This window comes from Myotis yumanensis, unplaced genomic scaffold (genome assembly GCF_028538775.1).
Source record: "Myotis yumanensis isolate MYYU_CA2020_CCGP unplaced genomic scaffold, mMyoYum1.0.hap1 SCAF_22, whole genome shotgun sequence".
In the NCBI taxonomy this organism is placed as follows: domain Eukaryota; kingdom Metazoa; phylum Chordata; class Mammalia; order Chiroptera; family Vespertilionidae; genus Myotis; species Myotis yumanensis.
Window position 1 is genome coordinate 474509 of NW_027223773.1, and position 60948 is coordinate 535456.

General features: G+C 64.5%; 5 protein-coding genes across 6 annotated transcripts; 1 reads left to right on the forward strand and 4 right to left on the reverse strand.

Moving 5' to 3' along the window:
• Window positions 1-9022: 9022 nt before the first annotated feature.
• Window positions 9023-13537, reverse strand: ELF3 (E74 like ETS transcription factor 3). The gene is made up of 9 exons (XM_070401399.1): window positions 13455-13537; window positions 12935-13107; window positions 12262-12483; window positions 11854-11949; window positions 11559-11696; window positions 11309-11398; window positions 11089-11205; window positions 10428-10623; window positions 9023-9774 (listed from the first exon to the last, which is right to left on the reverse strand). The coding sequence occupies exons 2-9, from the start codon at window positions 13098-13100 to the stop codon at window positions 9660-9662; spliced, it is 1140 nt and encodes a 379-aa protein (XP_070257500.1). The 5' UTR covers window positions 13101-13107; window positions 13455-13537; the 3' UTR covers window positions 9023-9659.
• A 4032-nt stretch (window positions 13538-17569) lies between these two features.
• Window positions 17570-30178, reverse strand: RNPEP (arginyl aminopeptidase). 2 transcript variants are annotated; one of them, XM_070401394.1, is made up of 11 exons: window positions 29717-30178; window positions 25754-25894; window positions 24934-25082; window positions 23944-24060; window positions 23138-23373; window positions 21789-21902; window positions 20784-20896; window positions 20565-20673; window positions 19640-19864; window positions 19153-19295; window positions 17570-18274 (listed from the first exon to the last, which is right to left on the reverse strand). In XM_070401394.1, the coding sequence occupies exons 1-11, from the start codon at window positions 30143-30145 to the stop codon at window positions 18116-18118; spliced, it is 1935 nt and encodes a 644-aa protein (XP_070257495.1). In that variant the 5' UTR covers window positions 30146-30178; the 3' UTR covers window positions 17570-18115. The 2 variants fall into 2 exon arrangements, with proteins under 2 accessions (XP_070257495.1, XP_070257496.1); XM_070401395.1 differs by lacking the exon at window positions 29717-30178 and adding an exon at window positions 28536-28553.
• A 2021-nt stretch (window positions 30179-32199) lies between these two features.
• Window positions 32200-36882, reverse strand: TIMM17A (translocase of inner mitochondrial membrane 17A). Its single transcript, XM_070401406.1, has 6 exons — window positions 36787-36882; window positions 35216-35315; window positions 35052-35115; window positions 34755-34883; window positions 33780-33890; window positions 32200-32654 (listed from the first exon to the last, which is right to left on the reverse strand). The coding sequence occupies exons 1-6, from the start codon at window positions 36810-36812 to the stop codon at window positions 32563-32565; spliced, it is 522 nt and encodes a 173-aa protein (XP_070257507.1). The 5' UTR covers window positions 36813-36882; the 3' UTR covers window positions 32200-32562.
• A 3874-nt stretch (window positions 36883-40756) lies between these two features.
• LMOD1 (leiomodin 1) lies at window positions 40757-56662 on the forward strand. The gene is made up of 3 exons (XM_070401396.1): window positions 40757-41262; window positions 54114-55679; window positions 56133-56662. The coding sequence occupies exons 1-3, from the start codon at window positions 40996-40998 to the stop codon at window positions 56157-56159; spliced, it is 1860 nt and encodes a 619-aa protein (XP_070257497.1). The 5' UTR covers window positions 40757-40995; the 3' UTR covers window positions 56160-56662.
• A 1580-nt stretch (window positions 56663-58242) lies between these two features.
• Window positions 58243-60728, reverse strand: SHISA4 (shisa family member 4). The gene is made up of 5 exons (XM_070401403.1): window positions 60476-60728; window positions 60032-60203; window positions 59494-59624; window positions 58866-59039; window positions 58243-58662 (listed from the first exon to the last, which is right to left on the reverse strand). Exons 1-5 carry the CDS (start codon window positions 60519-60521, stop codon window positions 58616-58618), a joined length of 570 nt encoding a protein of 189 aa, XP_070257504.1. The 5' UTR covers window positions 60522-60728; the 3' UTR covers window positions 58243-58615.
• Window positions 60729-60948: the final 220 nt, after the last annotated feature.

A 60948-nucleotide genomic window follows, 5' to 3' on the forward strand; every position in this document is an offset into this window, starting at 1 on the left:
CCGGTGAGGCTGAGCATTGACCCAGGAACCAGGAGGTCAGGGTTCGATTCCCGGTCGGGGCACAGGCCCAGGTTGCGGGCTGGATCCCCAGTAAGGGGTGTGCAGGAGGCAGCCGATCCATGATTCTCTCTCATCACTGATGTTTCTCTCTCTCCCTTCCTCTCTGAAATCAATATTTTTATTTATTTATTTACTTATTATTATTATCTTTGTTAATCCTCACCCAAGGATCGTTTTCCATGGATTTTTAGGGAGAGTGGGAGAGAGAGAGGGAGAGACAGAGAGAAGCATCGATGTGAGAGAAACACGTCGATAGTTTGCCTCCTGCACAAGCCCTGACCAGGGCCCAGGCCGGGGAGGAGCCTGCCACCGAGGTACGTGCCCTGGACCGGAATCGAACCCGGGACCCTTCGGTCCGCAGGCCGACGCTCTATCCACTGAGCCACACTGGCCAGGGCTCAATAAAAAAAATTTTTTTTTAAATGACAGCGGACTCCTCACCCCAGGCCCCCAGGGCGTCTCCTCCCCTGGGGCCACACCCTCCCTGCCCCTGCCGCCTTGAGCTCATAGCTTTTCAGTGTCTCAGAAACGCCAGCCTCTCCCCGTCCGTCCGGCCCAGCTCCGACCGTCCCAGCCCCAGCCGCCTGCATCCAGAGGCCCCCATCACCGTCCCTCTGAAAACAGACCTTCCCTCCGGGACGCGGCCTCCGGCACGTCGCCCGCCTCTGCGAGCGCATACCTGCCCCCGCGGTCTCATTCCCTGTCCTTTCCCGCGGGCTTATCTGTCCCCTGCCAGCTGGGCACGAGGACCCCGAGGGCAAGGCCTCCTCCCTCACGGTCACATGCCTACCTCCGGCACGTCCGCCCGCCTGGGGACGCCACACGGGGACACGTTTACGGAATGAGCGACGGGAGCAGTTCCGACACCGTGTCCACCCTCGGGCCAGGCTCCAGCCTCCGGGCCTCTGGGGGGAGGACACCATTCCTTCCGGAAGGCCGTTCGAGAAGCCGTTTGTTCGAAAACCGAATCATTCTTTCCCCGTTAGGAACCATGTAAACGGCCCCGCCAGCCGGGCTCGGGGGTTGAGCGTTGACCTATGACGGGCTCCAGGCCTAGGGGGGGGGGCGTGCCGGAGGCAGCCGACCGGTGATTCTCTCTCATTGATGTTTCTTTTCTTTTTTAAAAAATTGATCTCAGAGAGGAAGGGAGAGGGAGAGGGAAGAGAAACATTAATGATGAGAGAGAATCACGGACCAGCTGCCTCCTGCACGCCCCCCACTGGGGATCGAGCCCACAACCCGGGCCTGTGCCCTTGACCGGGAATGGAACCGTGACCTCCTGGGTCCTAGGTCGAAGCTGGCTGCAGGGCCGTCTACCTCTTTGTCTGTAATCACTGGGTCTTTCACACCCTCAGCAGCATTAGCATTCGAGATGGCCTCTTTCTGTTTTAAAATTATGTGAATCCCCCAGCCACAAAAGCATCCTCTCCTCTGGTTTGCCGTTGAGCCGGGTTTTGTCATGCGGAGATAACCCCCTGATAGGGCGGTCCCTTCTCAGCCCGAGTGTGGTTCTGGGAGGGAGACATTTTTCCTGTGAACAGCTCGGTCAAGAACCGAATTGTTCGAGATGGGAGGCGAGATGGGAGGCGGTGGAGAAACAAATTCTGACTGTCCGGGTCTCACGCTGAAACGCAGGCGGCAGCGAGGCACCGAGTGCCTGCGGCCAGGGGGACGGACCACGAGAAGGTCAAGCTGATGACCGAAGGGAGTGGGCGGGCGGGGAAGACGGGAGTCCCGGCCCCAGGGAAGGGCTGGGCCTGTGGCGGGCGGCCAGCACACCCGTGGTGGCTGCGTGTCCGTCCTCCCGTGCCCAGGACGGAAGGGCCGGACGGACAACACGCCTGACGTGAACTTGGCCACTGATCCTGGGGAGGAAGCGATGACCGTTCTGACTGAGTCACATCCACCCCAGGCCCTGACCCCACCCAGACCTGCCCGGGGCTGGCGGGAGGCTCTGCCTCCTGGCCCTGCACCCCCTTCTCCCCGGGCTCCCTGCACGGCTGCCGGCCCGACGGCAAGGTCATTGTCACCCACCCAAGGCCCTGGCTGTGGAGCGAAGCTCAGAGCCTCCCCAGCTACAGGCAGGACGGAGCCCAGCCCAGTGCGGCCACCAGACCCACGGAGTCTCCCATCAAGGGGCCAGTGGACCCCACTCTTTTTTTTTTTTTTTAAATCCTCACCCGAGGGTATTAGAGGGAGAGACAGAGAAGCATCAATGTGAGAGAAACACATCGACGGGTTGCCTCCTGCACGCGCCCCGACCAGGGCCTGAGCCGGGGAGGAGCCTGCAACCGAGGTCTGTGCGTGCCCTTGACCGGAATCGAACCCGGGACCCTTAGGCCCACAGGCCGATGCTCTATCCACTGAGCCAAACCGGCCAGGGCTCCTTTCTCTTTTTTTTTTTTAATAAATATATTTTTATTGATCTCAGAGAGGAAGGGAGAAGGAGAGAGAGAGAGAATCTTGGATCGGCCGCCTCCTGCAGGCCCCCCCACTGGGGATCGAGTCTGAAACCCAGGCCTGTGCCCTTGACGGGGAATCGAACCCGGGACCTCCTGGTTCACAGGTGGACCTCAACCCCTGAGCCACGCCGGGCCGGGCAGCGGGTCCCGCTCTCACTCTGTGTTTCCCTAGACCTCAGTCTCCCGCCAGGAGGGGCCGGCTGAGGACCAGGGTCTGGGCCCTCCTGCCTCTGGTGACGTGGACACAGCTCCCCGGCCTCCCCGGCCCCCGAAGGCATTTCATCCTCCGCTGCCTGGCACCAGGCTGACAGGGAAGGAGCAGGAGGGGAGCCTGGTCCCCGGGGGCCCCACCCCCAGGGCTTCTGCCCAACCTGTCGGGCAGGTGTGTCTGGCTGGGAGCCAGTGGGGCCTGGCCGCCAACTCACTTACGGGAAGGAAGGATGTAAACAGAGGACAAGGGGCAGGCGGAGGACAAAGGTGGCCGGGCCTTTGTGGGCACCCCGCTCTGCCCGAGTCTGCTCCCATCTCAGCCCAGCGGCCAAGGACCGGGGACCGGGACCTGCCCCCGGAGCCCAGCACGCTGTGCCTCGAGCTGCCCCATGGCCCCCCAGGACTCCCCCTTCGGCCTCTCGGCCCCCCCTCCTTCCAGATCTCTGCCCCCCGGGAGGCCCGGTGGCTCAGCCGATGACCAGGACACAGCCACAGGGCACCAGGTGCTGAGGCCCTGGTCAGAGTGTGGCACGCGGCTGCCCGGAGGTGGGGGGCACTTTAGGGCTGGTTTTCCATGGCGAGGAGGAGTGGCGAGGAGGAGGGGAAGGAGGACAGAAGGCCCGGGATGTTGGGGGGCCTCAGCCACGATCCTCTGGGAGTCTCCCCGCCTCTCAGGGTCAATGCACTGAAGATGCCTCTGAGGACTGGGCCCCGGGTGACACAGGGAGCCCATGCATTTAGCAAGGAGGCATCGGCTACCCCCACGCCCCGTGCCAGCTCCTCAGGGAGCAGAGACCCTGCCTGCCCACGCCCCCCTCCTGATCGAGGGACAAGGGGCATTAAAAGAAATGCATGGAGCCCAGCCGGTGTGGCTCAGTGGTTGAGCATCAACTTGCAGACTGAAAGGTTCTGGGTTCGATTCCCGTCAAGGGCATGTACCTTGGTTGCGGGCACATCCCCAGTGGGGGGTGTGCAGGAGGCAGCTGGTCGATGTTTCTGAATCTCTATCCCTTTCTCTTCCTCTCTGTAAAAAATCAATAAAGTATATTAAAAAACAAAAGAAATGCATGGAGCCCGGCCGGTGTGGCTCAGTGGTTGAACGTCGACCTACGAACCAGGAGGTCACAGTTTGACTCCCGGTCAGGGCACATGCTCAGGGTGTGAGCTCGAATCTCCAGTGGGGGGCGTGCAGGAGGCAGCCCGTCCATGCATGGTTCTCTCTCATCACTGATGTCTCTCTCTCTCTCTCTCCCCCTTCCTCTCTGAAATCAATAAAAATATATTTAAAAGGAAAAGAATAAAGCGCAGTCTAGGGGTCCGCAGATGACGCAGAGGCACCAGGTGACTCACGATGGACGACCTGCGTCTGGGGGGGACAAGCCCAGAACCCGGGGGCCCCAGGAGAGGGGAGCCCTGTCCTGCAGCAGCAGGAGGAGGACAGCGCCTGGAGGGGTGGGCGGGGCCAAGCGTAAGCTCCTCCCCCCAGACCCAGCAGGTGTCCTTCCCGGGCTCCTGGGAGACTTTGGACTCTCCGGCTGGCTGTCCTGGCCATCCCCTCCGTGAACGCCTGGTGGGCAGGGGTGGCTCGGCCAGCTGGCAACACCTCCAGAGAGGAGGCCCTGGCCCCTCGCCAAGCCGCCCGGTGCCATTTTCTCCCGCTTGGCCGGCGGGGCAGGGCCCGGGCAAAGGCATCCAGAGCTGTCCACCCGCTGCTGACCCACATACGTCCGGGAAGCGATGACCGGCTGAGCCATATCTCTGGGAGCTGAGTCAGTGGGGGAGACCATACTCAGGGCAGGAGCCGAGCACGGAGGGGACCCCTTATTATTATTTTTAAAAATATTTGTATTGCTTTCAGAGCAGGAGAGAGAGAGAGACATCAATGATGAGAGAGAACCGTTGATCGGCTGCCTCCTGCCTACGCTCAACCACTGAGTCACACCCCCCCCCCTTTTTTTAATCCTCATCCGAGGATATGCCCGTTGACCTTAGAGAGAGGGGAAAGGAGAGGGAGGGCGGGAGGGAGAGGGAGAGCGAGAAAAACATGGATGTGAGAGAGAGAACATGATTGGCTGCCTTCTGCATGTGCCACGACCAGGGACGGTACGTTCCCACACCCCCCGGGTATGTGCCCTGCCGGGGAATCGAACCTGCACCTTTCCGTATAGAGGGCGCCACGCCGACCAACTGAGCCTCCTGGCTGGTGTTTCACTTTTTATTGTATTTTAGGTTTTTTAACTGATGTTTCCAAAATAGAAAAAGCGATTGTCTGCCTTTCTGTTCTAAGAGCAATGCAGGCGTTCGGCAAAAGACATTCCGGGCAACGCGGAAAGCCGTGAGGATGAACAGCCTGATCCCACCACCCCCACCACCCCCACAGGAATCAGGCCTCTCTCTCGGCCGCTTTCCACGCATACGCACACCTTTAGTCACCCCCACCCTTCACACCGACGTCGGGACGTACGTGCCGGCGGTTGTACAACCAGCCTCCTCGCTTAGCCGTGTATCGCACACAACATTCCACATCTCTACGTAGCCACACATCCTTCTTTTTTTAAAATTGCTTAAGTTGATTTTAGACAGAGGGAGAGGGAGCGGGACGGGGAGGGAAACATCGATCGGTCGCCTCCCGCACGCACCCCGACCGACCGGGGATCCAACCAGCACCCTGGGCATGTGCCGGGGCCAGGAATGGAGCCAGCGGCCTTTCGGTGAACAAGACGACGCCAAACCAACCAACTGAGCCAGGCCGGTCGGGCTCCAAGCGTTTTCTTTGGAAAATTGCTCAGGCGTGAACTTGCTGTGTGAAAAAGGTCCCCATGTTTTTGTTTTTGTTTAAATAAAGAAATTTTTTTTATTGGTTTCAGAGAGGAAGGGGGAGAGAAAGATAGAAACATCAGTGATGAGAGAGAATCATGGATCGGCTGCCTCCTGCACGCCCTGCGCCGGGCATGTGCCCTTGACTGGAATCGAACCCGGGACCCTTCTAATCCACAGGCCAGCGCTCTACCCACTGAGCCAAACCAGCTAGGACAGTCCCCCTGCTTTTTAAGGCTTTTCTTGGGAAAGGGTCCCCGGTGCACACCTGGGCCGAGGGCTTGGGCGGGCCTCACCTGCTCCAGACATGGGGGGGGCGGGCATCTCCCCACTTTGATGTTGGAAAGTCAGTACCTGCCAGAGTCATCATCGGCTCACATTTCAAACAATTCCCCTCCAAAGAGTCTAGTTCTTCGAACCCAGCCCTGGCCAGACCCCAGGGGAAGGGACCAGGCCGGTGAGGTCAGGGCGCTACATCCCAGCATGCCTTGCAAGCACCGGGGAGGATGAGGGTGGACAAAGGATGCGGGACTTTCCCTGGGTCCCGGAGGCGGGCAGGTGTGGGGCCAGGCAGGTGAGGCTGAGTCACGAGGGGCCCTGGGCGTGGCTTCTTGGATCGGCTCCAGGGTTGACAGGAAGGTTCCAGTAACGGGTGCTGAGCTGGCCCATCCCTGCACGTAGCAGGGGCCAGGGAGAGGGGGAGGGGAGGGGAGGGAAGAGAAGAGGAGAAGGGAGGAGGGGGGAGGGGGTGTATAATGAGGAGGTGATACTCCTAACAGATGATTTTTTAAAAATATATCTTTACTGATGTCAGAGAGGAAGCGAGAGGGAGAGAGAGAGAAACATCCATGATGAGAGAGAAACATCGATCAGCTGCCTCCTGCGAGCCCCGCACTGGGGATCGAGCCCACAGCCCGGGCCTGTGCCCCGACCGGAATGGAACCGAGACCTCCTGGTTCATAGGCCGCCTCTCAGAGCAGAGCCGGGGGTGGGCCGAGGGAGGGGGGTTTTCAGCTCTGAAAGCCTGAGCTGCTCCCCAACCCCCCTAACACCTCAGCCTCCTGTGGCCACAGGGGTCATCCTTTGTGTGTATGACTGTGTGACGGTGAGTGTGAGTGGCGTGTGCACATGTAACTGTAATGCGTGAGTGCATGCGTGTGACTATGCATGTGCATGCGTGAGTGTGACTAGACATGTGCATGCGTGAGTGTAAGCACAGGGGAGGTGGGGGGGGCACAGGGAGCCACCGGCTGTTTGACAAATATTTGTCGGGCACCTGCTCTGAGGAGCGGAGGAGTGAGCCCGTCCTCGCCCAGGGCAGGGGCGCTGTCCACAGGGAGGGAGAAGGGCGTACACACGCGCAGCTGGATTGAAATAAACCCTCAAAACACAGCCACGGGCCCACCTGGCCCAGGAGAGCAGGAAAGGCCAGTTTCCCCTGAATTGGGTGGAGGGCTGGGGAGGATCCGGGAATATTCCGGGGCCCCAGGGCGGGCACACCCATCGCGGGAGGGGTGACCTCCCTGTGACCTGCCTGGCAGCACCAGATCTCCCAGGAGCAGATAAGAGCTGACCAGCTGCTCCGGGCAGGACCGAAACACCCGGCCACACCCAGGGAGAGGCCGCCAGGGGAGAGGGGCCGGCTCCGGGTGCGAGTTCTGGGGAGCCTGCAGGGGCTCCTGAGCCGGGGACAGATGGGAGTGAGGGTGCTGCCTCCCAGCAGAGGGTGCCCAGGGCGCATGCCCGGCTCTGCAGGGTCCTGGGGACAAGAGGGGCAGAGCAACGCTGGGCAGAGGCATCTGAAGAAACATGTCCGGCCCTGGCTGGTGTGGCTCAGTGGATAGCGCACTGGCCTGCAGCCTGAAGGGTCCCAGGTTCTATTCAGGTCGAGGGCTCGTACCTGGGTTGCAGGCTCCTCCCCGGCCTGGGCCCTGACGCCTGGACCCTGGTCGGGGCGCGTGCAGGAGGCAACCCATCGATGTGTTTCTCTCACATCGATGTTTCTCTGTCTCTCTTTCTCCCATGCTCCATAAAAATCAGTGGAAAAATATCCTCGGGTGAGGATTGTAAAGAAGAAACATGTCCCTCTGGGGGAGCTGGGGACCCTCCCCAGGTGCCCCCAGGTGCCCTCCCGGGGCCACAGCGGGGGCGCTGCACCTGGCTCCCCGCTGCAGGCAGGATCCCGGGCCAGTGACCTTGGGCTACCCCATCTCCTCCGAGGGCTGTGGTGCAGCAACCGCGATAAAGGGCGAGGAAAGCGCCTCGTAAACCGAACCAGGACGAAGGTCGCGTGGAGCCAGGCGGGGCCCCCCCTCCGGCCGGGACATGGCGCTGGGCCCGCTTCCCGCGCACCGTCTGCCCCAGAGCAGAGGCTGGAGGAGGGCGGGCGGCTGTGCTGCGTCCCCAGGCACATCCTCCTGTCGGGGCAACAAGGGGGACCCCGAGGTACGTGGGTGCAGAAATGAGCTCGGTGCCAGCATGTGGGGCTTTGCACGAGACGAGGTGCCGTCAGGGTACCTTGCTGAGGAGTCTCCCCCGCCCCCGCCGCCCCCGCGTGTGGCCTGGCCAGCTCAGGAGCCAGGTGTGTCTGGGTGAAGCCTGGGCCCTGGCCCATCACCTCTGGAGTCAGTTGGACACGTCAGAGGCACCACATGCCTTCTGGTGGCTGCAGGAGGTTCTGGGGTGCTCCACACAACCCCCCTTCTGTCCAGCCCCCCTCCCCCCGCCCCTGCTTCCCCACTGTCCTGTCTGTTTCCATAGAGCAAGTCCCCCTCACACACACACACCTTCCCCTGAGAGTCCGGCCTGCCTCCCCCACATCCCTCCGGCGAATCCTCCGCTATTTCCCAGACGACGCAACAGCCTCGCAGACTTCCGAAAGGGCCTGAGGACAGGCTCCCTGGGATCTGCCTTCTCCAACTCCAGGGACTTTCCCGGAGGAAGAAGCTACGTGCAGGAGACCGACCCACCCGCAGCCCGGAGGCGCTGTCCTTGTGCAGACGCAACTGGCCAGGGACCTGCTGAGCACGAGGTCGGAGCGCAGAGCCCCGCGGCCGTCCCCTGGGGCGCAGTGTGGCCTCTGCAGGGCCCTGGCGTTCTGAGCCTCACCGTCCGCATCTGTGAAATGGGCCCGGCGCCTGGAACACCCAAAGATTCCACCTTCGGCTCCTACAGCGTCGGCTGAACCCCACCTCCCAGCCGCCCGACGGGGGCCGACGGGCCAGCTCACATAGCACCGTGTCCCGGCAGCACCCCAGCCCAGCTCCGCCTGCACAGCTCACGTCCCTACAGCCTCTTCCACCTGAACAGGGTCCCCTTCCCTTTCCTCCCGGCCCCCAGCTGGCTCGGGGACCCCCGACCCTACACGCCTGCCTCTGCCTCCTGCTCTGGCCTGCAGGCCGTCCCCTCCTCCCCCCGTGACCGTAACGTCTGCCCGTGTCCTGATCCACACATCCGTGCACAGGAGCTGAGACGGCGGTTACAAAAAGCCCAGAGGGCACTTTATTGGGGGGTCTCTGTACCCCGCTCAGGAGCCAGGAGACGACCATCCTGAGCGTCTGGCCCCCCTCCCCCCGCCCCCCGCTGGCCCAGCCCGGGGCCGAGAGCAGTCGAGGGGACGTCTTAGAAAAAATAGATCTCTATGTACACCTGGCGCATCTGCAGCACATAAATTAGGGAGTGCTCTGACCCCCGCCCGCGGAGCCCACGCACTGGGAGGGAGGCGGGCCGAGTCCAGGGAGTGCAGGCCCTGTCGCCTGGCCCACGGCGCCCTGGGCCTCCCCGCCTCCCGGCCTCCATCCGGGCGCCCGGCAGGAGGAAGGCGGCGTCCGCAGCCTGGTCGTCCGCAGCCCGGTCCGGGTCGGGCGTCAGGAGGCCCCGTAGAAGCCACACGTGCAACGTGGTCACCGAACAAGTCACTTCAAAACCCCAGAGTCTGTAATTCCAGGAGGCGGTGGCCGAGGAGGCCCCGAGCCTCTGCTTCCTCCACAGAACAGCAGTCCTCCCCATCGATCAATCGGCCCATCGATCAATCAGCCCATCGATCAATCGGTCCACCGATGGGGGCCACGGCCTCAAGTCCACGCGTCTGACTCGGGTCCACTCGGACCCTCAGTTCCGGCTCCCGGCCACCTCCTCCTCCTTCCAGCCACTGGAGTTCTTGCCGAACTTGTAGACGAGCCGCCGGCCGTCCACGCGCTCCAGGATCTCCCGTTTGTAGTAGTACCTGAGCGGACGCGGGGGGAGGGGGGAGTCAGAGGGCCCGGGCGGGGCACGCCCCCCAGAACCCAGCCCCCTCTGGCTTCCAGCCCCACCAACCTGAGCTTAGAATTGCGTCCCGGGCACGGTCCGGCCTGTTTCTATCTACGGCTGTGCCTGGGGCTTGTCCTGAACCCACACACTTCAGGCCCAGAGACAACCTGGTTGCCTCCACAGGGCACAGGTGGGGGGCGCGGATAAATGACCACTGAGGCCCAGCTGTGGTGGCTCAGGGGTTGAGCCTCGATCCACGAACCAGGAGGTCAGGGTTCAATTCCCGGTCGGGGCAGATGCCCGGGTTGCGGGCTCCATCCCCAGTGTGGGGCGTGCAGGAGGCAGCCGATCCGTGATTCTCTCTCATCATGGATGTTCCCCTCCCTCTCCCTTCCTCTCTGACATCAATAAAAATATATTTTAAAAAAATAACCAATGCCGAGTGCCTTTCCTGGGACACACGTGTTGGAAGCCGCACAGTGACGTCGGGGGACAGTCCCCGGGCCCCTGCTCGCTTCCTCCAGACCTCGTCTACCCCTCAAAGCCGGCAGAAGGCTGTGGTCCCGGCCCCTCGGGACTCAGGCCCCGGCCCGGCCCGCGGCTGCGCTGGGAGCCGGCCGCCCTCACCTCATGGCCCGGCTCAGCTTCTCGTAGGTCATGCTGCTGTTCTTCTTCTTCTGGCCCCAGAGCTGGGCCACGGCCTCCGAGCGCAGGAACTTGAAGACGCCCTCCTGCCGGTTCTCCCACTTCATCAGGCCCTGGTTCAGCTCCGGGTGGAGGAGGAGGTCCCGGATGAACTCCCACAGGTGGGTGCCTCTGGGGGCTGCAGGGCCCAGGGGTCCGTCAGCGGCAGCCGGGGGACCCCGCCACCCCGCCGGCCGGCCCAACCCACACAGGCCCCCACCCAGCGCCGGGAGCCCCGGAGGGCCGGCTCCCAGCACCGATGCTTCCCGCTCCAATCCTGGGCACCAGAGGGACCGACACGTGTCCCACCCACCCCTGGTGACCGTCAGCAACGAAGGGACCCCCAGAGCTGGTCCCGCTGGGAGGGGGGGCAGGAGACAGCTTCCTGGGAACAATGACCCCCGAGACGGGAATAACCCAGCCGGGCCGGTGCAGGGGGTACCTGGTGCAGAGGCACCGGAAGTGGCCGGGCCTGCCTCCGCCAGCCTCAGTTTCCCCTCCTCTGCAGGACACAAGGCCGGGCTCTGCCACTGGTGGTGAGCGACACCCCGTCCTGCACCCCGTCCTGCACCCTCCCGGGCTCAGCGCAGGGCCCGGCGCTCACCGTGCTTGCTCTTCCGGCCCTCCACGCCGTCCCGGGACTCCCGGCTCAGCTTCCGGGGCCGGCCCCGCTTCCGCTTCCCGTGCTTGGGGTCCCCCTTCTTGTAGTCAGGGAAGGCAGCTGTGGGCAGGAGGGAGTCGGGCAGAAGGTCAGGTGGAAGGTCGGGGTGAGGGGGGCTGGGGGCGGGCACACCCCCCCCCCCCCCGCGGGAGCCTCCACTCACCCCTGGAGAAGAGCTTGCTGTCCCTGGGGTCCAGGTCCACGTCGCTTCCCCCCGAATCGGAGGAGTGGGAGCACCCGGAGGCACCCGTCCCTGGGGAGGAGGCGGGTCCGAGTGAGTCCCTCACCGCCCTTGTGCTCTACAGACACGGACAGGCTGCCCGGCCACCCCGACCCCGGCCTCTGGCAGAGCTGGGAACCGAGGGCGGGGACATGGGGGGGGGGTGGGAGGCTGCAGCCAGGGGAGCCCTCACCTGCGCTGGAGCCAGTGGAGCCAGTGGAGCCGTCCGAGCTGCCGGGGGACGGGGCCCCCGCACCATAGCTGCCCGAGTGGTAGGGGCTGGGCTGCAGGCCATCCTCCGGCATTTCCGGGCCAAAGGGGCTGCCCTGGTCTGGGAGGAGGTGAGAGTTCAGGCCAGGCCCGGAGCAACGGGCGGGGCCCGACGGGCCGCCCAGACGGGTGAGCAATGACCTGCTGACCGTTCCAGCCGGGAGACAGGTGTGTGTGGGGAGGGGCCGAGAGGTGGGGGGGTGGGGGGGTGTGCTCACCAAAGGGGCCGGGGTCCCCCAGCGTCTCCTGGAACGAGGTGCTGTCCTGCTCCAGGAGGTCGATGATCCAGCTGAGCTCGTCCGGGAAGCTGGACGCTGAGGGGGAGGCAGTTCAGAGCCCGGCTGCCCCTTCCCCTCCCCCTGCCCCCTCCCTCTCCCCCGGGGGCTCCACTGGGGCCCCCCATGGCCCCGGGCCCTCCGTCCTTCCCACAGTCGCGTGGACCCCAGACCTCATCCAGGGCCGGGGACTCGGGGATCCCCCTGCCCCCAGGCCCAGCCTCCCTGACAGAGAGCAGCCCCCAGCCCCGCCCGACACCCACAGTCCCGTGGACCGGGACTCGGGGATCCCCCCGCCCCTGGCCCAGCCTCCCTGACGGAGAGCAGCCCCCAGCCCCACCCCGCACTCACTGAGGCTCCACAGCTGGGCGTAGAGCTGGTCCCCCAGGGGCCCGAAGACGGCGCGCAGCTCCTCGGGCGTGCAGCTGCAGAGCGCGGCCCCGTCCATGTCGCAGCGCGAGAAGTCGATGGTGCTGGCGTCAAACTTGTTCTTCTCCACCTGGTAGCTGATCCAGTCGAGCACCTGGGCCTTCGACCAGAACTGGGGCTGCTCCCGCGACCAGCTGGCCTTCTCTGGGGGAGGGGGGGGCACGGCGAGGAGGGTCAGCCGCCACCGCCGACCCCTCCCCGGACAGGACGGGGTTCGCGCCCTCCACCACCACCTGGCACCGCCACCTCCAGCGAGTCCCCACCACCACCCGGACCCCTCTCCCGGGACATGAAGGGGTTCACACCCTCACCTGGGGAACCTCCACTTCCAGCGAGTCCCCCACCACCACGCGGCCCCCCCTCCCGGGACATGAAGGGGTTCACACCCTCACCTGGGGAACCTCCACTTCCAGCGAGTCCCCCACCACCATGCGCCCCCCCCCCCCCCGCCCCGCCCGCGACCGGGTTCGAGCCCTCGCCCGGGATCCGCCACCTCCAGCGAGTCCCTGGTGGGAGGTGCTCCTCCTGCCTGACCCCCAGCCACCTGACCTCAGAGGGACCCCCTCCACGGTCGCTCCCTCCCTGGGAGACCCACCTGGGCCCTCGGGAGGCATCTGGGGGCTGCTCAGGGACAGCACGAGGTCGTCGGCCCCGAAGGCGGCGGCGGTCGGGGGGACCGGGGCCAGGGCGGGGTCCTCCGGGCTGTACATGGCACTGAAGTAGTTGCTGAAAACGTTGCTGATCTCACAGGCTGCGGCCATGGGGCTCCTGGGGGGAGAGGGGGCAGGTGAAGGGCGGGGCCGCCCCTCGTCCTGCAGCCACTGGGGTCCCGGGAAGCCTGAGGGGGAAGCCATGGAGGCCCCCATTTCTCAGGATACCCCGTCTTTACGTCGGGCCCCATGATCTAAGAAGGTGCTGTGGGCCCCCAGCTGGGCTCCCGCCTCGGTCGCCTGGACCCTTGAGTGAGGCTGACAAAGTTGTAGCCACCCTGTCTGTCCCCCTCGGCTCTCGGACACTCAGGACACCCCGCTCCCCCGACGCCCCGCACACCTGCTGGGGACCCCAGAGCCAGAACCCACCATTTCCTGGCCCAGGCTCGGAAGGTGGGGACCTACCACAGTGGTGGTGCGGGCAGGTGCGGCAGGATGGCGGGCGGGCAGGCGGGCAGGCGGGCAGGCAGGCGGGCGGGATGGCGGGACCGCGGGCGCCCGCAGCGCAGGAGGCCAAAGCTGAGCAGGTAGTGCGCCCGCCCCGCCCGCCCGCCGCCTAAATAGACCTGGGAGCCCCGCCCCGCAGGCCTGGCGAGCGGGGCCACCTGAGCTGGCGGCTCATTGGACGGAGGGGATTTCCTGGCCTTTCCGCTGGGCTCCCGGCCCCAAGCGATTTGCATATTTTGTGCCACTTGGCGCGGGTCCGACCCGGGATGCTGGGAAGTCAGGCCCAGCTGGTTTAATGATTGTCAGACGTTTGTCCCGCACCCTCTGGGGTTGGGCACAAGACACCGGCCGGGGCGGGTGGCGGCGGGAGGGTCGCCGAGGGGGGGTAGGTCTGTGCTTCCCACCAGCCTCCCTCAGGCTCAGAGATTCCAGGGGGTGGGGTGGGGGCAGGTGCTGGAGGGGCTGGCGTGGGGGCAGGGCCCTGGGGACTCGAACCCCTGGGGGACATGGGTCCCAAAGGCAGCCCCAGCGTCTGGAGATCTGGGGGGGCCCGTGGGAGAGAGGACCCTGAGGTTCGGCGCCCAGGGTGCAGGCTGGAAGGCCTCCAGGTAACGTTCTCGGGACGGCCTGCTCGCCCAGCGCTGCCTAGCTCCCTGTGGCGTAGCCCCCAGCGTCTGCCCCAGCCCAGCCCAGGGCGTTTGCTGACACCCATTTTCTCTGCTGGCCGGGACCCTGTCCAGGTATCGGGACGGCAGCAGCTACACCTGGACAGGGCCAGCTGCGCGTAGCCCGTCCCCAGCCCTCCGCCCGGGGCCGTGGACGGTGCAGGAGCCCACGGGCTATGTTTAGTCGTCCACCTCGTCTACCGGTCGACCGTCTCTTCCCGGCTCACCTGCCGCTCGCCGGCACCTCTGCTGCCCCCTCCTGGCCAGAACCCGGATACCTGTGTGCGTCATTCCAGCCTTAAAGGGGGTGTTTTGTGTTTACAGTAACGTGGTCCCGTTCATCTTCCCGTATCCCCACTTTGTGTTTTGTGTTTTTAAACGTATTTTTACTGATTTCAGAGCCGGGGGGGAGGCGGAGGGAGAGGGAGAGAAACATCCATGGTGAGAGAGGGTCATGGACCGGCTGCCTCCTGCAGTCCCACACTGGGGATCGAGACCACAACCCGGGCCTGTGCCCTGAGCGGGAATCGAACCCGGGACCTCCTGGTTCACGGCTCAACCACGGAGCCACGCCGGCCGGCTGCTTATCCCGACTTTGTAGACGAGAAATTGCAGCTCAGAGCCCAGGCCCCACGGAGCTGGTTAAGTGGTGGGGCTGAGAGTTAAGGCCACTGACAGGGCTCCTGCCAGGCACACGTCTCCCAGCTCCAGACACCCTCCCCGCCCCCCAGCTTTCTGACTTCCTGGTGCCTGTGGTTCTCTCTAGGGACTCAGCCCCAGACACAGGGCCCTGCCCTGGCTGGTTTGCTCAGTGGTTAGTGTCAGTCCATCGACCCAGAATCACAGGTTCGATTCCCGGTCAAGGGCATGGACATCAGTCGCAGGCTCGAGCCCCGGCCCCCGTAGGGGTGTGTTTGTGGGGCAACCAATGGACATGTCTCTCTCACGTCGATGTTTCTCTCTCTCTCCCTCCCACCCCTCCCTCTAAAAAAACTAATGGAAAATATATCCTCGGGTGAGGATTTAAAAACATACACACCACACAGAAACCCTGAGGGGGCGGAGCAGGGAGAGGTGGGATGGAGCAGGAGGTGCGTTTTCTGGTTTCTCCCCGACTGTGTGACTCTGCACCTGTTTCCCCATCTCTAAAACCAAGGTTCAGCCCGGCCGGTGTGGCTCAGAGGTTGAGCATCGACCTATGAACCAGGAGGTCAGGGTTCGATTCCCGGTCGGGGCACAGGCCCGGGTTGCAGCTCCATCCCCAGTGTGGGGCGTGCAGGAGGCAGCCGATCCATGATTCTCTCTCCTCGTTGATGTTCCCATCTCTCTCTCCTTTCCTCTCTGAAATCAATACAAATACATATTTTTAAAATAAGAATAAAAACAAGGTGGTTCGGACCTAACCCCCGAGGCCTCTTCCAGCATCTGGCTCTCGATGCAGCCGTGACGCGGGCCCGGCTCTCACCCGCTCCAGCTCCTCCGTCACTGCCCAGCCCAGGTGGCCCGGGGCCGAGTGCCGCTGGCAGGCGAAGGGAGCAGCGCTTACTCAAAGGGGAGGTGCCCCCGCCCCCGGCTGCCTCTCGAACTCCACAGCCCAAGGACTGGGGAGTCCAGCCCAGGGAACCGGCTTCCCGCCCACCTTGTGTTTGAAGCTGCCGGTGGCCAGGGCAGGGGGTTCAGTTCCAGGTCTCCCCACGGGGCCCGGCTCTGGATTTTCCCAGCGCCTGGGGGGGCCTCCCCCACGGAGCAGAGCCCCAGGCGGGCTCACCCTCCACCGTCACCCAGGAATGTGGCAGAACCAGCTCCCGGCCCGGACTGCGCCCTCGGCCTCACAGGGCGGACACCTGGGGACGCAGGCTCCGGGGAGACCAGCTCCCTGGCCTTCGAGGGGCTGCACGGGGACATGGGGCCCCTCACCTCCAAGAACTTCTTTATTTGTTAAATATGTTTTTATTGATGTCAGAGAGGGAGAGAGAGAGAAGCATCCATGATGAGAGAGCATCATGGACCGGCTGCCTCCTGCACGCCCCCCACTGGGGATGGAGCCCACAACCCGGGCCTGTGCCCTGACTGGGAATCGAGCCGTGACCTCCTGGTTCGTAGGTCGACGCTCAACCCCTGAGCCACGCAGGCCGGGCCCAGTATTTACGCCTTTGAGACAGTGATGCTGTGAAGATTGTGGAAAGATCCAGGACGGGGCCTCAGAGGGAGGCGGGGGGAGAGATGCTTCCAGAACAGAGGTCAGAGGGGCTGTGGGATGGGGCAGGGCCTCCTGATGAGAGGAAAGAGCCACCGCAGGGCCAGTGAGCAGCCCTGAGTCAGGTGCGGAGCCTCAGGACAGCCCTGGAACCGTCCGCCCGCGGCCCTGAGACCAGTCTCCGATGATGACGGCCTGGGAGACGCACCCACCATCACGGCCTGTCACGTGGTCGCACTGCTCGCTCGCTTTTGTGAGGGAGAACAATCTCTTTCCTGCGGCGCTGGTTCCTCCCAAGCCCAGGGCAGGACGGGAGAGGCCTGTGCTGATAACCTCAGTCAAGGACAGAGCCAAGCCCGACAGAGCCAAGCCCGACAGCCAAGCCGGACCGAGCCACAGCCGGGGCAGAGCAGGCTCGGGCCCAGGGGTGCCCTGCATGTAAGAAAGGCAACTTAAAAATGTATTTACCCCTGGCCGGTGTGGCTCAGTGGATAGTGTCAGCCTGCAGACCAAAGGGTCCCGGGTTCGATTCCGGTCAGGGGCACGTACCTCGGCGGCAGGCTCCTCCCCAGCCTGGTCAGGGGGCGTGCAGGAGGCAACCAATTGATGTGTTTCTTTCACATCGATGTTTCTCTCGGTCTTTCCCTCTCTCTTCCACCCTAAGTAAATAAATAAATAGATGGAAAAATATCCTCAGGCGAGGATTAACAAAAAAGTATTTAAATATTTCTCTTCGACCCTCCCTTTCCCCACCCGGAGCCCCACCCCGACTTGCTAGCTGCTTAGATCCCCACCTGGAGGCCAGGAGGTCAGAACGCGGTCACCAGCCCGTGAGGTCATCCAGGCTCAGAGGCGGGCGCGGCCCCGGGGCTGGAGAGGAGGCTCCAGAAGGACAAACAAAAGGCACGTTCGCAGCCGTCAGCTTGACCAACCGTCAGCCCAGACCAGACGAGGAGCCACCCGCAGGGGAGACTGGGGGAACGGGGTGCTGCTCGTCGCCCGCTTCTCCTGGACGTGTGATAGGACACGTGGCTGGGGTATTTTTCATGCACGCCCTGCAGCCAGGGCTCCCCGAGGACGGGGCCACTGTGGCCCTCGGGGTCTCCCCAGGGACCGTCCTGGGACGCCTGCACAGGGGGGCACCCACAGGGGGGCACCGAGGGGAAGGAATCTGGCAGCCCCTCGATCCACAACTCCAACTTAAACACGCGTCGCTTAAAAAGATTTATTAAAATACAGATTCACCCTGGAAAGGGAGTGACCCCAATGCAGGCGTTTGCGTAGAATGTCAAGAATCAGCCAGAGGGCCCGGCCAGCGGAGCTCAGTGGTTGAGCATCGACCTGTGAACCAGGAGGTCACGGTTCGATTCCCGGTCTGGGCACAGGCCCGGGCTGTCGGCTTGATCCCCTGTGGGGCGTGCAGGAGGCAGCGATCCATGATGCTTCTCTCATCATGGACGTTTCTCTCTCTCCCTCTCCCTTCCTCTCTCTAAAAAAATCATTTAAAAACATATTCTTTTTAAAAATCAGCCAACGAGGACCAAGTTCTCTGCTCTCTCCCTGCCTGCGAGCAGCCTGCACTGAGGGCCGTGGGGGTCTCCGGTCTCGGGGTCCAGAGCAGCCCCCACGAGTCAGACTCGGGCCTGGAGACCAGACCGTCGGGGGAACACACCTCAGCAGGGGCTGGAGACGGGGCGGGGGTGGATCATTCCGGAAGCCAGCACAGGGCGGCACGCGGGGCGGCGGGGGGACAGCCTCTAGCTGCCCTCGGGCGCCAGGATCTGCTGCACGTAGTGGACCACGTTGCTGTGGAGCTGGGCGGAGGTGGCCGCGAAGGTCTCCTTGGCGAGGGCCCGGGCCGCCTCGCTGCCGCCCATCATGGCGCGGTACAGCGGGAGCGTGTACTTCTGCTTCCCCTGCAGGGAACACACACAGGCACACGTGCGCGTGGTTACGTGACCTGCTCCAGGCAGGTCCCAGGCAGTCGGGCAGGTGCCCGAGGGCCAGCGGGGGGAGGAGCTTCCCACACACAGAGAAGCCTGCGTTCCCCCGCCCCCGGCTCCAGGGCAGCAGGGACACTCACACCTGACCGGACAGGGGGGCTCCCCAGGGGCTCGGAGCAAAGATGGGGCAGAAGGTCCCAGCCCAGGGCCCGGCCCCGCCAGTCGGGCTCGCGGGACAGAGCGTCAGCCGCTCGGAAGGGCCCCGGGTTTGGTAATGGTTGCAGCTCCCCAGCCCTGGTCGGGGCGCATGCAGGATGCAACCAATCGATGTGTCTCTCTCACGATGCTTCTCTCGTCTCTCCCCTCCCCTCCCACTCTCTCTAAAAATCAATGGGAAAATAGCCTCGGGTGAGGATTAACCAAAAAAAAGAAAAAAGAAAGATAACCCAGGTCCAAAGGCACACAATGTGAGTTCCCGAGTCCCCCGAACGCAGAGCCTCAGTGGCTGGACCTCCTAGCGAGGGCAGGGCTGCCACCGCCCAGCGGAGCGACCTGAGCAGGGCTCTGCGGCCAGCCCCTCCCCCTGGATTCTGCTCGGGCTCCCGAGACCCTGGCCTGTGCCCAGCAGGCGGCTCCCCAGGGACCAGGGATGCAGCAGGGTCTGAACCTGCCCCTCCCACAGCGCCCCCCCAGGGCATTGGGACCACAGCCTCTGGATCACTCACCTCCCTGCCCTTGGGCCTCCCTCCCGAGGGCTGTGGGCAGACCCTCCCGCTCTCCGCCCCTCCCGCTGCTCCAGGGAAGGGTGAGGCCCGGAGCTGCGGGCTGTGGGCCTGGGGACGGGGACCCACCTGGCTCTGCAGGAAGTCCTTGACCTTCCCGAAGTCCTCCTGGAGGTCGTTCCGAAGGACGATCTGGCCCCACCGCAGCCGCAGCTCCGCGTTGCGGGCGCCTGAGACCTTCGGGTACAGCTCCCCCAGCTTCTTCACGTTCCCTGGGAAAGACAGGGGTCGGTATCTTTCTCAATAATTACTTTTTATGACTCATTTATTTTAATGTATATTTTTTATTGATTTCAGAGAGGAAGGGAGAGGGAGAGAGAAACATCAATGATGCCCGGCCGGTGTGGCTCCGTGACTGAGCATTGACCTATGAACCAGGAGGTCGCCTATGAACCACACGCCCGGGTTGCTGGCTCTGTCCCTTGTGTGGGGCGTGCAAGAGGCAGCTGATCCATGGTTCTCTCTCATCACTGAGGTGTCTATCTCTCCCTCCCTCTCCCTGAAATCAATAAAAATATATTTGGGGGCGGGGGGAAGAAATCACCCCCTTTCTCACCGGGCGGCAGAGGGGACTTCTGGAGGACCTTGTCCAGGAAGTACACCAGCTGGTAGGTCTTCCAGGAGCCGATGGCCACGGCCTCGATGGCCGGCATGTCCAGCTCCGGGGCCGCCCACAGCTGGGCCAGCTCCTCTGCAGGCTTCATGAGCGCGTCCCCGGGGGACAGGTCCGGGAGGTACGGTGGCCAGCCCGGGGTGTTCAGCCAGCGGTCGAACTCGAAGCCTAGAGACGAGACGATACCAGGAGATGCTGACCTCTCGGCCAGCTCACGGCCCGGGGCCCGGGCCCCTGCCGTCCCATCCCGGCTCCGCTGTCCACCAGCAGGAGGCTGGGCCCTCGCTTCGCCTCTGCACCCGTTTTATGTGAAACGGGGGCGAGCCCTGCCTCAGTGGTGACGACTAAACACACAGACACAGTGGGGAGCTCTGCACGCGGCCGGGCCAGGCTGTCAGCATAAGGATTAACTCTCATTGGCCATGGAGGCTTGGGGCCTGGAGGCAGCCGGTGGGTGCACGGCAGAGCCTCCTGGGTCAGGAGTGCTACCTCCCCGACCCCACGATGGGGTGACTCAGGGCTAGATGGGGTGGCGCAGGGGGCTGTGTCCAGCAAGCCCTGTGATGGGGCGGCCTCCTCTCTCTCAGGCAGCTCTGGGCCTTCCCTCCCTGCAGGCGGCAACTCCCTTCTCTGCTCGGGGGCAAGGCTGCGGCCACTCCTGCCCCCGAGGGCTCCAGGCCCAGCCCAGGGTGTGAGCCAGTGGTCCAGGTTCCGGGAAAAGGAGGAGGGAGGAGCCTGGGGCCTGGGGCCTGGTCTGCTCCCCAGCGCCACCTGCTGGATGAGCAGGGGCAGCGTCCTCTGGCCGGACAGCAGGCAGGACGTCCAGATGGTCAGGCAGCCCCTCCTGCCCGGGGCCGGCCCCACTCACCTGGAATGGCATCCACCTTCCGCTGCTTTAGCTCCGGGAAGTACTCCAGGTAGAACTCCAGGAGGTCGTCCGCCAAGATGCTCTGGAACTTAAACTCCTGGACGTAGGCCTGGGAGGAGGAGGGCCTCTGGGTGGGCCTGAGCCCCAAGGCGGGGAGACGCCCTGTCCCCGACACCCGCCCCCCTTCCCCGCCCTTCTCCCCATCCGAGGGGCCGGTACCTGGAGAAACCTGTCAAACTGATCCTGATCGCCCACCAGGTGGGCCAGGTAGGAGACGAAGCAGAAGCCTTTCTCGTAGGGGGTCTCGTTGTAGGTGTCGTCCGGGTCCACGCCTGGCCGGGGACAGCGGGCGAGGTCGGAGCCAGCGCAACCCGTCCCCTTCGCGCTGTGCCCGAGCTCCAGGCTCAGCTCAGACGGGAGGTCAAAGCAGCCACCCCCGGGGGGACAGCCAGACCGGACCGGACCGCGGACCCGCCCAGGCCCCCGCAGGCACCTCAGAGGGACCTCAAAGGGCCAATAACCGTGGAGCTAAGAGGAGAACAAAGAAGCCAGCCCTGCCCGGCCGGAGGGCCAGCTCCGTGGTTGAGGGTCGGCCTAGGAACCAGGAGGTCAGGGTTCGATTCCCGGTCGGGGCACAGGCCCGGGTTGGGGCTCGGTCCCCAGTGCGGGGCGTGCAGGAGGCAGCCGGTCCATGATTCTCTCTCATCGTCCATGTCTCTCTCTCTCCTCCCTTCTTCTCTGAAATCCATAAAATAAAAATTTAACAAAAAGAGAGACCAGCCCTGCTGGGCGCCACCTGCGCGCCCTCTAGACCAGAGGCCTGACCCCGGCACCGCCCGGGCGGTGGGTCATCGGGAGGACGCACAGACCCGCGGGAGGTCGGGATGCAGGGCTTGGCTCCGCCCCGGGGGAGGGACCTGGGAGCCCACTGACCAATCCCAGGGGGAGGGGGGACACAGGGGGCGGGGCCTCCGGACCTGGTTCGATCTTCACCCGCAGCTTGTTGAGCGGGGGACTTCCATGTGGCTCCGCCCCGGGGGCGGGTCCTAGGAGCCCACTGACCAATCCCAGGGGGAGGACGGACACAGGGGGCGGGGCCTCCGGACCTGGTTCGATCTTCACCCGCAGGGTGACTTCCATGTGGCCCCGCCCCGGGGGCGGGTCCTGGGAGCCCACTGACCAATCCCAGGGGGAGGGGGGACACAGGGGGCGGGGCCTCCGGACCTGGTTCGATCTTCACCCGCAGCTTGTTGAGCGGGTGCTCCTCCCCGGTGGCGTCCATGTGCTGGCGGAGCAGCGCCCGGCCGGTGGCGGCCTCCAGGCAGGTGTAGGCGGCCCCTGGACCAGGGAGAGCAGAGTCCCGGGGGAGAAGGGTCAGCCCTGCAGGCCGCGGTCCCGACAGGAGGCTGCGCTGCCCCCTGGTGGCCGCGGGGAGGAGGACAGACACCTGCGCCGGTGCATTTTCAGGCTCAGGCAGGGACCTGAGCCCCGCACACAGGCATTTCACTGGCTGCTCCCATCACAGGGGAACCATCGCCCAAGATGTTCCCCGCGGCGTCTCGCCTCCTCTGGCCCCCACCGTGACTGTGGGAAGAGTGTGTGTGGCGGGGGGGGGGGGGGGGGGGGGGGGGGGTCACCAGGCAAATGTTCGCTCCGGGCAAGTTCCTAACCCCCCAGCCTCAGCGTCCCACCTGCGCCTCGGGGAGCACATGGGCTGGCAGGGCTCCCGGTGGCCAGTTAGAAACCACGGGCAGCCCGGCCGGCGTGGCTCAGTGGCCGAGTGTCATCCAGGAGGTCAGGGTTCGATGCCCGTTCAGGGCACAGGCCCGGGTTGCAGGCTCCGTCCCCAACTGGGGGGCGTGCGGGGAGCAGCCCATCAGTGATTCTCTCTCATCATGGATGCTTCTCTCTCTCTCCTTCTCCCTTCCTCTCTGAAATCAATTTAAAAAAAATAAATAAATAAAAAGCACATCTGCCCTAACCGGCTTGGCTCAGCGGATAGAGCGTCGGCCTGCGGACTGAAGGGTCCCAAGTTTGATTCCAGTCAAGGGCATGTACCTGGGTTGCGGGCACATCCCCAGTGGGAGGTGTGCAGGAGGCAGCTGATCGATGTTTCTCTCTCATCGATGTTTCTAACTCTCTCTCCCTCTCCCTTCCTCTCTGTAAAAAATCAATAAAATATATTAAAAATAAATAAATAAATAAAATATATATTTTTTAAAAAAAGCACATCTGGGCTCACTTCGAGGTCGGCCTCCCCTGCTGAGTGACCGACCAGGCAGGTTCTCATTCTCTCTGAGCAGAGGGACCCCTCACACCACGGGCTTCTGGGAACCGCTAAGGGCTGCACTTCCCCGAGGCCCAGGCGGCGGGAAGCGGTGACTGACGGCCTGGGATTCGCTCGGAAAGGACGCGATTCCGGGGTGAACCCGGGACATGTCTCCCCCGGAGGCCTCCGCTCCGGTGAGTCACCCGTGGGCTATTTCTGGGGTCCCCTCCCGGGCACCCCCACTTCCCCCCTTGGCGCCATGTGGACCCCGAAGCCCAGGAGGTCACCGGCCCCGGCCGCTCACCGAACAGGCGCGAGGAGATCCGCCGCTGCGCATACATGGTGAAGCCCTCGTTGAGCCAGAACTCGCTCCAGTTGGCGTTGGTGACCAGGTTCCCGAACCAGCTGTGCGAGATCTCGTGGATGATGACGTCGGCCAGCGAGCGGTCGCCCGCCAGCAGGCAGGGGGTGACGAAGGTCAGGCACGGGTTCTCCATGCCCCCGAAGGGGAAGGACGGCGGCATGAAGAGGACGTCGTACCTGGGGGAGCCGGGGGGTCGTGAGGCCCTGCTCCGGCCGGACCCCCCCCTCCCCATCCTGGACACTGGACGGGCGCGAAGGAGGGGGCCGGGGCTCAGATGGCATCAGGCTCCTCAGTCCCATGTGCTCCCTGGGACACCCCACCTCCCCCCGCCATCTGCTCCCCAAAACTGTCCCCTGTTCTGCTCCAAGCAGCACCCCAAGCTCAGTGGCGGCCATGGAGCCATCACTCTCTCTAAGTATTTTTACTGGTTTCATAGGTTGAGGCTCAGCCTCTGGGCCAGGCCGGCCGGGCTGTGTACACTTTGCTAAGGAGCCCTGGGTGCAGGCAGCTTCCAGCAGGCGGGGAGATGAGCTGGCAAAGGTCCTGACCTCCGAACTCCGCGACCACCGGGCCCGGTTTTATCGCCGGGGAACGGTCACCGGGTCCTGCTCTGCACCAGGGACCAGAGTCGTGCTCACCCACCCCCACCCCCACCCCACCCCGCTCACCTCTGGGACGGGGCACTTTGCTCCAGGAGGCAGAGGGGGCTGGGGAGCCAGGGACATGTCAGTCGACAGGAACCTCACCTGCCCCAAACGTAGGGTCCGAAGAGTTTCTCTCCCGCGGCCAGGAACTCCTCGATCACGCCGTCGTACTCCTGCCTGGCAGCCTCGACCAGGCAGGGCTCGGCCCACACCCGGCTCCTAGGGACGGGCGAGCAGAGAGGCCCCCGGGCTGTTCACAGACCTGCAGGGCCCGTCCCGAAAGCCCCTAGAGAACCCGCCTCAGCCTCACGTCTGAGCCAAAGGCAAGGGGCAGTGCGGCCAGGAGCCTGAGGCCGGGCCCACCGGAGGGACGGACAGGGGACCGTGGGGCGTGTGGGCGCCTGGGAGAAGCCGGCGCGGCGGGCGGGCGAGGCTGCGCCCAGGACACGGGCCTCAGCTCCGGAGTGGGTTTGCCTTTTGCTTTAAAGGTCTGAGGGACGGGAGCTTATCAGGGGCCGGTAAAGATCAATCGTTAGCCCGGCCGGTGTGGCTCAGTGGTTGAGAGTCGCCTGGCCGGCGTGGCTCAGTGGTTGAGAGTCGACCTATGACCCAGGAGGTCAGGGTTCGCTGCCCGGTCAGGGCACATGCCCGGGTTGTGGGCTCGATCCCCAATAGGGGGAGTGAAGGAGGCAGCCGGTCCATGATTCTCTCTCAATCACAGATGTTTCTCTCCCTCCCTCCTTCCCTCCCTCCCCCTCCTCTCTGAAATCAACAGAAATATATTTTCTAAAAAAGGTCAACCTTCAGTCCTGCTGCCTGAGCCCCAACCGCACCCCCAGGTGACCCAGGTCAGCAGCTGCAACGGTGGGGCCGGTGGTGACCCCATGGCGGCCACAGAGTTGGAAATGGACGGAGGGAGACAGGAGGAGGCAGAGCAGGGCCTCCAGGTCACTCCGGCCGCACGGACACTGCGGAAAGAGGGCTCGGGTGCCCCAGCTGCACCCACCTGGCAGCTCCAGGGCTCAGAGGCCTCCTTGCCTGGGGTCCAGCCAACCCTGCCTGCGGGGTGGGGGGTGGGGGTGTGGCTCCTACCTGGGCCCCACCTCCGCCGAGGCCAGGTCTCCGATGGCCAGCGCGACGAGGTAGGAGGGGATGGGGTGGCTCATGCGGAAGAAGAACCCGTGTGGCCCTCGCCGCTCCCAGGTGTCGGCACTCATCACCGCAGTGAAGCCGTCGGGGACCTGAGGGGAGGGCAGAGGGGCCTTCGCTGCCGGGCCTGGCGAGCAGCAGGACCAGCCACCTGCACGGGGGACCGCAGAGTCCTCCCGGCCCCCAGCTTGCCCTAAACTGAAGGGATTCAGCCCGGCCCCCGTGGCTCAGTGGTTGAGCGTCGACCTATGACCCAGGAGTTCAGGGTTCGATTCCCGGTCAGGGCACAGGCCCGGGCTGCGGGCTCGGTCCCCGGGCGGGGGAAGGGCGTGCAGGAGGCAGCCGATCCATGGTCCTCTCTCATCATGGATGTCTCTCTCTCTCTCTCTCTCTTCCTCTCTGAAATCAATACCAATAGATTTAAACCTACCAGACCAGAGGCCCTGAACCTAACTGTCCCCTATACCTGGGCTCCTGAGCATTAAAGAGAAAAAACCCAACATGATATAGAAAAATGTTAGTTACATGCAAACAAGTGGTTAGAATAAGATGGAACTTGGAGACATTGTAGAAAATAGATCTACCCTTCATCTAGCTCCAATATTCCACCTTTGTGTGGAAATTACATAGAAATCAGTACAGCGGTCTGGTAGGGTTAAACCGAGGGGATGGAGCAGAGGCAAATGAGGTTCCTGAAGGCGGAGGGAATCCTTCCAGACGGATGTCATGCACGGTCCCCAGGCAGGTCCCGGCCGCCCCTTACCTGGATGAGGGCGGAGTACGTGCACTTGACCGCAGGCGTGTCGAAGCAGGGGAAGAAGGCCCGGTTCAGGACGGCCTGCCCCTGGGTGTACACAAAGGGCTTCTCCTTTCCCGCCGTCTGCTCGGGGGCCAACCAGCACACCTAAGGGACAGGCATTTCAGAGCTGGCCCCCCGCCCCCCACGAGCTCAGCCCCGCCAGGAGGAGGGCGGGGCGGGAGCGGTCCCAGGGCATCCCCACTGTCGGAGCCACCCAGAGACAGGGCTCTGACTGGGACGATCTCTCCTCCTGCCAGTCCCACCCACCCTGGCGCCCAGGCCAAGGCGCAGCCTCCATTTCACAGGGCCCCGTGGGTCCCCTCGAATCCCAGACCGGGTCTCGGACCCTGTCACCCTGTCTTCCTCCCGCGTCCTTCTCACCAAAAAAATAAAACCGCCCTGGCCGGTGTGGCTCAGTGGATAGATCGCCGGCCTGTGGACCAAAGGGACCCGGGTTTGATTCCCGTCAAGGGCACAGGCCCGGGTTGTGGGCTCGATCCCCAAGAGGGGGCGTGCAGGAGGCAGCCAACCCATGATTCTTTCTCATCATGGATGTTTCTATCCCTCTCCTTCTCCCTTCCTCTCTATGTATTTTTTAAAGTATCCTTAAAAAAAAAAATAAGAAAAAGAAAACCACAGCAGCTGCATTTGAACTTGGGACAGAAAAGCAGAGCCCGAGTGGGAAGGAGTCTGTGGTCCCAGCGTGTCCTCCGTTCTAGACAGACCCTTTCAGGGGAAGCGCATTTCACAGCGAGGCCCTGGCTACGATTCTGCATTGTTTCCCGTTAACCCTTAACCCTGGGCCGATCGGAATGATCACCGGAAACCCGATCTTCACCTGCAGCAAGAAGTCAGTCCCCGTGAATCTCAGCCAGAGCCACGGGGGCGGGGGGGGGGGGGGGGGGAGGGGCGGGCGGGGGGTAAGGCGGGCACACGGGCACCCAAGGCCACGGAGAGTTCAGAAAAGGACAGAGTTCCAGGAAGTGTCAAGAGAAAGCGAAACTTTGTGGATGGGCCTCTGGCGCCAGGAGGATTTGGAGGGTGGAGGGGAAGTAAAGGGGGTGCTGGGGGTGCACCGTGCTGGAAGGCGTGGGCGGATGGGGGCTCTGTGACCTGGAGGTGGGCTCTGGCCGAGGTGGGCGCCTACCTGGGCAGGTGCAAAGGGGGTCTGAACACAGAGGCCCTGGGGACCTACGTTAGAGACACAGGAACACCCCACGGGTACCCTGGGTGTGTGTGTGTGTGAGTGAATTTTTTTTTTAATATATTTTATTGATTTTTTACAGAGAGGAAGGGAGAGGGACAGAGAGTTAAAAACATCTATGAGAGAGAAACATCGATCAGCTGCCTCCTGCACACTCCCACTGAGGATGTGCCCGCAACCCAGATACATGCCCTTGACCGGAATCGAACCTGGGACCCTTCAGTCTGCAGGCCGACGCTCTATCCACTGAGCCAAACCGGTCAGGGCGTGTGTGTGAATTTTAACGAGAGCCCAGCAGCCCTGCTTCAGCCAGGTGACCGGGTCAGCACCCAACAGCCACATTCACGCCGACACCACGAGTATGATGGGACAGCGCGGCCCTTTACACCTGGTGAAATGCCACTTGATTTTGCCGTAAACCTACAACGGCTGTAAAAAAATAGTCTGTTTTTAAAAAAAAACAAAATCCCACAACCCCAGTCTAGTGATGAGAAAAACATTAGGCAAATCCCAGCAGAGGGGCAGCCTACCCTACACCTGACCAGTACCCCGCAACACCGTCAAGGTCACCAAAACCAGGCAAGTCTGGGAAATGCTCACAGGTGAGGGCAGCTCAATACCGGGACACTAAGTAACAAATCAGGAAGCCGGAGCAAACTGCAGCCTCAGCGAATACAATGTATCCGCACAGAGAGAATACAATGTATCCGCACGGAGCTCTGGCCGCAACAAATGTATCTCAGTCTAAAAGGCTCCTGGGTGGAACTGTGTGTGTGTGGAGGGGGAAGGGGGGCGGGGGGGGGGGGGGGAGTAGGTGGAAATTACCATCTGCCCAGTTTTTCTGTTAATCTAAACTGTTTTTAAAAATAAATGTTAGTAATGAAAAAAATGAAGGCGTTGACCATAAGTGCTAACACTCAGTACTCGGTGGGGACCAGGCACTCACTGAACTTCCCTCCAGCACAGACTCATCACTGGCACATCATAACAAGTATGGTGCCCTGACCGGTGTGGCTCAGTGGATAGAGCGTCGGCCTGCGGACTCAAGGGTCCCAGGTTCGATTCCGGTCAGGGGCATGTACCTGGGTTGCGGGCACATCCCCAGTGGGGAGTGTGCAGGAGGCAGCTGATTGTTTCTAACTCTCCACCCTCTCCCTTCCTCTCTGTAAAAAATCAATAAAATATAATTTTAAAAAAAGTATTGGCCATAAGTCCTTACTCATCATCTTTGCTTCTTTGTTGTGGTGTTTTGATCCTCACCCCAGGATATTTTTATCCATTGATTTTTTAGAGTGGAAAGGAGAGGGAGAGATAGAAACACGGATGTGAAATAGACACATCGACGGGTTGCCTCCTGCATGCCCCCCGACCAGGGCCCGGGCCGGGGAGGATCCTGCAACCGAGGTCCGTGCCCTTGATCGGAATCGAACGCGGGACCCTTTGGTCCGCAGGCCGGCGCTCTACCCACTGAGCCGCACCAGCTAGGGCTTGTTTTTTAATAACACGAAGGAAAGAGAATGAAGGAGCAGGCAGCACACACACCATAGAAAGAGTCCGAAATCCAGGAGAGGCACAACCTCTGTGATGAAGGCGAGAGCCCTGGCTGGGACGGGCCGTCAGGAGCAGTAACTACAGGTGCCACCTACGGAGGCCTGCCCTGGTGCAAAGGACGCTGCAGAGCGTGGCTGTCCGCCATCTCGTCTTACACGACAGCGATTTCGCTCTGATATTTCATTTCAGGGGCCACGCGTCCTATCGTCAGGCTCATTTCTTCCCCGAGCGGCGGGAGAGGGAAACAGAACTGTCCTCAGGGCCAAAGGCGAAGGGCCACACGGATGAACCACTCGGCCCCAGGCAGGCAGCCTCCTGGGAAACTCCTAACCCACCTCATCTCCGGGAGAACCCTCCACCGCAGCGGTTCTCAACCTGTGGGTCGCGGCCCCTTTGGCGGTCGATTGGCCTTTTCGCAGGGGTCGCCTAAGACCATCCTGCAGATCAGATATTTACGTGACGATTCATCACAGTAGCAACGTGACAGTGATGAAGTAGCCACGAAAATAATGTTATGGTTGGGTCACCGCATGAGGAACTGTATTGAAAGGGCCAGAAGGTTGAGAACCGCTGCTCGACCGGGTTTTCCTGCTCTACCAGTGGTCGGCCACATGGCTCCCCTCCTCCTACTCCCAATACTTGCCCGCCCCCCACCCCCCCTCCTTTAAGATCTCGGAGCCCATCCGCAGTGAGGAGGCCACCTTCCTACCCATTCTAAGTCCAGTTCGGACTTTGATCATCGAAACCAGGACTTCCCAGAAGTCAACGCCTGTCATGACCTGCCTGTGGCTCTGAGTCAGCATCGGGCTGGGCCACCTGCCCCCCGAAAGCAGAAGCCCCGTGGCCCTCGGCCGGGGACTCGGGGCCCCACGCCCTGGGACTTGCAGTTCCGTTTGTGAAGAGCCCGTGTTCTGAGCAGGAACCGCACAGGGCAAGGCTCCTTCCTCTGGCAGAAACGGAACTAGACGCGCGGGTCCTGGGAGGGACCATCTGGGGCAGGCGCCCAGCCGGCGGCCGAACCGGCCAGGCGCCGCGGGAAGGAACCAGGGCGGCCTGCCTGGAGGAAGAGGCGGCTCCGGACCTCGGGCCTCGGGGGCCGGGCGACGGGCCTCCCCTCCTCTCCCTCCGGGGGGGGGGGGGGGTGGGCACCCGGGCGACACCTGCGCACTCACCCCGGGCCCCGCGTCGCCCACGCGGTAGGTGAGCAGCACCTGGAAGCGCTCGCCCGCCGGCAGGGGCTGCGGGAGGCGCAGGCACAGCGCGCAGCCGTAGCGCGCGAAGGGCCGCGTGTGGAAGCCCACGGGCTCCTCGGGGCCGGGCGGCGCTCCGGGTCCCGGCGGCCCCCGCCGCAGCGCCGCCGCGGTCACCTCCAGGCTCGGGTGCGAGTCCAGCCGGAGCTCGGCCGCGCCCGCGGGCACCAGGCAGCGCAGGTCCAGCACCGCCGAGCCGCTCAGCGTGCGGCTCGCGAACTCGGCCCGCAGGTCCAGGTGCAGGTGCAGGACCTCGAAGTCCCGGAAGCTGGACGCCGAGGCCACGTCCTCCGCGCGCGCGGAGTGCAGCGCCCGCCGGCCCGCGCCGCCCGAGGCCCCGCCGCCCGCCATGGTGCCCGGCCGCCGACTGCCGGTTCGCCGGCCGCCGACTCCACCGGAGCCGAGCCCCGCCCCGCCCCGCGCGCACTGCGCCGCCGCGGCCCCGCCCCTCCCCACAGGCCACGCCCCTCCCACAGAAACCACGCCCCCACGGAAATCCGGGCCGGACCACGCCCCCCAGAAATCTGAGCGGGGACCACGCCCCCGTCCCAGAGGTTTTCATAAAAGGAAACAGTATTACACCATGTTTCCCAGCGTCCTGGTGTGAAAATACTTATTTTATGCAACGCTTATTGGTTTTTAAAAAATTCCATATAAGGTCAGTTTCTCTCTTTCCTCGTCGTGGTTAGTGAAATCCGCAAACTGGAAACCCCTTTGCGGTGGCATCGATCACAGCGCCTGGTACCTATTGGCGATCAAAACTCCGCCTTGAAATGATTCCTTCTCTGTCGCAAAGCGTTTCTGTTGCGCACTCGCCACACAGCAGCCATTGGCCGGCGCCGGGGGACAACGTGAGTAAGTCCGGCACAGCCGGTCCTGGGCTCAAGTTAGCGCACTTTCCAGGCAAGAAAACAGGCCGAGCCGATCCGTGTGCTGGGCCACCCCTGGGAGGGGCAGAGACACCGTGAGGACCACCCACCCCCTCCCCAAACTGCGCCCATTACTATTTACTTTCAATGCCTAGAATGTAACACATCTCGGACATTTCAAAATAAAGGGCTGGAGACCTTCCAGAGCTGATGAAAAGCATGAGTTCATCAAGGTTACGGGACACAATACGTAAAATCAACTGTATTTCTACTCAGTAATAATAAAATTTGACATTTTAAAAATACCATTCAAATCGCACTCTCAAAAATGAAATGCCGAGGTTTAAATCTAACAAAATACGGTGTGAGGGAGGGTTTTTGTGGTCAAATCTGTGAGGACAGAAAGGAAGAGCCGCCACTGAGCGAGATGAACAAAGTGGAGGGTCCAGCTCCAATGTCAGAGCTGCCTGCAGTGTGACTGCGGGGAGGGGGGCGAGCAGAGCCGAGATCCCCTGTTTACTGAGCACCTGTCCTCACTGGGCTCCTGCCCGGGAGACCGCCCCGGCCTGGGCACAGCCCCTCCTGTCCCCCCACCCCACCCCCCCATCCCCCCCGTGTGGGCTGTGCTCATCTGTCTCAACCGCGGGCTCTGCTCCTGAGCAAGGAACCCCCCAGACCAGCGTCCTGCACGTGCAGGGACCACATGGGAAGTTCCCCAGAAAGAGCTGGTCTTCCACCCGTTTCAGGCTTTCCTCCCACCCCACCCCCAATTCCACAAAGTTCACCTGAGCCCAAAGACGGCTTCCGATAGGCAGAGCTGAAGACAGTTCGCCAAGACAATGGCAAACACACGTGCGCATCCCAGACACACACAACCCACCAGGGCCGATCCATAAGGAACGGACGTTCGGAACCGCGATAGCCTTTAGGGGTTTAGCCCTGGACCAGGTTCTCTGCCGATCCCGGCCTTGTCCTTACGCCGCTCTCCTAGCCGCCGGCCCCTCTGAGCGTGAAGAGCTTCAGACCGACAAGCACGTCTGCACCGACATGCAAACGCCAGCAGCACAGAAGCAATGGCCGTGAGAATGCAAACAAAACCGAGGCAGCACCCCACTCACCCCTTCTAGGAGGCGACACTTCTGAAAAAGGAGTACAAGTGTTGGCAGGAATGGAAAATGGAACCCTCCTGCGTAGCGGGCGGGAGTGAGGACGGCGCAGCCGCTGTGGGAAAGCGCGGCGGCTCTTCCAGGGGCACACACAAGGACCAGACGCCCGGAAACCCGTCGGGGTGCAGGGGCTGGGCGGGGCGGTGTCAGCACCGCACAGGGTGAGTCTGAGGACCTGACCCCCTTCCACGTGCAGGGGGGGGCATGCCCGTGGCTTTCCATCCAGGAGTCGCGACTGCGGAAGGGTCCAGGCGGCCGCCCGGCTCCTCACACACCACTCACCCCAGGGAGACGGCCGACACAAACCCCTGGACCCTCGGCAGGCTCTGCGTCACTGGCGTGTTGGCGGGTGAGAGGCAGAGTCTACGACTTATCGAAGAAGGAGCAAGCTCCAGGAGTTTTATTGTTTGACTAACAGAACACCAAGCCAGGCAGGAGTCCCCGAGGAGCTGATGGCCAGGCTCACCGCTGTGTGCCCTGTGGTCCTGCATCTTCTCGGCACTTAATGTTTTCTTAAAGATATCAGACACTTACTTTGATCACGCACGCCCTCCAGGGCGAATAAATAAGTGGATTATCCTTTAACCCCCCCCACCCCATGTTCCTTTAAATAGAGAAAACCCTAGAAGTCTCTTCATGGCCTCTGTGGCCGCAGCTGTCCCACCTCCGGTCTGGAGCGCCTGTCCCTGAGGTCCTGAGAGCCGTCCTGCCCCCGTGTCCGCTGGCAGGAGTCCTACTGGAACTGCTGATAGTCTCCAAACGGCGAGGACGGCAGCGGGGCCGGGGCCGCAGGCAGCTGGGAGGGGTCGTCAGCAAACTGAGGCCCTGCAGTTCGGAGAAGGGAGTTTTACAAACCACTCGAATATTGCACAGTTAAGAACAGCCTCTGTAGGAAGTAATAGAACCAGCCCAGTGAAAATGCTGTGTACATCAGCGCTCAACCTCAACTCCCTGTAACCCTGCCCAACCCCCACGAGAGCACCTGCGAACCTGGTGTAAGAACAGCCCTAAGTGAGAAAACAAACAAACAAACAGTGCGAACCCCAAAGCAATGGCTGAACACAGAAGCAGGAGCCCAGGGCCCAGTCCCACGGCATCCCACGAGCAGTGCGTCTGAAACCTGCCCGGACGCGGAATCTCTCTCGAGTGCCTTGGGGAAGACAAAGCGAACGGGGAGCTGTGATCCACTCCCAAGTCTATGCGGAATCTCGTCCAAGCTCCCAAATAATTCCCAACCACTGTGTCCCCGTCCTGCACACGGCGCCCGAGAGGCAGGTCAGAGCTTCACTACTGTGTCCTGGAACGCCCGGACACCCCATGTAGACAATCGAGTTGTCCACAGCTACAAGGCACGGCACACGCTCACAGCTAAGCACAGGAGGATCCCTCAACACACAATTTAACTTTCCCCGATTCGTCGGAAAAAGGAACACTTAGCCACAGAAATCCTTCCCGAGAACCCAAGACGGACCCTCCCGGACAGGAGTCACTTCCCACCACTCTTCAAAGCCAGGGACACAAGCAAACAACCGCATTTAGCTGTGAATGTGCTGGTCGCCTTCCCACCGGATGTAAGTCCTTGCGCACACGGTGTCTCCAGCACCTTGGACAGGGCCAGGTGCGCGTGCACAGACAGGTGAGGACTGACGGCCATTCTTGTCATACATTTGCAAGCCCCTCCAACATGACCAGCAATTTCCTAGTGGGAGCACGTGAGCACTGATAGAACCTGGGACTCTCAGGAAGATCAGCCAATTATCTGACCACAGCATTTTGGCGACTGTGCTGGACGCTGACTGAGCCAGAGCCTTTCACAACCCTGACCCACAGCACATCAACACAGAAAATAAGCTGCAAACGACCACCTGTTACAGACAAAATGCGTTTCCTTTAAACATCAGGAAGCCATGCCCAATGTTTGAGTGACGGATGAAGCAGAAAAAGACTCACCGTTGGGGAACTGTGCGGAGGCAAATCTCGTCAACAAGATGCCAGCTCCTTCGATTAGAGCCAGAAGGATGCCGCCCATCGCGGCTGACCCCACCATGGCCACCGGTCCGTCTGGGAACACGGACAACAGAGATCACGTTAACAGAGAGCTGGCTTAAGGCAGACGCAGTGAAGGGCAGAGCCGTCATGTGGCTGCACCCCACCCCCTTCCCAAGCCCTTTCCCACTGCGGAGCCCAGGGGCCAACAGGCCCAACCCAGCTCCCCGCCTGTTCACATCACAGCGCTTCCTGGGACGGCTGAGCTCACCCACTGGTGTGTGTGTGGGGGGAGGGGGCTGCTTTCACGCGGTGACGGCTGAGCTGCAGAGCTGCGACAAGGACCTCCCAGCCCACAAAACCCCAAACAGTCACTACCCAACTACACCCAGCGAGCCGACTCCTGGCCTGAACTACAAAGCCCACAGGGATGCTGGGTCCCTCTCTGTCCCAAGGATCCAGAAGACGGCTCTATGCACTTTATCCCCAACCGCCCGAGCGACAGGAGCCAGGACTAATTCCAGAGACGCCAGGAGGAGGCAGACGTGGCACAGGACGTGAGCTGCTCTCAGCCACTGGAACGTGCGGGCCAGGGCTCCTCGCTCACGCTCACACACTGCTCACGGATCCTCTCACTTTCCCCCCAAATCGCCATATACACTCATGCTCACACACTCCTCACGGATCCTCTCACTTTCCCCCCAAATCGCCATATACACTCACGCTCACACACTCCTCACAGATCCTCTCACTTTCCCCAATCGCCATATACACTCACGCTCACACACTCCTCACGGATCCTCTCGCTTTCCCCAATCGCCATATACAATCAAGCTGTACCAACTCAAGCGATGCCGCGTTTTACACATTTCAGATGCCAGTAAATTAAGACACAGGGGCTCCCCGCCGTCTGTCCATGGCGTCTGCGCGGGTGCTTACTTCTGGCGGCCAGGATGGCTCCCGTCAAGGCCCCGCTGGTGATGGAGTTCCAGGGGTCCTCCTTCCCTCGGACCTGAACCAGGCTGCAGTCGATCATGGAGAACAGACCTCCCCACACCGCAAAGCTACCTGTTTTATGTCAAAGCAAAACCGTTCAAATTTTACCTTCTCCTCTTACATTTAAAGTGTCATAATGAAAAATACGTTTAGCCCTAGCCCGTGTGGCTCAGTGGGTAGAGCCTCGTCTTCAAACCAACAGAAAAGCCTGGAGCACAAATGGGAAAGCTGCTGTCTTACCTCCCAACTGCGGAGCCCTGGTTTTAATGGCTGTCAAACTCCCTCGCAGCCGGTGGTTCACTCCCTGTGGAAAGGCAGACAGAGGTGTATTCAAAGAACACGGCTTCCAACCCACCGGTGGGGCCCCATCGGCGACGGTAGCGATAAAATAAGACACCACTCACCGCTGGGGAATTGCGAAAACCTTTGACCGCTTGGAAGATACCACCGCCTATGGTACCCATGGTAAAGGCCCCACCACAGTCGTCCACAATGCGCCAGGGGCTAAGAACAGGGAAGAGAGAAAAAGAAAAAAGACCTCACTTCTCATTCTCACTCCTAGACCTTAAAACGGTCTTTGCTCACACAGCAGGGTCCTCTATATCCATAGGAATCTGGCCCCCAAGTCACCTGAGCTGAAGGGATGGGACCGGCTAACACTTCACCAGGTGGGCCGGTTAGCAATGCGGATTCTTTTCAATAGATGGAGCTGCACATATGTGGATATGTATGCAATTTGATATGTGTGCTATGTTGCTGTATTGCTCCCTCAGATGACCACTCGCTTCAAAACGTGCGAAGAAGTGGGAAATGGGGTCTCTGAATGGTCTGCCTCAAAAGAAGAAAAGTTCTATTGGGACGGTCTCCACAAATGACCCGAAAGACGGGGGAATGTGTAGCTGGAGAGGGACATGACTTTCAACAAAGCACTTTTGATGTTTCTCTTGAAATTGTGTTTTCTTTGATGACAAAATCTGAATTTTTAACCGGTAAAGGGTCAATCCGCATTACTAACCGGTATCCGCATTATTAACCAGTATCCACATTTTTAACCGGTTAATAGCTGATCCGCATTACTAACCGGTAAACCTGGTATTCATTCATTTAACAAAAGTCGGGAGGGAGGGGGGCTGTGCAAAAGCCCACAGACAGTGCACCGTGGGAGTAGCGTGGGGGGCTATATTGTCATCCAGAAAGTGGCCCATCCCAGCCCTGACAGGTGAGTCACCCAAACAAACGGGATTTCTCACTGAGGCCCCCGGAAGTCTTCATCGCAGGCAACTGGAAAGGCCATCCTGCCCTTTGCAAGGACCCACCTGTGCGCCTGCCTTTTCCACCTTTCATCCCCTGGAGCCAACAAAAGGCTGGGCAGGGGCCCTCCCTCAGTAAGTGCTGGATGAATGAATGGATGGATGAGTGAGTGAGTGAGTGAGTGAATGAGTGAGTGAGTGAATGAGTGAGTGAGTGAATGAGTGAGTGAATGAGTGAGTGAATGAGTGAGTGAATGAATGAGTGAGTGAATGAATGAATGAGTGAGTGAATGAATGAGTGAGTGAATGAATGAGTGAATAAATGAATGAATGCGCGAATGTCCCTTGTGGGTAAAACCGTCGCCCACTCCCGGGAAACGCCCCGCCCGGGGACACGCATCGCGACACCAATGCCTCGGGAATGGCCCCCCCGAGACCGGGGACGCGTCCGAGGTCACCTCGGCCGGCAGTGGGGGGCGAGGCGTGACCCCCACACAAGGTCGGCGCGGCCCGGCGCTGAGAGCGGGTCGGAGGCTCCATCACGCCCCGTCCACCGCAAGGTCACGGGGGGCTGCGTGCGGGAGGCCCGCGTTGGGGGAGCCGACGGGACGCTTCAGCCCGCGTCGCCCACGGGTCCCGGGCCGGCGCCGTCGGCCTGGGCGACCGGAGACCGAGGAGAGCGACGGGCGACGGGCAGGACCAGGCGAGGACACCGGTCAACTCACCAGGGCTCTCGCGCGTACTCCTCCATCTTGACCTGGGCGCGCGAGCGACGCCGGGAGAGCGGGGCAGGGCGTGACCCGGAAGCGGAAAGTAATCCCAGAGACGGGCGTGAAGGTCTGTGGGGATTGGCTCGCCGCTTCCGCACGCAGCCAATGGGAGCTCGGAAGCGTGAGGCTGGCCCCGCCCCCGCCCCCAGACGGCCCCCGCCCCAAAGGAGCTCGGGTTTCCTGTCCCCGAGGCGCGGGGGCCAGAGGGGAGCGCGGTGCCGTCCCGCTGAGGTTGGGGCTCACAAACGCCCCAATACGCGCCCCTTCCTTAGCCCGCTGGCTGCGCCCCGCGAGTGGGTGCCGCCCGATCAGTGCGTCCTGAGCGCGAAGCTCTCGCCGACGACGCGCAGCCTCGGGTCCCGGCGCCGGAAGTGGAGCGAGGGAACCGCACAGGCGGGCGGGGCGCGCGGGCCGGGGGGACGGCGGCCTCCGTCTCTGCTGGGCCTCCCTCCAGGGGTCCCCGGAGGACGTGCCCCACAGGCCGGGGACCCGCGCCCCCTAGTGACCGTGGACAGGCCCCGCCCGTGCAGGCCGCAGCCTGGAGATGGGCCAAGTACCTGGGGCAACACGGGGTCCCCCCCTCCCCGCAGCCGGAAATCCGAGTCTAACTTAGGGTCCCCCCAAACGTCACTGTGGATAGGGACCTGCTGAACCTGTTGACCGGAAGCCTCGCCCGCGACGTGCACGGTGCACAGTGGCCCCCGTTGCGGGGCCTGTGGGCTCTGCTCCGTGCGCCGCCGAGGGACCCAGGGGACGGCAAGTGTCGCCAGGAAATCGCGGGGGAGAGGAGATAGTCATCGATTGAATGCGACCGTATCGCCTCCATCAGCGTCACCCCCACCGTCGCCTTCAGGGGATGTGCTAGGGAATCGGCCATAAGGAGGTTCAGGAATCCTTCTTCCCAGCCAGACGCCGCCCCCAACACCCAGGAAAACCCCCGGCGCCCCGGCCGGTGTGGCTCAGTGGATAGAGCGTCTGCCGGAGGAGACTGAAGGGTCCCGGGTTCGATTCCGCTCCAGGGCACGTACCTCGGTTGCAGGCTCCTCCCCGGCCCCGGGCCCTGGTCGGGGCCTCTTCTCTGTCTTCCCCTCTCTCGTCCACTCTCCCTAAATATCAATGGAAAAATACCCTCAGGGGAGGATAAAAAAATAAAAATGAAAAAGTAGTATCTTTAAACACACACAAAAAGAAACAAAAAGGAAACCCCGATTGTCATGGACACGTAAGGCTCACCCGCAGGCAGCTCTAGGGTTTGGGGGTCCAGGCTGTGGCTGGGGCTGTTTGCTGGGCAGGAGGTATAGACGGGGTGGGGGTGGGGGGACGGGGATCTCTCCTCTCTCCTGCCCTCTCCCGTCCCCTCCCCGGCCTTTCACGAAGACATTCGTTCGTGGGCCTGGCCCGTGCTGCGTCTAAGACAGTGATGGCGAACCTATGACACGCGTGTCCGAGGTGACACGCAAACTCATTTTTTTGGTTGATTTTTCTTTGTTAAAAGGCATTTAAATACATAAAATAAATATCAAAAATATAAATCTTTGTTTTACTATGGTTGCAAATGTCAAAAATTTCTATATGTGACACGGCACCAGAGTTAAGTTAGGGTTTTTCAAAATGCTGACACAGCGAGCTCAAAAGGTTCGCCATCACTGGTCTAAGAGCTCCCTGCCCGGTTCTGCTCACCTAGGAGGCCCACGGCTTCGTCCGGAGAAACCCCCAGCCTCCCTCCCCGCCCACAGAGAAGGGACCGGGGTGACGGGACTCAAGCTCACTGTGTCTCACGCTGTGACGCACTCAGCGTGTGTGATCCTGCTTCCTGCGTTCAGTTCAGTGACTGCACACCCCTTCCTCCAGGTGGGCACTTGTAACACCCTCACTGCCCACCCCCTCGGGCTCAGAGAGGCGTGAGAGGGCGCCCAGGGTGAGTCACGCCCCTCAGACCCGAGTCCAGGTCACCCGACTCCGAGCCCGTGGCCTTCTCTGCTTTCCTGCCCTGCCACCCCCACTTCACAGACGGCGAAGGTGAAGCGAGTCCCGGAGGAGACGGCGGCTGGTCCAGGGTCCCGGTGTGGCCGGCCAATAGCAAAGCCAGGGCCCGACAACGGGCCGGTCGGCCCCGAGAGGCCCCTCTTTGGGTTCTTATTGTGGTAAAACTGGTGTATGAGAGTAACTACACGTCAGGGGCACGACATTATAATTCTTTTAAAATATATATATTTATTGATTTCAGAGAGGAAGGGAGGAGAGAGAGGGAGAAACATCAATGATGAGAGAGGATAATTGATTGGCTGCCTCCTGCACGCCCACCACTGGGGATCAAGCCCGCAACCCAGGCATGTGCCCTTGGCCGGAATCGAACCTGGGACCCTTCAATCCACAGGCTGACGTTCGATCCACTGAGCCAAGCCGGGCAGGGCATATAATTCTTTTAAAGTTATTTCTAAATACACTTTCATTGATTTCAGAGAGAGAGGAAGGGAGAGGGAGAGAGAGAGAGAGAAACATGAACGATGAGAGAAAACCATGGATCAGTTGCCTCCTGCACGCCCCACACTGGGGATGGAGCCCGCCACCCTGGCCTGTGCCCTTGACGGGAATCGAACCCGGAACCCGGGACTCTTCAGTCCGCAGGTCGACGCTCTATCCACTGAGCCAAACCGGCCGGGGCAACACTGACGTGGTAGCATCCCTGGGTCTCCGACATCACGCTCTCCGACTCACGGACACAGAGGATGCCCCGGGACGCTCACAGCCCTCGGCCCCGCGTCCTCTCAGGCCCACCCGCCTCCCCTCCGCCTGCGGTCCCACCTGCCAGCACCCTCCCCTCCTGGCCTCCACCTGAAGCTGGACCGCGGGCATGACACGCCGGGCCGGGCTTTGTCCCAGCCGATCCCGGGACACGGACGCGGCACGGACCGCCCAAGCGGCCGCGCCTCTGGCCCGGGTGGCGAGACGCCAGGAAAGACCGGAGCGTCTGCCCGATGGGTTACACGGCTTCTCAGGAGATTGAATGTCTGTGGCCGTGCGAGGCGGCGTGAGGGATGCGCCTCGGAGAGCCCTCCGAGACGTGCCAGGCCTGTTGCAACCGGATCCCTCCCCGCAGCCAGAGTTATGTTTCCCTGAAGGCGCGGGGACTCGGGGACTCGGGACTCGTGCTCTGGACTGAGATGTGGCCACCTGCCGCCCCCCCACTTCCCCCCCCCCAGCTCCCTAAGGAAACCCCACAGACGCGCAGGAGCAGGAAGAAGCGGAGGGGCAGGGAGGGAGGGAGGTTCGAACCCCCTTCCCAGGAGCCGATGCTTCCTGGAAACTGAAGGCCCTTTAGGACTCTCCTGCCTGCACCCCTCTTTCTTCCCCCGACAGCCGGCCAGCTTCAGTTTGCTGCACGGGAGGGTTTATTGCTCTCCCTCTAGGAGTCACCCGGGGGCTCCGATGCTAGCACCCAGGCTCCAGTTGGCAGGGACGATGGGCGGGCGGGCGGGCGGAGAGGTTTCCAGCATCCTGAATGGAATGCGTTTCCTGGGGCCGCAAAGGGCTGGGCACCCCTCCCCCCACCACCAGGACCAAGCACAGGAGGACGGGTCAGTGGACCTGGTACCGACCACAGGACACCCAGGCAGCCTGGGGGGGACGGGCGGGGGGCGGGTAGAACATGCACTTGAACCCCTGAACCCCGCGGCTCGCCGGGCTGGCCTGGCACAGACCTGCTCCCGAGGCCTCTGCATTTTTGTATCTTTTTCTCATCGCCGGGCGGCTTGTCTTTAAAAGGCTAAATGCTCGGCACTAAATTTGGTCACACAGCGCGCTCCAAGATTCCCTGGAATGTCCTCAAGTTTCAGCGGCTCTGACAGGGAGCTGGGCCCGCCCCCTCGGGGGGACTGGCCTCTCCTCCCCGCCCGCCCGCCCGCCCGCCCGGCAGGCGCTGGGGCTCATTGGCTGCTGGGCCGACCGCTGGTCCACTCGCCCGCCCGGCCGGAGGCTGCTGCTCCCAGTGAATCGCCCAGCACCTGCCTCGCGCGCGCGCGGGCAGAGGAGCCCGGTCCTCGAGCAGCAGGGGGGTCGCTCCGACGCCCATCGGCTCGGTCCAGACCCACCTGTCCTGCCCCCAGCGGCCCCCTCCCCACCCGGCCACCCCCCCCCCCCCAAGAGACGCACCGTGTTGCCAAGATGTCCAAGGTCGCCAAGTACCGCCGGCAGGTGAGCGAGGACCCCGACATCGACAGCCTGCTGTCCACGCTGTCCCCCGAGGAGATGGAGGAGCTGGAGAAGGAGCTGGACGTGGCGGACCCCGACGGCAGCGTGCCCGTGGGGCTGCGGCAGCGGAACCAGACGGAGAAGCCGGCCACCGGCAGCTACGACCGCGAGGCCATGCTCACCTTCTGCGAGAAGGAGACCAAGAAGATGATCCAGAGGGAGCTGTCCCAGGACGTGGACGTGAGCGAGGGGGCCGCCGGGCGAGGGGGGCCGCGGGGAGAGGGGGGCCCGCCACCCCCCAGGATTGATGGTTTCAGAAGGACCCTCCCTGCGCTGGCCGGGGACTCACCCAGTGCCTGTGTCGGGAGGGGGGTGATGTGCTGGCGGACAGCACCCCACGTCAGAGGGGCTATGGGGGGTTGGGGGAGCTGGCCCCCACACCTGTGGGCTCCTTCATGCACTGTGAGGGGAGGAAGGACGGGTGCGCTCAGCCCTCTCTGCAGGGACCGGCTCCTTCCTGGAGGCTGGGCAGGGGGCCTCCCCACGGCCATGGAGCCCCGGGTCTGGGAGGGGGGGGCCTGTGTGACTTGAGTGACATTCCCGGGAGGGTGGGGCTGCACTTTCGGGGGGAGCCTCTTGAGGGAGCGGCCCCTCCTCCGGTCAGCTCTGCGCCAGGGGCCAGGCCCCTCTGCTGGGCAGGAAGGTGGACCCCGCCCAGGGGGGGTGGCAGCTCGGGAAGCACCGCCCACATGGGGCTGGGCCGGAGCCAGACCCGCTCCCCATCCTTGCTGTCCCTGGTTGTTTGTGAGTTTTCCGGGGACAGACCGCTGGCTCCCGGCTCCCACCTGGTCCTTTGCTTGGGATCCTGGCGAGAAGAGGCCGGTCCCTCCATCCCCGTCCTGTTCTGCTCCCGGGGAGACCGAGGCGCAGGCCTCCCGCCGGGATGTGTCCTCGCAGAGATGAGGGCGGTGTTTCCAGTCACAGGCACGTGGTGACCCACCGACCCGACCGCAGCCCTGGCTCCTGGAGCGTGGGGGGCGGGAGGGTGGGAGGAGGGGCCGAGGGAAGGGAGGCCGAGGGCCTGGGCTCCGCTCTGCCCCGACCAGGACCATGTTTAAGGTTTAAGAGGTCGGGGGACAGGGGAGCCGGGAGGCTCGGGCTCACCGTCCTGGGGGCCAGGCCGTGGCCTCTGCAAAGGATGAGCAAATGCTGAACCGTTTGCAGGAAAGTGAGAGGCGCAGGGGCCCCGCTGCGGGGCCTCCTGGGGAAGCAGAGAAGAAAGGAGGTGTCCCCAAAGGCATTGGCACCTCTCAGTGCCCCCGAGGCCCCCAGTCCTCGGCTCTGTGCCCACGACCGCCCACGCCCAGCGCTCCTGGGCCTCAGATTCCCAGGCTGAGCTCAGACACACACGCTTAGTCCCAATGGGGCCTGTGAGGGCTCTGCCCGGGGGGTTATTCCCACAGCCTTTCCCTCAGCCAGAACCATGCAGGCGGCCCCCCATCCCTCCCCCCCGCCCCCCCCCACTTGTTTATGCCCACGGAGCCGAGCGGGGAGTGCGCATGCGTGCGCTCACACGGCACCCCCTCCAGCCGCTTTCCCTCGTGGGATGTCTGTCCTCACCGGTCCCAGGGCCTGTGAGGGCAGCGCGGCTGGTCAGCGTTCAGGGTGCATCCCGAGCCGTGGGCGGGGTCCTCTCTGTAAGTCGGGGTGAGGCTGGGAACCCAAGCAGGTGGCTTCTTCAGCCGCCCTAGCAAAGTGGCGGGCGTGTGGCCAGCCCTGGGGTGTGACCAGCTCACAGGGCCACCTGCCCGCTCGGCCTCCCGTCCACCAAGCGCCCACCTCGGAGGGCTGTGGAGGGTCTTAACGGGCCGGACGGGCGGCACGGGCTCTGAGCCGGCATGCAGTGGGCACTCCGCGACCGACCGCAGCCATGAATCACCAAGTCCCTGGAGGCCAGACCCAGCAGCCGGGGGAGCGAGCCAAAAGCAGATCTCCCCCTCCCCCCCTGCCCGGTCCCCCCAGGGCGGTGCACGCCCAGCTGGCTGTTCCCTGAGTGGCCAGAGGAGTAAACATGAGGGGGGGGAACTTCACAGACAGCGAGCCTGCCATACGCCCAGCACCCTCCCCTGCTATTCTGTTTAAGCCGCACAGATCTTGGGAAATAGGTGGTTCATCCCCATTATACAGATGGGGAAACTGAGGCACCGGGAGGTTGAATGGCAGCCCAAGGTCACACAGGGAGTAGCCAGCCTGCCTGGCTGAGGACTGTCCCTCCTCCTGAGCTTGTCGGCTCCTTAGGGTCAGGGACCCCAGCCCGAGCGGTGCCATGTCCCGTCTTGTGGTCTTGTTATGGGAGCAGTGGCTGCAGCCAGGCTGGTCCCGTCCCCCACGACTAGGAGCGAACGGTTAACCGGGTGTGGGTTAGAAGTTACCACTAGCAGCACCGGGTGAGGGAGGATCAGGGAGCCTGTCCGCCTGGACATCGAGGGTAGGAAGGAATTCGGTTAATTCCTCGTGGGCGGGATGGTGCTGTTGTGATGTACGTTGTAAAGCAGCGGTTCTCGACCTGTGGGTCGCGGCCCCTTTGGGGGGTCGAACGACCCTTTCACAGGGGTCGCCTAAGCCCATCGGAAAACACATGTATAATTACATATTGTTTTTGTGATTGATCGCTATGCTTTAATGATGTTCAATTTGTAACAATGAAAATACATCCTGCCTATCAGATATTTACATGACGATTCATAACAGTAGCAAAATGACAGTGATGAAGTAGCCACGAAAATCATTTCATGGTTGGGGGTCCCCACAACTTGAGGAACCGTATGAAAGGGTCGTGGCGTGAGGAAGGTTGAGAACCACTGGTGTAAAGGGTCCTCGCTTTGCAGACAGGAAAACTGAAGTATTCCCGGAAAACCGGGGGGTTAGGGAATCCGCGTTAAAACACTGCGAGGGAGTGGGGGGCGTGGAGGGGGAGTGGGGGGCGTGGGTGGAAGGGCCTGGGCCCACTCACACTCGAGGGGCCGCGGCTGGAGGTGGACTGTCGCCCCAGCTTCTGTGTGTGATGTTTCCCTTGCTCACTTGGGTGCCGACAGCGGCAAGGCAGGCCAAGCTGTGTCTTAAGCTCTGGGTTTTCCTGGGGCGAAGGCGCCCCAAGGTTCATGATGGTCTCATGAGTGCTGCGGGGGGCGTGACCGTCCTCATGAGTGCCCCCCCCCAGCTCCTGTCTGGCCTGGGGTCTCAGGCCCCTTCCTCCAAGGGGGAGGGCAGCCCCTGGTGTGAGCGCCAGCCCCACGCTGTCCCCACCTGTGTCCCCACCGGTCCTGCGGGTTGTCACCTCTGCTTATTGAGCGAAGGTCAGCCCGGGTCAAGGTGAGGGGCGGGGCTGGGCAGAGGGACCGTCCTCCCTCCCGCTAAAGGGGCCGGCTCTCACCTCACCTGTGCCGCCCTGGTCCTCCCTCAGGTGGAGGACGGCCGGCAGGTGTGCAGCCCACGGCGCGTGAAACCCGGCCCTCCCCTCGGCTCAGGTTTCGGGAACTGGATCCCAGCGGGTCAGCTCGTGTGTCCTCGTGTGTGTCCTCGTCCCTCCCAAGTGGAGCGAGAGCCTCAGCCTCCTCCCGGCTCCGGCCTCCCTCACCAGGGCCGGGTCACAGGCCGGGGGCACCGCGGGGCAGGCGGGGCTGGAGGAGGCTCTGTCCCACGTAAATGGGGGGGGACTTGAGAGCTCCCCCTGGGCCAGCCTCCTGACCTCCCTCCCCCACCTGCCCTGGTCATGCCCAGCACCCAGGAATCCCCACAGGGATGGGGTGCCGCGGGGATGGGGTGCCGGGGGGATGGGGTGCCACGGGGATGGGGTGCCGCGGGGATGAGGTGCCGCGGGGATGGGGTGCCACGGGGATGGGGGTGCCACGGGGATGGGGTGCCACGGGGATGGGGTGCCACGGGGATAGGGTGCCACGGGGATAGGGTGCCGGGGGGATGGGGTGCCACGGGGATGGGGTGCCGCGGGGATGGGGTGCCACGGGGATAGGGTGCCACGGGGATGGGGGTGCCGCGGGGATGGGGTGCCGGGGGGATGGGGTGCCGCGGGGATGGGGTGCCACGGGGATAGGGTGCCACGGGGATAGGGTGCCACGGGGATGGGGTGCCGCGGGGATGGGGTGCCACGGGGATGGGGGTGCCGCGGGGATGGGGTGCCGCGGGGATGGGGTGCCACGGGGATGGGGTGCCGCGGGGATGGGGTGCCGCGGGGATGGGGGTGCCGCGGGGATGGGGGTGCCACGGGGATGGGGGTGCCGCGGGGATGGGGGTGCCGCGGGGATGGGGTGCCGTGGGGATGGGGTGCCGCGGGGATGGGGGTGCCGCGGGGATGGGGTGCCGCGGGGATGGGGTGCCGCGGGGATGGGGGTGCCGCGGGGATGGGGTGCCGGGGGGATGGGGTGCCGCGGGGATGGGGGTGCCGCGGGGATGGGGGTGCCGCGGGGATGGGGGTGCCACGGGGATGGGGGGTGCCACGGGGATGGGATGCCACGGGGATGGGGTGCCACGGGGATGGGGTGCCAGGAGCCTCCCACGCTGCAGCCCTCACCCTCAGACTGCCCTTTACAGGGTCTGCAGGGCACTGGGTGGCACAGCCCTCGATTAAGGGGATTAACCCGACTGGTCCTCGCCCAGAATAGCCCTGGAGGCAGGGAGGGGGGAGGGGGCAGAGAGGGGGAGGGGCCGCTGACGGGGGGGGGGGGGGTGGGGGGGGGCAGAGCAGGCGCCCGGGAGGGTTAGAGGAGGAGGGAGGCGCCTGTGGGCTCCTGTGGGGAGGACACTGCGGAGGGTTGGGGGGCGGCTCCCCACCCTCTCACTCCCTGCCCACGGCCTGCACTGCTCGTCCCCGTCGCCTGTAAATGCGCTGAAGTCAGTGGGTGAGGGAATGAGGAGGGGCGGAGGGAGCGAGCTAACGGGGAGAAGCCGGGTGTCATCCCCCCAACTCCCCCCCCCCCCAGGCTCCAGGGCCGGGAGCTCTCCTTGTCCAGCCGCGGGGACAGCACAGCCAGGCCGCCTTGGCAGGGCTCAGCCTCCCGGTCCCCAGGGCCACGGCGGACTGGACGCCCGGTCGTCGCCAGGGCGCTGTTTACCAACATTGGGAGGGAGGCCGCCTGCTCCCCGCCCCCTGGGACAGCCCGGGCTCCTCACTGGTCACTCGCCCGCCCTCACTGCCCCCCAAGACCCTGAGCAAGCGGAGGCGGGGGGCGGGGGGCGGGGGCAGCTCCCTGAAGCGCTGGTGCGGGATGACCTGGGCCCGGACCGCCCTGCTCTGCCGGGGCCGCTGGGGGCCCAGCAGGTCGCCTCCCTCTGAGCGGAGTCCCCGCCGCGGGTGGAACGGCGCCTGGTCCTGGGGGGTCGGGGGCTGGGAACCGGAGGGGGGGGCGGGCAGGCGGCGGCCGTGGGGGGCAGGGCGGGCTGTCAGGGGGAGCCCAGGCTCAGCCGTGTTCAGGGGACAGAGCCCGCGGGGCTGGGCAGGCGCGGGGGGCGCGGGGGGCGCGGGGGGCGGGGGGGGGGCGCCTGGGTCCCGGAGCTGCTCGGCTCCCTGGTGCGGACGGGAAGGCGCTTCCCACCGAGATCCAGCTCAGCGTCCGATTTCCACCTCCACCTCCCTCCCCGAGGAGAAGGGGGGCCCTGGGTCCCCCCACCCCCAGGCCCCGCCCACGCCCAGCTGCGCCTCCCACAAGCCTTTCCGTTTCCCCGGTTCTCTGGGTCTGGCCGGCGTCGCAGGACTGTCCCGCGTGCGCTCTTGTTGGAACGTGGGTTACACACCGGGGCCTCCCCCGCGGGGCCCCCTCCTCCCGCGGGCCCCCCTCCTCCCGCGGGCCCCCCCCCAGCTGACCCGGCCCGGCCCGCAGTCAGCCTTGCGCGCAGGACCAGGACCAGGACCACGGGGCGCCCTTTGCCTCCGGCTCCTCCGTGTCCGCAGCAGCAGCTGTTACTTCGGGGCTGTGCCCCCCACGGGGCCGCGCTTTACCCCCGTTTCCACTCACGGACGTTTGCGTTGCTCCCGTTTGAGGGGATCGCCAGCCACGCTGCTGGAGCGTGCGTGTGTTGTGACGTCATTTCTGCTGGCGTGTGCGCGGTGACGTCATTTCTGGTGGAGTGTGTGTTGTGACATCATTTCTGCTGGAGTGTGCGCTGTGATGTCATTACTACTGGAGTGTGCGCTGTGACATAATTTCTGATGAAGAGTGCGCTGTGACGTCATTTCTGATGAAGCGTGCACTGTGACGTCACTTCTGCTGGGCGGGGACCTGGGGGGGGGGGGTCCTGGGAAGTGGTGGTGACTAATGTTCTCACCTGCAGACAGAGGCGATGCTGCCTCATGGAGACCTTGGGAGGGTCAAGTGCATCCGTGTGAAGGTCAGCGCATGACGTGTGGACAGTGAGCTTTAACCACCGGGGGGCCGTCACCCTCACTCCCAGCGACGCCCTCTCTCAGGGCACGGGGAGCGACCGCGCCCTCCAACAGGGCCTGCCTCCTGTCCTCTCCCCTGTTAGGAGGTGACACCTGCCCGGCTGGTGTGGCTCAGTGGTGGAGGGTCGACCTGTGAACCGGGAGGTCACGGTTCAATTCCCGTCAGGGCTCGATCCCCAGTGTGGGGCGTGCAGGAGGCGGCCGGGCCATGATTCTCTCTCATCACTGATGCTCTCTCTCCCTCTCCCTTCCCTTCTGAAATCAATACAAAAAAATTTTTTTTTTTAATTTTAAAAAAGGTGACACTGGCCGTAACCGGTGTGGCTCAGTGGATAGAGCGTCGGCCTGCGGACTCAAGGGTCCCAGGTTCGATTCCAGTCAAGGGCATGTACCTGGGTTGCGGGCACATCCCCAGTAGGAGATGTGCAGGAGGCAGCTGGTCGATGTTTCTCTCTCATCGATGTTTCTGACTCTCTATCCCTCTCCCTTCCTCTCTGTAAAAAATCAATAAAATATATTTTAAAAAAAAGAAAAGATGACCCTGGACTAAACCCCAGGACCTTTCCGGAAGGGGGTGGGGACGGCGTGTCCACTTCGTGCCTCCCATCCCCGCCTCGCCCACGCCCACTCCGCGAGGACAGACCCACTTTCCCGTTTAGCTTGCGTCTCACTTGCTCGTCCTCAGCCTCAGCCTCAGGTCTCCTGCTGACACCCCCCGCCCCCCTCACAGCTTGTGGCTCATGGACCCCGACTCCCTTCCCAGCTGAGGTCCAGCCTGGACAGTGTAACTCTGGGGGTTGAAGCCCGGCCGCCGCAGCCTCCACGGGGCCTCTTTATCTCAAAGGGACCCCTTCTGTGCCCCCCCTATCCCCCATCTCTGCTTTCACCTCGCAGGCGGCCTCGTGTCCTGTTTCCCTGAGGAACCTGAGCCTGGGCGAGAACGCTGCCCAGTTCCTCCTCTGGCACCTCCACGCGGTACCTGTCCCCCACCGGCTGCTGGGCCTCCACGCGGTACCTGCCCCCCACCGGCTGCTGGGCCTCCACGCGGGCCTCCGGCCCCCGCCCACCCCCCCTCCTGGGCTCTCATGGTGACTGTCCCCCTGGGATCTCTCTTGACTCCGCCCTCCTGCCCTCCTCTCTGTTCCAGCTGGTCCCCCCAGCTGGTCCCATCCGTCTGTCCCTCCCTCTCTCCCGCCAAGGGCTTCCTGTGCCCGCGCCTGCCCTCCGGGCTGGGTGACCTGCCCCACCGCGTTCACGGGGCACCGCGGGCCCTTCCCTCACTTCGTTTTCAATCCCCACCCGAGGGTGTGTTTATTGATTTTTAAAGAGAGGAAGGGAGAGAAACATCAGTGTGAGAAACATCGATTGGCTGCCTCCCATACTCGCCCTGACCCACACACTAGGCAGCGCCCTGACCCGGAGCGGCACCCACAGCCTTCTGGTGCACAGGGCGACGCTCCAACCACTGAGCCACCGGCCGGGCCCTGGTGCCTCTCACACACACACTCAGCGCGCGTCCGGCTTCGTCTGAGGACAGGCCTGGCTCTCCCTCTGCCCACGGGAGCCCAGCGCCGGCTCAGTGATGTCTGGAATGAGCGCAGGAAGGGCAGCTGCGGGCGCCGTGCCGGTCCTGCGCGGTGAGCCCAGTTCCCCGTCCGTCGCTCTCCTCTGAGACGCAGGACGACTTCGTGTCCAGTCCTCAGCCGGAGGCTGAGCGGGCCTGGTCCTGGTCCGTTTTACAATCAGCCGTCAGCTCCGAGCGGGCCTGGTGCTGGTCCGTTTTACAATCAGCCGTCAGCCCCGAGTGGGCCTGGTGCTGGTCCGTTTTACAAACAGCCGTCAGCTCCGAGCGGGCCTGGTGCTGTGTGCTCTGCACAGACGACCTCCAGGCCTCGTGCGAAACTTGTTCCATTTCCCTCCTCCTCCTCCTCCTCCTCCTGCTCCTCCTCCTTCTCCTGCTCCTCTCCTCACGGGGACCTGACATTTCCCGCTGACTCACCCCAGCGAGGACGTTCCTCCGTGGCCGTGGCCGAGGCTGCCAGTTCCCACCCTCCGATCCGTCCCTAATCTGGGAGGCTCGGCCCTTTGCCTCCCGATCCAGACGAGGGCGGCAGCTGAGGACTCGCGGGGGCAGAGCCTCGGGAGTGGGTGTGAGGAGGTGGGCGCGAGGCCCAGAGGTCGGGCGCGCCCGGTGCTGGCAGACGTGCCCAGAGCTGGAAGGTGAGCACAAAGGCCGCAGAGCCCACGACCAGCTCTTCTCAGCCAGGTCCCCACAGGCCGCCCGCCGTTCCCAGGCTCCCGACGCCAACAGCAGGCGTCTGGATGCGCAGGAGGCGCGTCGTTAGGAGCACGTGCCCGAGGGCGGCCCCGCGATGGGTGGGGGCTCACAGCAGCCGGGTGGGCACCTCGTCCTCCCCAGAGCTGGCCTGTCCCTGCCCGACTGCGTTCACATTCCCCCGAGCCTGGGAGACCCCCGCACCAGGGGTCAGGCCCTGCAGCCTCGCCTTAAAGGCCGGTGCCCGCAGGGCACAGGGCACAGGGCGACCCCGGGGGCGAGGGCTCCTCTAGACGGAGCGTTCGCTGACGACGCCATCGGCCCTGTGGGGTCTGTCCGCCCCGTGTGACTGAGACCACGGACACACACCCCGTCACGGTTGGTTTTTACTTGTTAAAACCACATCCCCTGCCGCTGAGAATGCCCCCCGGGCCTCCGTGGCGGTGGGTGTTGTCGGAGCCGTCCGGCGGGGCTGAGCCGTTTGCCTATATTTGGACATTTACATGGTTCCCAATAAACACACGCCCCACGGCCCCAACAGACCTCAGAGCAGCTCCTCGCTGTGGCCGGTGGCGCCTGTCCCCAGGGAGGGGAGCCGGCGAGCGGCCGGTGAATAGCCCTCACGGTCACACCGTGTCCCCCTGCGGGACCAGGGCGGGCGCAGGGGCTGGGCCTGGAGCCAAGGAGACCCTGTCTCGCACAGGCAGCCCCGCGGCCCGGGACCGAGGTCCTGATGCGGATCCCGTGACCCTGGGAGGTGTGGTCTGCATGGACTCGGAGGAACACACGTGCCCGGTCCCTCCGTGGGGTGGGGGGGGGGTTGTTAGGTGAGGAGAGGACCGGCTCCACCCGGGAAACTGCAGGTGCAGGAGGAGCGGGAAGGTGCGGCAGTCGGCCCATCTCCCGCTCCCCAGGCCCCGCCCCACACGCGGAGGGCCCGTGACCAAACCCACCTGGTGCCGGCACCAGGCCAAGCAGCGTTTCTCCCCAAGGAGAATAAGGGGGAGCGTCGCTGTGCCGGCTGGGCTCACAGAGGCACAGCCTGGGGGGCCGGGGGCCTCCCTGCCCCCTCACCTCCCGCCTGGGGAAGCCTCCAACAGCCTCTCGGCCTCCACTCCCTCCCCAGGCAGCGGCCAGGCTCCCTGCGTCCACACCCGGGCGAGGGGCCCTCCCTGGATAGAAGCTGCATGGTCTCCATCGATGTCGGCCTGAGCAGGCAGCCTGCAGGCTCCTCTCAGCACCCTCAGCCCCCCACCCCCACCCCCGGGCAGAGAACGGGATACCCCGGTGCGCTGTGCTCCTCGGTCTCCTTTCTCCCCTTGGCCCCCCCACACCTCCCCCATCTCTGCCCAGTGGTTCCCGTCCGACCCGAGCTCGCTGGCCCTGGCCCTGCTGTCGGAAGCTCACTGCTCCCGGCGCAGGTGGCCTGCACTCCGCCCTGCACCTCCTCATGCCACTGCACCGGACGGGGGGGGGGGGGGGGGGGGGGGGGGGGGCGAGCAGGGCAGGGCTCCCTGCACCCGCAGGGACCTCCAGGGACCCCAGCAGCACCCACTGCACCTGCCAGGCAAGGAGGGAGGACGATCTGGGGCAGCAGCAGCCTCCGTGCGAGGCAGCGAGGCTGGGGGGCTGGGGGGGGGGGAGGTGCCATTCCCAGGAGGCGAATGCCATAAACCGGCCCCTCCGCCCAGCTCTGCTGTCAGGCCCAGGGCGGCCAGACCTGTCTGACCGAGGACGTGTGAGGCCCTCGTTCAGGGACCAGCCCTTTCGAGACAGGACGGCAAGCCTTAACCCAGCTGGGGCCCCCTGTGCACGGGGCTGTGGGAGCAGAGGTGCAGCCTGCTTTGCAGCAGCAGGAGGTGGGGGGGGGGGCAGGCCCGCGTGGATGCCCCCCCAGGGACCAGCAGCTGCGTTTGGGAGGCTCGTCAGGCGCTGCAGACCTGCTGGGCAGCGAAGAGCAGGGAGCAGGCTGTCCCAGGGCAGAGCTGAAGTGGCTTGTTTGTTTCTGCAGAGATCTCCCAGTTTCTCCAAAAATGGGGCTTTGCCGAACGCTCCCCATGAGTCACAGGCCCCGCTGGCTGAGCCCTGAGGTGCAGGGAGCAGGGCACTGCCCCGCCCGCCGAGAGGGCAGAGGGAGTGGCCGGGGCGGCCGCTCTCCCCTCACTTCACCTGGATCCCAACCAGGGACAGCCCGGAGCCATGTGCCCGCGGGGCCTGGAGGAGACGGAGGACAGGCAGGTGCCCGGCCACAGGTGGTCAGGCTTCTCAGGGGCCGCCCTCCACTCCCCTCCAGGTCCCCGCCTACGGCTCCCTCCCTCGGCCGAGGCCTGTGCCCTGGGAGGTCCTTGGTTGTTTCTCTCTGAAGCCCTTCCTCCCACAGGGATGACTAGCCAGTGAGCCTAGAGCCGGGCCGGCAGAGAATGACCTGGGGGGCCCAGGTGCACCCCAGCTCTGGGAGCAGAGCCGCTGGCCGGGCGGGCTGCCTCTCAGAGGAGCTCCCAGAAGCCCAGCCCGGGCGGCAGAAGGCTCTTCTCCTTTTAAGGCCACGAGCTCACGGGCAGCCCAGCCCGTTCCTGGCCGCTTGGAGGAAACGTGATTAATCAGCCTGTTTTCATTCGGTTCCTAACGGGCTGGCACAGGCCCCGGAACAGCCACGCGCAGGCCCCAGGGCGGGGGCATCCGGGGAGCCCGGGGAGGGGCGGAGGGGGCTCTGGCCGGGAGCCCTGGGCGAGGAGGAGGCTGGTGCTGGGTGCTGTGGGCAGCAGGGCACCCCCAGCCCCAGAGGGTCAGAGAAGGTCAGAGGTCAGGGTGTGACGGGTCTGGAGCCCTTTCCCTGAGCTTGTGGGTGAACGTGGTCACGTTTCCACCTCTAAGGGCCTCGTCTCCTCTGAGGGCGGCTGGGGGGGCGGCGTGGGGGGCCCTGCAGGGGGCACCGTGGGAAGGAAGCGCGGGGACAGGAGGGCAGCTGCCCCTCCAGCTTCCTTGGGCGGCCCTGGATGAAACCCCTGAGCAAGGAGGGGGTGTGGGCTGGGGGGGAGGGGGTTCGCCCGGCAGACTGGGCAGGTCGCAGGTGTGTCCTGGCCCGAAAGGCGACCCGTTGGTTCCTCGTGTCCGGCTGCCGTCTGTGCGTTTCCCCTCCTCCCTCCCTTCCTTCCGGTCAAGGGGCGGCCGAGCCGCTGCTGCCTCCGCTCCTGAAAGGGGGGCCTCAGGTCTCAGAGTGAGAGTGAGGGGCTCCCCCCACCCCTACACCAGGCCCAGCAAGTCCCTTCGGCCGCCCACGGGTGGGGGAGGGCGGGCACATTCCAAGGACCTGTCTCACCCGGGCCCGGGCCGTCCTCTGTTGTGATTCTGGGGGATGGAGCCAAGGACTCGCTGCTAAATAAACCCAACCCGCTGGGGGGGCTGGTCCCCATGGCATGTGTTTGTGCTGCAGGTACAGGCTGTTCCACAGGCCAGCGCTCCGTCCTCCCCACCCGGCTGGGGGGGTGCTGGGTCCTTCTCCTGCCCCACCCCATCCCCACCCCCGACCCCCAGCTCCCCCGAGAGACGGAAGCCTTTTCACCAACCAGGCCTCGCCCTCCCTCCCTCTTACACGTCGTGAACGAAGGCACCCCAGCCCCTAAGGTCCCTGCTGCTCTGAGGTCTGTCCTGGCTGGATAGTTCGCTCTCGCATCTGCTCTCAATGGTCCTGCCTCCCAGCTCCTCCAACGTGTGTGTGTGTGGGGGGGGGGGGGGGGGCGGCAGTGCTCCCCAAAGCGGCCTGGGAGCTGCGGGACGTGCCCCTCCCTCAGGGTCTGTGGTCACAGCGGGTCACAGGGTCCTTATCTCCCCGCTTAGAACAGGAACTGGCTGTAGCGGGCCCGTGTCTGGGACCCGCTGACCTCCCTGGAGGTGACTCCCTGGAGGCGGGGCCAGCCCCCGGGCGGGCAGGTGAGGCCCTGGCCCGCAGCCCAGGATGCTAGGGGGGTGCGGGTGTTGGGGGGGTTGCGAAAGCTAGTGACCAGGATGACAGATGTTGTCATGAAATTGTAAACAATCAAAGTAATGCAAAAAGCCTCGATGAACCCAAATTCAACGTTGTAAATACAGACCGGACCTGGGTTAGGGACTTGCCCTTTGGCCTCGGTCCCAGCATGGCTGAGCGGGGCCCCACCTGGACACAGGCCTGAGTTTCGGACGGGAAAGGCCCCGGGGAGGGGCTGCCGCCAGGTGTCCCCGGGGTCTCAGCCCTCGGGTTCGGGCCGGAGCCTGGCTCCCCGGGTCCTCAGTGGTCACAGAGCGTCCCCACCCGCGTCCCGTCACCACCCCTCTCCCCCGGGAGCCAGAGCCTCCTGTTTATTTTCTTTTCTGAATTCTTAGGAAAGCAAGCAAGCGGAGACCAAGACAGACGCCAAGAACGGCGGGGAGAGGGGCCGCGAGGCCGGCCGGAAGGCCCTGGGCCCCAGGCAGGACTCGGACGCGGGACGGGCGCCCCGGCGGGGCGTCCTGAAGAAGGGCTTCTCTCGAGACAAGGATGACGCCGAGGCCAAAGGTGCCCCGCAGCCCAGGGAGGAGAAGCTCATCCGGGGCATCGACCGGGGCCGGGTCAGGGCGGCCGTGGACAAGACCGAAGGGGGGGGCAGTGGGCGGGGGGACAGCCAGGCCCCCAGGAAGGAGGAGGAGCCGAGAGGGGGGCCCAGGAGCACTGGCCTGAGCAGAGACAAGGATGAGAAGCAAGAAGATGGGAAGGGAAAAGGAGGGGGAGAGCACACAGAGGCTGCGCGGAAGGAGGCCCCAGCGAGCCGAGCCAGTGCAGGAACCAGTGCAGGCCCAGCCACGAGGAAGGAGGCCCCAGCGAGCCACGCCAGTGCGGGAGCCAGTGCAGGAGCCAGTGCAGGCCCAGCCACGAGGAAGGAGGCCCCAGCGAGCCTAGGGAGTGCGGGAGCCAGTGCAGGCCCAGCCACGAGGAAGGAAGAGAAGGTCACCCAGGAGGCATCCCCCAGCCTCAAGGCGCCCGCAGAGGAGAAGCACAGTGAGGCGGCCCAGAAGCCGGCCCCGGGGGGCCCCGCCAAGCCCCCCGAGGGCCCGGCCCCCGCGGAGGAGGAGGCAGCCCCCAGCATCTTCGACGAGCCGCTGGAGCGCGTGAGGAGCAACGACCCCAGCATGACGGAGGTGAACGTCAACAACTCGGACTGCATCACCCCCGAGATCCTGGTGCGCTTCGCCGAGGCCCTGGAGTTCAACACGGCCGTGCGGGTGTTCGCCCTGGCCAACACGCGGGCCGACGACCACGTGGCCTTCGCCATCGCCATCATGCTCAAGGCCAACAAGACCATCACCAGCCTCAACCTGGACTCCAACCACATCACGGGCAAGGGCATCCTGGCCATCTTCCGGGCGCTGCTGCAGAACAGCACGCTCACCGAGCTGCGCTTCCACAACCAGCGCCACATCTGCGGGGGCAAGACCGAGATGGAGATCGCCGGGCTGCTCAAGGAGAACACCACGCTGCTCAAGCTGGGCTACCACTTCGAGCTGGCCGGGCCCCGCATGACCGTCACCAACCTGCTCAGCCGCAACATGGACCGCCAGCGGCAGCGGCGGCTGCAGGAGAAGAAGGGGCTGCTGGAGGTGCCCAAGGTCAAGGTCGGGGCGCCCGCCAAGGGCTCCCCCGGCCCCTCCCCACAGCCGTCTCCCAAGGTCTCGCCCAAGAACTCACCCAAGGGAGCGGGGGCTCCGGCCGCCCCGCCGCCCCCGCCGCCACCTCTGGCCCCGCCCCTGGCCCCGCCCCTGGCCCCGCCCCTCATGGTGGAGAACCTGAGGAACTCGCTCTCGCCGGCCACCCAGAGGAAGTTGGGGGACAAGGCCCTCCCCGCCCAGGAGAAGAACTCCCGCGACCAGCTGCTGGCCGCCATCCGCTCCAGCAACCTCAAGCAGCTCAAGAAGGTGAGTGCGGGGAGGGGCCAGCGGGGCCACTGGCGGCAGGACAGACACCCGGGCGGCCGGTGGGCCTGGCCTCCAGGGGCACCGCTGTCCCTCGGGGGGACTGTCCCCTAGCCTCTCCCTCCAGCTCCCCTCCCCCTAGAAGAGAGACAACACGCAGCCGCCCCGCAGGGCGCGGCCCCCCCGAACTCCCTCCCAGAGCGGCCAGCCTGACCGTCCATCCCCAAGGCGCCGGGGAGAGTCAGTGCGTGCAGTGCAGGGACACCCACCGTCCGGCCACGACCCCGGGGACAGCAGCCATGTCGGTGGGGCCTGGACAGCAGGAGGAGGGACAGCGTCTCCTGTTCCACCCACGTGTCCACCCTCAGGCCCACTCGTGCGCCCGGGCCCAGGAACAGGCTGGAGGTGGCCGAACCTGGCCGGCAGCTCCCTAAATGCCCTGCCTTGTCCTTACAGGTGGAGGTGCCCAAGCTGCTGCAGTAGGGCCAGGCTGCGGGCACTGCGGGCACCGCCCCCGGCCGCCCAGACCCGCCCCCGGCTGGCCTGCTGCGTCCCGTCTGCCGGGGATCCTGAGGCCGGGCCGCGCCCTCTCGTCCAGACGTTTCTTCTCCGCGGGGCCCATGTTTCTGGGCAAGAAGAGTCCTTCAGGCACGTCTCGGAGCCAGGGAGGATGTGCACAGGGACCCGTCACGGCCCAGCCCCGCCCGCCAGGGCCAGGATTCAGCTCTGAGGAGCCCTGGGCAGGGCTGCTGGGCTGGTGTGCAGGGCAGGGCAGATGGAGGTGGAGAGGGACGGGGATGGGGACGTCCGCCCCCCCGGACTAACAGAGCCTGGACAGACGGACAGTGCCTGGGGAGGGAGGGACAGGCGGCAGCCGGACCTGACGGTTTGATGCCAAAGCAGACGTTTTCCTACACCCACTCGCTATGTTGTGAATCGCTGTCTTTCCATAAGATTTTGATAATATATACAAGCCTTTCGCTGCGCGTGGCGAGGCCCCTCTGTGCTGTGCCGCGGCCCTGGTGCCCACCCCGCTCCCCGGGGACCCCCGCCGCCCACAGCACAGTTCACTGCCCCTCTGAGCGGGCTGCCCGGCTCGGACCAGGCCCCCGGGTCTGCAGCCTGGAGGCCCCGCAAGGGACGGCAGAGGGAGCCAGGCCGTGTTCGCTCCGGCCCCGCCTCCCTCCATGGGATGCACCACACGCGTCCTCCTGGCTGGACGGCCTGGTACCCCTGGCCCCGCAGGGCTGACCGCTGCCTGTGGTCGGAGTCACTGGCGGGTTTTCCTGCCTCCATGGCGGCGGGCAGGGCGGTCTCCCCATCTTGGGGCTGCAGAGGTCTCTGCTAGGTGTGGCCACGACGGAGGGCAGGCTAGCCCTCGGCACCGAGCCCTCGGCCCGGGCCCCCTCCGCCCTCGGTCCCCCAGCCCGGGGCGTCCGCGTCTCTGTGCCGTCTGCGCGGTGCGCACGTCGCTGGTGCTGGAGCCGCAGCTCCGCGGAGGTGGAGGCGGCGATGCCCGCACTTGGCAGATCACGTCCCGCCCGGAGGTCGGCGGCGGCGGCCAGGATCGCCCCGCGGGGAACGGGGAGGGGAGAGCCCCTCCAAGCCTCAGGCCCCGCAGACCGGCCCCCCGGGGAGCCCTTTCCACCAAACCAAGGACTGAGGACACCACCGTCCACCCGCGGACTCGCCCTCCAGCCCCGGGGCCCCCCCAGGCCCGGGTGACGCCACCCCCTCGGCGCCCGGGAAGCGGGAGCGCAGCGCCACCTGCTGGCGGGCCCCACGCAGGCTCCCTGGTGACGTCACCTCCCGGGAGCCACCCCGGGGGCAGGAGCCAGAGGGTCTGTCCGCGCCCGCCTTTCACGGGGAGGGAACGGGTCAAAGGGAGCAAGTCCATCCGCGGCCTCCTGCCCGCGAGGATGCCCTCCACGCACCGCTCCCCGGTCCCGGCTGCTCCGCGCTGGGCTCGGCCCCCACCTGCCGCGGACCCCGCTGCCCAGGGACGCAGGCCTCTGGCTGCATGTCCTCTCCATCCCTGTGCCCAGACCCGGCAAGTCCCCCGAGGGCCTGGGAGACGCCAAGCCCTGGGGGCCCTGCTGCTCCTCTCCGCGCCCCCCCCCCCCCCCCATCAGCCTGGCCTTGGAGCCCCTGGTTCTCAGGCCCTGCCCCAGGCTGTGTGACCAGAGCCTCCCCCACAGCGTCCGGGTGGCAGAGACCCCTGGGGGCATGGCTGGCACAGTGGCCATCTGCAGACCCTGCCCTGGGCCCTCGGAGGAGGGAGACGGGCCTCGGGGACCCGAAGGGAGGAGCAGCCACAGGTCTGACCTGTCGCAGGCCGGGCCGGGGTGGGGTCTGGGGGGAGGAAGCTCTGTAATGAGGGCACCTTCCCACCCAGGGCAAGACCCGCCTCCTGGGCGGTGGGACCCGCCCTGGGCCTGGGTGGCCACGCCTGCGGGTGGGTGCAGGGGTGCGGTGCCCCGTCCCTGCCCCCCTCCCCCCCTCTCAGGTGTGGAGCCGGCAGCCTGGCTGGAAGGTGAGGACCACGGACCATGTGAGTTACCTCTCAGCTTTAATCGGCAGCCCAGCCAGGGCCCTGGGACAGCCCTCGGGCTCCAGCGGGCGGGCGGGCGGCTGGCAGAGCCCCACCCAGGCCCCCAGGGCAAGCAGGAGGGCCCTGGGAGCAGAGGGACCAGGGCGGGGACCCACACTGCGGCCCTCCCCTGGCCCCCATTAGAGATAAAAACAGTGCAGCAATGCCAAGCCCCTCCGCCCTCACCAGCCCTCATTCATGGCCAAGTTCCCGCCCAGCTCCTGTCCACTTCCCTGCAGGGCCCAGGGGGTGGCTTGGTTGGGGGCCTGTTGAGTGGGTGACCCCCGCCACCCCCAGGGCCAGAGGCAGACACGGGCGGGGCCCCTGTGAGGGCAGAAGACACGGTCCCTCAGGTTCCCGGATAGGCAGGCTGCCGTGGCAGATAAGGGGGAGGAGCTGGAAGCCAAAGAGACAGGACGTCGGGCACAGGAGCAGTGAGGTGACCCCACCCCCTGGGCGCACGGGATTCGGGGAAGAGCCAGCCTGGGGGGTCTCAGCTCAGGCAGAGGGCGTCGGAGAGGGACCCAGGGTGATCGGGGGACGGGGAGGTCCTGGCGCAGGGCTGGGGCAGGAGGAGAAGGGCTGGGTTGCTCACTCACCTGCAGGGCTGTAGACAGGGGGCCCTGCCGGGTAGAGAGGCGGCTGGGGAGGAGCACTGGGGGGCCACATGAAGCCCTGGGGTGGGGGGGCGGGGCCAGCCTTGGGGTCCGGGGCGTACGGGGGGTATGGGTACTGCGGCTGCTCCAGGGCGACCGTCATTGGAATGTCCTGGCCTGGGTGGGGGGACAAGGTCAACGTTGAGATCTCTGCCTCCAGGGGGTGCCGTCACCCCTTCCCAGGGTGCCCAGGTGAGCCCCACTGGCGGCGGGTTCGCTGGCCCCCCACCCCTGCTCGTCAGGGTGCTGGGCGCGAGGCCCTGGTGGCTGTCTGTCTGTAGAGACCCCGGGAGTCAGAGCACAGCCTGGGGGAGTGTCCTTGGGCCGGGACAGGGCAGCAGCTCAGGGCTGGAGCTGACCATCCGCTGACCTGTCCCCAGCCCGCCCGTCCCACACGGACCTCCCAGGCCCATTGCCCACATCGGCATCGACGCTCACGGCCCAGACCCCCACAAACACCCGTGCGTGTCTGAGTGGCCGCGGGGGTGTCCACAGAGCTCTGCCAGCTGCCCCTCGGCTGCCCTGGGCAGGCCCCACCTGTCTGGGCTCCTGGTGGCGGCTCCGTCCCTACCTGGGAAGGGGCCCAGCAGCCGCTGGCGCCGGCGGATCAGGTAGCGGCAGAGGCAGAAGCAGCAGCAGCAGGTGGTGACCATGGCCATGAAGAGGGTCACGGCTGTGACCAGGCGCACCACAAACTTGGGACTGGAGACGAAGAATGGGTCCTCTCACCCGCAGCCCTCATGGGGGGCACGGCCGGGACCCCGAGACTGGGCTCCCGGTCCTGGGAGGCCTCTCCCTCCTGGCCCGGCTGAGGCGGCAGGGACCGCGAGCCCGGCACCCTCCCTGGTTTATGCGCGGTCCCTTGGGAAGAAGCCTGGACTCATGAGCTCGGGCACCTGCATCTTATCAGGGGAGCCCCCGCCCAGACACCCCGCCGGCGGGCAGCGCGCCTCCTGGTCACAGCTCCATCCGCTACGCGGCCTGCGGTGGGCGCAGACCCTGGGCTCCTGCCACAGGGCCCGACCGACCGGGGCGGTGGAGGCGGCCGGAGGGAGATCAGGCCCAAGATGGCTCCTGGGAGGAGGGACGGGTGCGGGGAGGCCGCCCACCTGAAGACCAGGCAGCGCTTCTGCTGGAACTTGGAGAGGCTCAGGCTCGAGTCCCCGCAGCAGTAGCGCTGGCTGCAGGTGCCGCAGCAGAAGGTGGGGGGCTCGCAGCTGAAGCCCAGGCGCCATGAGTCGGCCTCGTCCAGGTACCCCAGGCATTCGGTGCTCGCCAGCGCTGTGGGCGGGGTGCTTGGGGCTACCGGGCTGCTCCCCTGCTCCCTTAGCCCCCCATGGTCCTTCCCCCGGGACCCCACTTCCCACGTGGCCCCCACTCCCCTGGTGGCCCACCCACACCCGCGGGGTCCCCAGCCCACTGGTGCTGGCAACACGAGTTGCCCCTTGGGACTCAGGGGTTGGCTTCCAGGACCCAGATCCATCCTCTCCCTCCTGCTCTTGCCAGCACCCCCAGGGGCTCAGGGACCCCACTCCTGGCTCCCTGCCCCTTACCCAGGGGGGCCCCCAGCAGCAGGAGGGCGATGGCCGTGAGTGGCATGGTGGGAAGAGGGTGCTGCGGGTCCTGCCCACTGCCAGGCACTGCTGTGGTGGCCGGTCGGCCGGCCGGCAGCGGTGACCACGCCCAGGGCCCGCCCCGGCCCCGCCCCGGCCCCGCCTGGCCTGGTCCCCTCGGTGTGGCCGGTCTCCGCGCAGCGCCCAATCCGTGCCCTGGGCCCGGGCAGCCCGGATCCGGTGCCACCCCCTGGAGGGCAGGGCTGGACCTCCGCTGGCCTGTCCAGCCCGGGACGCCGGGGAGGGGCGGGGCGAGGCTGGGGGCCCCCCACCCGCGCTCCCACAACAGGGACCCGCTTAGAGCCGCTCTGTCCCGGCGGTGCCTCCCGCAGGCCGGGCCTGCCAGCCGCCGGCTCCCGCGGCCCCGCCCCACGTGGGCGTGTGGACACCGGGGCCAGGCAGGGCTGTCCGCT

Excerpts from the sequence above, each read along its gene's own strand:
- ELF3 (XM_070401399.1), bottom strand. The coding sequence starts at position 13,100 with ATGGCCGCAGCCTGTGAGATCAGCAACGTTTTCAGCAACTACTTCAGT. Across the intron at positions 11,697-11,853 it reads GGGGGACCCCGGCCCCTTTG|ACCAGGGCAGCCCCTTTGGC; the intron begins GTGAGCACACCC and ends ACCTCCTCCCAG. Across the intron at positions 11,206-11,308 it reads CAGCAAGCTCTTCTCCAGGG|CTGCCTTCCCTGACTACAAG; the intron begins GTGAGTGGAGGC and ends TCCTGCCCACAG.
- RNPEP (XM_070401394.1), bottom strand. The coding sequence starts at position 30,145 with ATGGCGGGCGGCGGGGCCTCGGGCGGCGCGGGCCGGCGGGCGCTGCAC. Across the intron at positions 21,903-23,137 it reads GATCTCCTCGCGCCTGTTCG|GGGCCGCCTACACCTGCCTG; the intron begins GTGAGCGGCCGG and ends TCCCTGGTCCAG. Across the intron at positions 18,275-19,152 it reads AGGACTTCCTGCAGAGCCAG|GGGAAGCAGAAGTACACGCT; the intron begins GTGGGTCCCCGT and ends TGTTCCCTGCAG.
- TIMM17A (XM_070401406.1), bottom strand. The coding sequence starts at position 36,812 with ATGGAGGAGTACGCGCGAGAGCCCTG. Across the intron at positions 34,884-35,051 it reads CAGGGCTCCGCAGTTGGGAG|GTAGCTTTGCGGTGTGGGGA; the intron begins GTAAGACAGCAG and ends GACATAAAACAG. Across the intron at positions 33,891-34,754 it reads AGCCATCCTGGCCGCCAGAA|ACGGACCGGTGGCCATGGTG; the intron begins GTAAGCACCCGC and ends CCGTGTTCCCAG.
- LMOD1 (XM_070401396.1), top strand. The coding sequence starts at position 40,996 with ATGTCCAAGGTCGCCAAGTACCGCCGGCAGGTGAGCGAGGACCCCGAC. Across the intron at positions 41,263-54,113 it reads AGCTGTCCCAGGACGTGGAC|GAAAGCAAGCAAGCGGAGAC; the intron begins GTGAGCGAGGGG and ends CTGAATTCTTAG. Across the intron at positions 55,680-56,132 it reads ACCTCAAGCAGCTCAAGAAG|GTGGAGGTGCCCAAGCTGCT; the intron begins GTGAGTGCGGGG and ends TTGTCCTTACAG.
- SHISA4 (XM_070401403.1), bottom strand. The coding sequence starts at position 60,521 with ATGCCACTCACGGCCATCGCCCTCCTGCTGCTGGGGGCCCCCCTGG. Across the intron at positions 59,040-59,493 it reads GCTGCTGGGCCCCTTCCCAG|GCCAGGACATTCCAATGACG; the intron begins GTAGGGACGGAG and ends CCCCCCACCCAG. Across the intron at positions 58,663-58,865 it reads CCCTGTCTACAGCCCTGCAG|CTCCTCCCCCTTATCTGCCA; the intron begins GTGAGTGAGCAA and ends TTTGGCTTCCAG.